This window comes from Dromiciops gliroides, chromosome 1 (assembly GCF_019393635.1).
Source record: "Dromiciops gliroides isolate mDroGli1 chromosome 1, mDroGli1.pri, whole genome shotgun sequence".
NCBI lineage: Eukaryota > Metazoa > Chordata > Mammalia > Microbiotheria > Microbiotheriidae > Dromiciops > Dromiciops gliroides.
In genome coordinates this window covers 203,736,655-203,808,743 of record NC_057861.1, presented here as the reverse complement: position 1 = coordinate 203,808,743, position 72,089 = coordinate 203,736,655, and the positions used below count along the sequence as shown (strand labels likewise).

The window sequence follows — 72,089 nt, the reverse complement described above, 5'->3', positions numbered from 1 at the left end:
CTAACTGTATTCCAATAAATTTGACAATCTAAATGAAATGGATGAATATTTACAAAAATACAAACTGCTGTGGTAAAAAGTTAAAGCTTTTAACAAGTTGGTTAGGATAACTGAAAGACGCCAGTTTTTGAAGGACTACCCGTTCAGGGAGGAGACCGTGATGAACCGCCCATGCGTCTGCTAATCACTCCACTTCCGTCTGCTAAGCACTCCACTTCTGGGGTGTTAGCTTAAAGGCAAGCAGAGAATGGAAGTGAGCTCTCTCTTTTTTCACTCTCCTTGCCTGCTGGCTTACTCTGCACACACAAATGCTCACTCAGGTTCAACTCGGCCTGGTCTGCCATAACAGCACATGCTTGACGCGGTTCGCAACCTCAGAGGTGACCTTGGGTTTTTGGTGAGTTCTATATGGAATATAGACTAAGCTTAGATCTAAGAATACTTATTTGTATTTCTACTTTCCTATCCCTCTAATCAACATCACCTTGTTTTTGTTGGCTAATTAATTCCCAAACAAAAAAAGCTCTAACTAAAGGTCAGAGGCTTCTTTCACTTACTGGTCTGTTATATATATATATATATATATATATATATATATATATATATATATATATATATATATATATATATATATATATGTATGTATGTATGTATATATGTATGTATGTATGTATATATGTATGTATGTATGTGTGTGTATATATATATATATATATATATATATATGGGAAAGGTTAAAGGGGAGTTAAATCTCACACTGCCCAGGTTAACTGAAGAGGAAATAAAATCCTTAAATAAACCCATATTAGAAAAAGAAATTGAAAAAGCCATTAATGAACTTCCTAAGAAAAAATCCCCAGGGCCAGATGGGTTTACAGGTGAATTTTACAAAATATTTAAAGAACAATTAATTCCAATATTATACAAATTATTTCAGAAAATAGGTGAAGAAGGAGTTCTACCAAATTCTTTTTATGACACAAATATGGTGGTGATACCAAAACCAGGCAAAGCAAAAACAGAGAAAGAAAATTATAGACCAATTTCCCTAATGAATATTGATGCTAAAATCTTAAATAAGATATTTGCAAGGAGATTACAGCAAGGGATCACCAGGATAATACACTATGACAAGATGGGATTTATACCAAGAATGCAGGGCCGGTTCAACATTAGGAAAACTATTAACATAATCAACCACATCAATAAGAAAACCAACCAAAATCATATGATTATCTCAATAGATGCAGAGAAAGCTTTTGACAAAATACACCACCCATTCCTCATAAAAATACTAGAGTTTAGGAATAGGTGGAGCTTTACTTAAAATAATAAAGAGTATCTACCTAAAACCATCGGCAAGTATTATATACAATGGAGATAAATTTAGAGGCCTTCTCAATAAGATCAGGGGTGAAACAGTGATGTCCATTATCATCCCTATTATTTAATATTGTACTAGAAATGGTAGCTTTAGCAATCAGAGAAGAGAAAGCAATTAAAGGAATTAGAATAGGCAAGGAGGAAACAAAACTATCACTCTTTGCAGATGATATGATGGTATACTTAAGGAATCCTCGAGAATCAAGTCAAAAATTACTTGAAACAATTAACAACTTTAGCAAAGTAGCAGGATATAAAATAAATCCACATAAATCATCAGCATTTCTATACATGACCGACAAAGTCCAGCAGCAAGAGATAGAAAGAGAAATTCCATTTAAAGTAACTGTAGATAATATAAAATACTTGGGAGTCTACTTGCCAAGACAAACCCAGGAACTCTATGAACACAACTACCAAACACTCTTCACACAAATCAAATCAGATCTAAATAATTGGAAAGATATCAATTGCTCATGGATAGGCAGAGCCAATATAGTAAAAATGACAATACTGCCTAAAGTAATTTACTTATTCAGTGCCATACCAATCAGACTACCTAAAAATTATTTTATAGAGCTAGAAAAAATAATAACAAAATTCATCTGGAAAAACAAAAATTCAAGAATATCCAGGAAAATAATGAAAAAAAATTCACAGGAAGGTGGGTTAGCAGTACCAAACCTAGAGCTTTACTATAAAGCAGCAGTCATCAAAACTATCTGGTACTGGCTAAGAAATAGAGTAGAGGATCAATGGAATAGGCTAGGCACAGGAAACACAGTAGTAAATGACACTAGTAAAGTAGTGTTTGATAAACCCAAAGACTCCCGCCTCTGGCAAAGGAACTCAGTATTTGACAAAAACTGCTGGGAAAACTGGAAGATAGTATGGCAGAAATTAGGCATAGACCAACATCTGACACCTCATTCTAAAATAAGGTCAAAATGGATACATGATTTAGACACAAGAGGTGATACCATAGGTAAATTAGAAGAGAAAGGAATAGTCTACCTATAAGATCTTTGGAAAGCAAAACAGTTTATGACCAAACAAGAGATAGAGTATATTATAAAATGCAAAATGGATGATTTTAATTACATTAAATTAAAAATTTTTTGTACAAACAGAAGCAATGCATCCAAAATTAGAAGAAGGCAGAAAGCTGGGAAACAATTTTTATGGACAGTACTTCTGATAAAGACCTCATTTCTAAAATATATAGGTAACTAAATAAAATTTATAAGAATCCAAGTCATTCCCCAATTGAGAAATGGTCAAAGGATATGAACAGGCAGTTTTCTGATGAAGAAATCAAAGCTATCTATTCCCATATGAAAAAAATGCTCTACATCTCTAATGATTAGAGAGATGCAGATTAAAACAACTCTGAGGTACCACTTGACACCTATCAGATTAGCTAAAATGAAAAAAAAGGAAAATAATAAATGTTGAAGAAGCTGTGGAAAAATTGGAACACTAATGCATTGTTGGTTGAGCTGGAGAGCAATTTGGAATTATGCCCAATGGGCAATAATGCTGTGCATACCCTTTGACCCAGCAATACCACTTTTGGGTCTTTTTCCCAAAGAAATGATGGAAAGGGGGAAGGAACCCACATGTACAAAAATATTTATAGCTGTTCTTTATGTGGTGGCAACGAATTGGAAGTTGAGGCGATGTCCATCAATTGGGGAATGGCTGGACAAGTTGTGTTATATAGATACAATGGAATACTCTTGTGTTGTAAGAAATGATGAGCAGGAGGAGTTCAGAGAAACCTGGAGGGTCTTGCATGGGCTGATGATGACTGAGATGAGCAGAACCAGAAGAACGTTGTACACAGTATCATCAACATAGGGTGTTGATCTACTGTGATGGACTATATTCTTCTCACCAATGCAATGTTACAGAAGAGTTCCAGGGAAGTCATGATAGAAGAGGATCTCCAAATCCAAGGGAAAAAAAAAAGAACTGTGGAGTATAGATGCTGAATGAACCATACTATTTCTTTTGTTTTTGGTGCTGATGTTTTCCATTTTGAGGTTTTTTGTCATTGCTCTGATTTTTCTCTTATAACATGACTAATGCAGAAATATGTTTAATGTTATTATGTGTGTATATATATATATATGTATGTATATATAAACATATATATGTATATATATATATAAACATATATATATATACATACATATATATATATATATAACCTATATCAGATTACCTGCTGTCTAGGAGAGGGAGGAGGGAGGGGAGGGAGGGATAAAAATCTGAAATTGGAAAGCTTGTATAAACAAAAGTTGAGAACTATCTTTACATGTAACAGGAAAAAAAATAAAATACTTTATTAATTAAAAAAACACACTAGGCTAAGTGTTAAAAGAGGTACAAATATACAATGAGGAAACGAATGCCTTCAAAAGAAGAATTGGCCAAATGGGAAAAGAGGTATAAAAATTCACTGAAAAAGCTAACTCCTTAAAACTTAGAATTGGGCAAATGGAATCTAATGACTTTATGTGAAAGAAAATGTAAACCATAAAAGAACACCAAATAATGGGAAAAAAAATACAAGACAATATGAAATGTTTCATTGGAGCAAACAACTGACCTGGAAAATAGATCCAGAGGGATAATTTTAAAATTATTGCAGTACTTGAAAGCCATGATCAAAAAAAAAAAAAAAAGAGCCTGGATATCATCTCTCAAGAAATTATCAAGGAAAACTGCTGATATTACAGAACCACTGTGGACTTCCATTGCCAAGATGGTGGAGTAATGAAGGAATCCTCTGGAGCTCTTCCAAATTTTCCCTCCAAATGAATAGAAAACTGGGTCTGAATCATTCCAAGAGTAGGGTAGCAGTTTACCAGTCCAGCAAGAAAGGTTTGTCTTAGAAGGAAAATGACATCTAAGAGCAGAAGCAGCAGCAATTTCTGAGCTCACAGCAGGGAGCCTCAAGCATGGCTCTGAGCCTGGGGCAAATCACCAGTGAGCCTTCACCATCCTGCCTACCATTAGCCTCATAAGGCTAAGTGAGCAGTCAGGGAAACATAGTAGGAACCCTCACCAGGAACCCCACAGGTAGCACAGAACACTAGGGAGGCCTTGACCCCACCATTGAATGGTAATGAAGCCCCAAGACAGTTCAAAAGAAAATTCCTACCCTGGAATAATACTCTATTTCCAAAGCAAACCAGCAGCAGAGGGCTCCAACCCTCAGTATATCTGCAATAAAATTACCATTCCAGGGCCTGCTAACCAAGGGGCCTGGTTAACAGAGCAACCCTTCAGTCGAGTACTACCCCTGAGGCAGACCATCAACCAGATCACCCTTCTAGGGACAGCCACGGGAAAGACTTAGTTAACTTTTGCTATCTAGCACCAGGACACCACCCCTGGAGATAGCCAACCCATGCCCGGGGATGCCAAAATGGAGGACTAATCCCTAATGCCAGTCAGAAGGTAAGCTTACTATACAAATAAAGTAAGTGGTTAAGCCCTGAAACCCAGTGAAATCCTCCAGTAAGACACAGAACCTCAGTACAAAAATTAGAAACAGTGCAGGAATAGAGTCCAACTCTCTCATAAAAACATCAAGTAACAAAAAGCCATAAAATGGGCAAAATCAAACAAACAAAATAGAAGCTTAACTATTGAAAGTTATTATGGGGGCAGCTAGATGGCGCAGTGGTTAAAGCACCAGCCCTGGATTCAGGAGTACCTGAGTTCAAATCCGGCCTCAGACACTTGACACTTATTAGCTGTGTGACCCTGGGCAAGTCACTTAACCCCCATTGCCTAAAAAAAAAAAAAAAAAAAAAAAAAAAAAAAAAAGTTATTATAGTGATACACAAAATCCAAGTATAAACTTAGAGGAGGATAATAGTAACAAAATGGACAAAGGTGGAACTTAAAAGAAAAATATGAATTAATCTCAGGCCCAAAATCAGTTTCTTTTTTTTCTTCTCTCAACAAAGATTTATTTTATTTTCCATTTACATGTAAGGGTAGTTTTCAACATTCATTTTCATAAGATTTAGAGTTGCAAATTTTTCTCCCTCCCTCCCTCCCTTTCCCCCCCCTCCACAAGATCACAATCAGGTTATATATGTACAATCCACAAGTGTTCTTTTTATCAGTTCTTTCTATAGCAGTGCATAGTATGCTTCCTCATTAGTTCCTTGGGATTGTCCTGGATCATTGTACTGCTGAGAGTAGCTATGTCATACACAATTATTCCTTGAACAATACTGCTGTCACTATGCACAATGTCTTCTCAGCTCTACTCACTTCACCATACATCGATGTTCATTAGTCTTTCAAGGTTTTGGGGGATCATCCTGTTTGTCATTTCCTGTAGCACAAGTGCATTCCACTACAATCATATAACATAGCTTTTTCCATCATTCCTCAATTGATGGACATTCCCTTGACTCTCAATTCTTAGCCTCCACCAATAGTTGCTATAAATATTTTTTGTACAATTTCCCCCCTTTTCTCTTTTTCATGATTACTATTGTTAACTGTTTCCCTTCCATCCTATTCCCTTCCCCATGATATTTATTCTATTATCCATCTTCTTTCATCCTATCACTCTTCAAAAGGGATTTGCTTCTGTCTGTCCCCTCCCCCACTCTGCCCTTCCTTCTTTTGCCCCTCTCTCTTTATCCCCTTCCCCTCCTATTTTCCTGCAGGGTTAGAGAGATTACTCTACCCAATTGACTGTGTACATTAGTCCCTCCTTGAGCCAATTCTAAGGAGATTGAGGTCTTTGAGCCAATTTTAATGAGTATTAGGCTCATTTACTGCCCAGATTAAATAGATTACTCCACCCAGTTGGGTATGTCTATTAGTCCCTCCTTGATGCAGCTCTGATGAGTTTAAGATCTTTGAGCCTTTTCTGATGAGTGTAAAATTCATTTACTACCCTGCTCCTCTCCCATCTCTTCCCTCACTCCATAAGCCTTTCCTTGTTACTTTCATGTAGAATTTCACTTCTGCCCTTCCCCCTCCCCCAATGAATTCCCTTAACCCCTCAATTTAACTCTAAAGATGTTATCATCCAGCTAAGTGACACAGTGGGCAAATCATCACCCCTGGACCCAGGGGCATCCCAGCCAAAACCTGGCCTCAGACACAAGACAGTTGCCCGCAACCCCAGGTATGTCACCCAGCTACATGTTGGTTTTTTTCATGGTTCTCTAGGGTCTTGTATTTGAAAGTCAAATTTGCCATTCAGTTCAGGTCTTTTCATCATGAATACCTGAAGGTCCTCTTTTTCATTAAAGTCCCATTTTTTCCACTGAAAGATAATGCTGAGTTTTGGTGGGTAGGTGATTCATGGTTGTAATCCCATTTCCTTTGCCCTTTGGAATATCTTATTCCATGCCCTCTGGTCCTTTAATGTGGAAGCGGCTAGATCTTGTGCTATCCTGACTGGGGCTCCACAGTACTTGAATTCTTTCTTTTTGGCAGCTTGTAATATTTTCTCATTGACCTGAGAGCTCTGGAATTTGGCTCTAATATTCCTAGGAGTTTTCTTTTGGGGATCTCTTTCTGGAGGTGATCAGTGGATTCTTTCAATTTCTATTTTAGCTTCTTCTTCTAGAATTTCAGGGCAATTTTCCCTGAGAATATCTTGGAAGATGGTGTCTAAGCTCTTTCCTTGATCACGGTTTTCAGGTAGACCAATAATTTTTCAAATTATCTCTCTTGGACCTATTTTCCAGGTCGGCAGTTTTTCCCAGAAGATATTTCACATTGCCCTCTATTTTTTTATTCACTTGGATTTGCTTTATTGTGTCTTGGTTTCTCATAAAGTCACTGGCTTCCATTTGTTCAATCCTCATTCTTAGGCAATTATTTTCATCAGAGAGCTTTTGTACCTCCTTTTCCATTTGACTTTTCAAGCTGTTGACTTTTTTCTCATGTCTTTCCTGCATCACCCTCATTTCTCTTTCCATTTTTTTCCTCTACATCTCTAATTTTATCTTCAAAGTCCTTTTTGACCACCTCTATGGCATGAGACCAATTCATATTTTTCTTGGAAGCTTTAGATATAGGGGCCCTGATGTTGACATCTTCCTCTGAGGGTGCCCCTTGTTCTTCCTTGTTACTGAAGAAACTTTCTATGGTCTGCACCTTTTTCTGTCAGCTCATCTTGCCTTTCTTTTACTAGACTTTTAGCTCCTTAAAGTGGGGCACTGTTTCCAGGCTGCAGTATCCCAAGGTTAAGACACCCCAGGTGGTATGATTTAAGGAGAATCAGGTTCTTCCCTTGCCTGGCCTGTTTCCTGGTCCTAGATGACCCCAGACCAACTTGCAAATCAACCAGCTTTGTGTGTCGTGGTTGTTAGCTCTGATGAGCCTTTGCCCCTCCACCACCTGGGTCACTTCTACTCGGGCCTACCACCTGTTTCTCAGTAGGTGTGTAAAATCCAAGTTCTGCCTTAGCACCAGCATAGATCCCTGTAGTCACTCCCCTGCCCAGGGCTCAGCCCACTCACCAGACTGCGAGCTTAGTTCCAGATGACACTGGTGCTTCAGCTGATTCAGGGGCTCTGGGGTCTCCTTCTCTGGTGCGGACTTCCTGAGACTGGATCTGTGTCAGGGTGATTGTGGGGTTGGGCCCAACTCCTGTATCAGCACAGCAGCTCCCTCCTTCTGACCTTCCAAGCCGTTCTTGGTTAGAAGATGATTTCAGCACATTCTTCTGTGGGTTTTGCTGCTCCAGGCATTTTCCTATGACCTTATTTCTATGTATTTTGGAGCGATCTTGTCATGAGTTTGGGAGCTCACTGCCTTTCCTCTGCCATCTTGGCTCCACCCACCACTCTCCCAAAGTCAGTTTCTTAAAGAGCTTTAGAAGGACATTGACAAGGAAATTACAGAAATAGAAAAAATGGGGGAAGAGATAAAAAGTAATGCAAGAGAATAATGTAAATATATACAAAAATTTAATGAGGAAAATAACTCCCTTAAGAAAAAATATGAATCCAACTAGAAAAGGAGGGACAAAAATGTAACTGAAGAAAAAAAATCTTCAAAAATTAGAATTTAACAAATGGAAACTAATGACTCTATGAGACATCAAGGTACCATAAGCAAAATTAAAAAAAAATAAAAATAATATAAGAAAATATGAAATTTCTCATTGGAAAAGTAGCTGACCTAATGTTGATTCAGGAGAGATAATATAAGAATTATTGGACTACCTGAAAGGCATAATAATAATAATAATCCTGGACATTATCTTTCAAGAAATTATCAAAGGAAACTGTGCTGATATATGAAAAACAGAGGGCAAAATGAAAATTCAAAGAATCCACCCATCACCTCCTGAAAGAGATCCTAAAATGAAAATTCCCAGGGACACCATAGCCAAACATCAAAGCTCATGGAACAAGGAGAAGTGTTGCAAACAGCCAAAAAGAAACAATTCAAATACCATGGAGCTAGAGTTAGGATTATGCAGGATTTGTCACCTTCACATAAAAGAACTACAAGGCTTGGAATATAATATAGTGGAAGGCAAAGGAGATCACCTACCCAGGAAGATGGAATGTGATCTTTCAAGCATTTCTGATTAAAAGGCCAGAGTTGAATAAAAAATTTCATCCCAAAATACAAGACTCAAGGGAAACAAAAAATTAAAAAAGAAACAAGAAAAACCCTAAGAAATTCAATAAGTTTAACATGTTTATAATTATATATGACAAGATATTTGTAAGTCTTAAGCACATTATTATAAAGACAATTAAAAGGAATATGTGTAGAGAGTGTGGTTATGACATTGATGGGACAACACACCCGAAAACAAAATAAAGCAATAAGAAATAAATTGCATGAAAGTAGATGGAGGGGGGAAATTGAATTTGTTCAAATTGTCCTACAAACAAAATAGGTATGAAAGAACAATCTCAATGGAGGGGAAGATGGGGGCGGGGGGGCTGGCAGGCAAAGATTAAACTCTCATCAAAATTGGCTCAAAGAGGGAGTAACATACACACTCAGTTGGACATAGAAATCTATCTTACCTATGAAGGAAGTTAAAAAAGGCATGAGGATAATAGAAGAGTGAGAGGAAACTGATATAAGGAATGGCATATGGGGGAAATAGTGATCAGAAATAAAGTATTTGTAAGTTACTAATGGTTCAGGGGTAAGGGGGAATAAACTAGTGAAAAATAGCATGGAGCGAAAGAAACACAGTAATCACAAGCATAAATGGAACAGAATGCACTCACCCATCAACAAAACACATATAACAGAATGGATTAAAAACCCAAATAGTACACTTATGTTATTTATAAGAAACACATCTGAAGCAGAGAGATACACATGGGTTAAATATAACGGACCAGAATAGAATTTATTATGCTTCAGCTGAAGCAAAGAAAGAAGGGATAGCAATCATGATTTCAGACAAAGCTAAAGCAAAAATAGATCCAGACAAAATTGATAAAGGAGGAAACTATATCTTGGCCAAAGGTACAGCAGACAAGGAAGTCATATGAATACTTAACATATATGCACCAAGTGGTATAGCATCTAAATTTTTGAAAGGAAAGTTGAATGAGTTGTAGGAGGAAATAGAAAATAAAAATATCCTGGGGTGGAGGGGTTTAACTTTTCCCTCTCAGAACTGAATCAATCTAACCAAAAAATAAAAATAAACAAGAAATATGTTAAGGAAATGAATAAAATTCTGAAAAGTTAGATATGATGGATCTCTGGAGAAAATTAGAGTCCCAATTTTATATAGTCTACAGTTATTTCAAATGGAATTTCTCTTTCTATCCCTTGCTTCTAGGCTTTGTTGACCATGTATTGAAGGATGCTATTTGAAATAAAAATAAATAATAAAAAGAGAAAATGAAAAAAATGCCCAAAAAATTTTTAAAAAAGAAAATTCAATGGGAATAGAAAGCACTATACCTACTTCTCAGCAAGACATGGGACCTACACAAAAATTGATCATGTATTAGAGCAAAAAAACAAAACAAAAGGAGACAAACAAAAAAACACCTTATAACCAAGGGGTCATATAGGTGGCACAGTGGATAAAACACCAGCCCTACATTCAGGAGGACTTGAGTTTAAATCTGGCCTCAAACAATTGACACTTACTAGCTGTTTGACTCTGGGAAAGTCACTTAACCCTCATTGCCCTACACAAAACAAAACAAACAAAAAAAAAAAACCTTCACAAACAAACAAAAACCACCAATTTACAAACAGATTCAAAAAAGCAGAAATAGTAAACACATTCTTTTCATGTCATAATGCAAAATATATATATATTCAATAATGAACAATTGAATGAGAAATTAAAAGTTCATTGGAAATTAAATAATCTGATCCTAAAATATTAGGGAGGTCAAAGAACAAATCATAAAAACAAAATCCATGATTTCATTAAAGAAAATAACAAGGATGAAACAACATATTAACATTTATGAGATGTAGCCAAAGTGATAATTATGAGAAAATTTATATTTCCAACTGCTTACAGCAGTAAAATAAAGAAAAGGCATATCAATGAATTGGGCATGCACTCAAAAAAACCCCCAAAACTAGAAGATGAATGAATTAAAAATCCCCATCTAACCACCAAATTGGTAATCCTGACAATCAAAAGAGAGATTAATGAATTTAAAAGTAAGAAAATCATTGAATTAATAAGCTGCTTTTATGAAAATAATTAAATAGATAAATCTTTGGTTAATTTGATCAAAAAAGGAAAGAATAAAACTAAATTATTAATATGAAAAGTGAACAGGGTAAACTCACCATCAAGGAAAAGAAAATTAAGACAATTAGTAGAAAATATTTTGCCCAATTATATGCTGGTAAATTTGACAATTTAAATGAAAAAGATTGTGACATTTAAAAATTCTGCATCAAGCATTTATTAAACATACTAGGTATTAGTAAAAAGAGAGCACATTGAGTTCAGAAAGTTAAGAAAAGGTCTATCTAGCCTAGAGTTCCAGCCTGGTCAGGTTCTTCCTCAAGTCCTCTGTCAGGAGTCTGCTTCAACCATGAACTCCCAGCAAACTGAGTGTGGAAACTTTTTATAGGTCCAGAGCAGAGGCGGTCCCTACACACTGCTTCAAGCTGATTGGTAGGTGTCATCCAAATCCATTGGTTCACTGGACTTGAAGGTGGTCTCAAGTTGAGTTAGCTTCTGAGAACAATACCTTCTTAAGGGCTGACCAGGTATGCTGACAATCTAGTTAACTTGAAGTAGGCTAATCAGCAGTCAATCACTCTCACTTAATTCAATCAGTTTAGATTAATCTCCAGGTGGGACTTTGAGTATCTGCTAAAAACCCATTATTTTATCACACTACTGTACCAGTTTGGGGCACTAAACATTTATTAAAGTATATTAGATATTAGTAAAGAGAGTGCACATGGCTCTGTAAAACAGGAAAACCTAGAAAAGAGAGAAGATGAGGAACCCTAACAGTCTGCAATGGCACTCACCCAGTTCTAGGGCCCAAGAGACTACAAGTCTCTGCAAGCTCACTGAGGGCAGGAGAAGAGACCTCCCATTAACATTGTTCAAAGCTCATTGGCTAGCATCACTCAAATCTATTGGTTCACTGGATTTGAGGGCAGTTCTGCACAGTCTTGCTGATATCTGAGCCTAGAGAACAGATACTCTGGCAGAAATGAAGCTTTTAAGGTATGTGTCATTTTGGGGGCCCTGGAAGTCCCCAAAATCCTATTATTTCCTCACATGATGAATATCCACAAAAATATAAACTATTCATATTAACAGAAGAAGAAATAAAATACCTAAAATAACCCAATTTAAAAAAATAAAATAAATTGAATAAGCCATCATTGAACTTCCTAAGAAAAAATCCCCAGGACCAGATGGATTCACAAGTGAATTTTACCAAACATTTCAAGAACAAGTAATCCAAATAATATATAAACTATTTGGCTTGCTTCATCAAGGAAACACCCCATGTTTCTTAATGAAGCAAAGGGGGAAATGTAAGGAGTTAGTTGTGATTTGGGGTTTTCATAACCCTATCTTTGTTTCATTCTGGTCAGACTGAAAAAAATATAAGCTTAAAAGCCTAAGAGAAGATGGATGTGTACTTTGAGAGATAATTAAACAAACAAGAGGTACTCTGACCACAGGGAAAATTTATTGAAACTAAGTAACTAAGCTTCCCCTTGTAGCTCCTCCATGCCCACATGGGCCTGGCCAGATTATAACAGGGACAGCCAGTGTGGGTGTGCTGAGCCAATTGGAGACTTAGCATGGCTAAGTACTGTTGTTACCTGTGAGAGAGAGTAGTTAGAGAGGCAGTTAGAGGAAGAGTGGGAGGGGAGTTTTTCTGAGGAGAGTTTTCTGAGAGAAACAGGGAAGGAAGGTAGCCAGTTAGAGGAGTTGTTGGGGTTTGACCTTCAGACCAAAACAGAAGAGACTGCAATCTAATTCTCCTTGGAGCTACAGATTTCAGGTGATGGCGAGTTTGTGTTTTGAGGCAAAAAGCTAGCTCTTTGGTGTGGGTTGGGCTGGAGGAAGGTTCGGGGTGCCTGGGGCCTTTTTACCGCAGATATTTAGATTCTTTCTCATTGTCCTTAGTTATATTAACCATACTTGTGTTTTAAATTTGTTCCCATTAATAAACCTGCTTTGTTTTTGAAAGAGGCTGTTTCTTTTCTTACCCCAATATAAAGGGAGCTGCCAAATTAACTCTTCCCATACTAATTTTGGCCCTTATAGGCTAAATAAGTGCAGAAGGAGTCCTACCAAATTTCTTTAATGAGACAAATATGGTACTGATACCCAAACCAGGAAGAGCTAAAACAGAGAAAGAAAATTATAGAGCAATTTCCCTAATGAATATTAATGTGAAAAAATTAAATATAATACCAGCAAAAAGATTACGGTAATATATCACAGAATCATACACCAGAATCTTCCAGGTAGAACTTATACCAGGAATGCAGGGCTAGTTCAGTTTTAAGAAAACTATCAGCATAATTGACCACATCAGTAACAAAACCAACAGAAATCAAATGATTATCTCAATAGACACAGAAAAGTCTTTTGACAAAATACAGAATCCATTTCTATTAAAAGCAGTAGAAACAGGACAGCTAGGTGGCACAATGGATAAAGCACTGGCCCTGGATTCAGGAGGACCTGAGTTCAAATCCAGCTTCAGACACTTGACAATAGCTGTGTGACCTGGGGCAAGTCACTTAACCCCAATTGCCTCAAAAAAAAATACAATCAGGGGTGAACTATTAATGCCCATTATCATCTCTATTATTTAATTTTGTACAAGAATTGTTAGCAATAGAAATAAGAAAAGTAATTGATGGAATAAGAATAGTTAATGAGGAAACAAAACTATTACTCTTTGCAGAAATGATGTTATACTTAGAAAATCCTAGAAAATCAACTAAAAAGATACTTGAAATTTTTTACCACTTTAGAAAGTTGCAGGATGCAAAATAAACCCAAATAAATAATCAACATTTCTATATGTAACTTACAAAGTACAGCAAAAACAGATAGAAAAAAATTCTATTTAAAATAACTGGGAGTCTATTTGCCAAGGCAAAGCCAGGAACCATCTGACCAGAATTATAAAACGATTTTCACAAAAATAAAGTCAGATCTAATCAATTGGAATAATGTTCATTGCTCATGGGTAGGCCGAGCAAATATAATTAAAAAAGAAATCCTACCTAAGTTTCTTTATTTAGTACTATACCAAGCAAATTAGCAAAAATATTTCATGCATCTAGAAAAATAATAAAATTCATCTGGCTATTTGAGGCTTTCTTGGCAAGATTACTTGAGTTGATTGTCACTTCCTTCTCCAGCTCATTTTATAGAAGAAGAAACTTAGGAAAACACACTTAAGTGACTTGCCCAGGGTCACAGAGCTAGTAAGTGTCTGAGGTCAGATATGAATTTGGGTCTTCCTGATTTCAAGTCTTAAACTCTATCCACTGTGCCACCTTGTAAACCTGTATCAGATGCCTCATACTTTGATTGATATATATATATATATAAAACAGATTATTCATATACATGTATATATACACATATACATATGTACACACATGTGTATATATACCTATATAGACAGATACGCATAAAAAACATATACATATATACATATGCATATATATACATGTGTGTATAGATATCGATAGAGATAGATATAGATATAGATATAGTGTTATTGACACCTTTGCCAGTCTTGTGAGAGCTATGGACCATTCTGAGAATAATGTTTTTAAAGTATATAACAGTTTGTTGTTGTTGTCATCATCATCATCATTGTTTTTTAGGAACAGTTAGCAAATATATTTGGTGAAAGGAGAGAATAAGTAGGCCAAAGAGGACATGTGGTGGAGGTTAGAATTAAGGATGTTGGTAACCCCCAAAATGTAGTTAGTTTATTGAGGGTTGAGAAGATCATTTTCACACTGAGAAAGTTTGGGCATTCTTTGTGGAAAGGGAAGTTTTGTTCTCAACCATTCAGTACCATCCAGAGTAGCTCTTCATAGTTGATACAACCGTTACTATCCTCATGCCCTGCCACCAACACTTCCACTTCTTCCTCTGTCATCCTCTTACCCAAAGTGATGAGGATGTGCTTTATTTCAGCCCCCATGACAGTGCCATTCCTTTCCTTTTCAAACATCCAAAACCCCTCTACCTAGTCTTCATATGTGCCCTGGCCTTATTTTTTGCTATGGTCTGCAGCATTGGCAGAAAGTGTTCAAACTCCAGCACCTTCACATTCATCTCATCACTCTTGGGATTCCCTAGGACTTTGAGGACCTCAGCTTTAGTGGGGTCCTGGCCCAGGGCCCGCATCATGTCTCCACACTGGATGTATAAGATCTTTCCATCTCCTGTTTGGTCAAACAGCTGGAAGGCCTCCTTGAACTCTACCATCTGATCCTTGATGAAGTCACACATATTGGCTATGCAGCTCCATCCTAGTGGTAGTGCTGCTAGTTCTGCCACTTCTCCTGTGTTTTTTTAAATTGTTCACATCCCACATCTTAAAAATTTATCAAAGATAACTTGTATAGATACTGTGAGTGGGCAATGACTCAAGGAAAGAATAAGAGAAGTATTTGCTATAATGCCTGCAGGAAAATGCAGGTTTTTTAATGTCTCATTTTCTTTGAAATGAAGGACACCTTTTTAATATCAATTTTCTTCCCATGTTGTTGAATCACTATGAGTCATATGTCACTACAACCTCTGAAGAATCAAACTAGAATAATACTCAGAGGATCATAAGGAGATGCAGTGTGAGTGTATCCATTTGAAACATGTAACAAGAAGAATCAAATAAAAGTCATAATTAAGGACATGTATGATCAGAAAGGTAGATGAGATATTCATTTGACATTTGAAAAAGGTAACCATTGGATGACTCGTGTACTCCACTGCCATCCTTTGTGATATCAAGAGAAAGCCAAAAAAAAAAAAAATCTCAGAACATTGAATCGATCCATTATGGTGATTTCAAAAACATGAACAAGAGCCTAATTGTTTGATTTGTGATATGCATTGTTGGAAGTAACATCATAACTGGTAAAATAACAAATCCATGTTGGTATGTAAGTACTTTTATTATTCTCAATTGTGCGACGTTTGCAAAAATCACTTAAGTTCTGATTCAACCAATTCCACAGATTTTATCTTTTATGTCATAAATGGGTGACAATCTGCATTGGTTAAGTGAATTTCCCCACTACAAGGCTGCTATATAGATGTGGTAAAAATCCTTTGAATGTGCATGTATTGCATCATCATATCATCATATCATCATCTTTTTTTTTTTAATCATTCCCACTTTACCAAATACTTCTTCCAAATGTTTCAAAGTTATTATTGATATTTGTCTCAAAAATTTCCTGGGAAAATATTTCCCATACCAATAATGAAAAAATAATTATCATGACTCCAGAATGCTCATGAGACTGTTACCTCTTCTTGACTAATTCTCTAGCTACTAAAAAGAAAAAAAACTAGCAGTCCTCCCCCTGAGAATATGACTTATTTAGGTAACACTTGAACAACTGACTGGTCTCTACCAATAGCAGCAATAGGTAGCTTTCTCCCTTAAGAGCATAAGTGTACAAAGAATATGAAGATGTGAGAGGAGGCAGAAGGGTGTGATAAGTTAATTTCTCAAGAAGTCACATTTTCCTGTGACTGGAAAATGTCATGATGAAAAAAAATATAAAGAAAACATTCATTTTATGACCCTGAATTTCTAATAAGTCATTTACATTTTAATGGGAACATAGGATTCCAGAATGGCAATGACCCCTATATTTCTCTTACAGGAGATCAATTTCAGGGTAGTGTTAAAACAGCTAATTTCCAGAATCCAAAGTAGTAAAATAAGTGTTTATTAAGTGTTTACTATGTGCTAGAAATTGTGCATACAGCCATAGTGGGTTAGTAATGGATTGCAATAGGGCAACATGCCGCTGAGTGCTCTATCATGTGCCTCTAGCCATTTATGACTCCTTGTTGATGACAGAGGGACTGGCAGGTAGCCATTTTGTAACTATCAGTTGCCTCGTGAAAGTAAGAAAATGAAGCTAGATCTTTTTCCTTTCTGCAAATGGATGTAGTGCCTAAGGGGCTCTCATTTGTAGTCTATCAATCATGTATAAGCTCCATGAGAGTATAAATGAAAGTTTCTTTCCTAAACACTTCCCATTCAACTCTCATCAGCAGGGTATTTTGCCACAAGGATACTTGCTATTACTGTTTTTAGTATGCAGTCTCATCAATAAATACTTGAGTTCATGCCTAGATGGGATGAATAAGTTGAATAAAAAAGAAAAATAACATTTTGGCCCTTCCTTTTACATACGTACAATATGAAGGATGCAGAATAACATAAAAGAGGTCTTAGAAAAAAAAAAAAACCTGCCAAATAAATTGTTTCCCCCTGTCTCCTGAACTCTAATCTGACATCTTTATTTGCATACTGTCTGTCTCCACTGATATGTCTCATCAATATCTCATATTCAATAGGTTGCAAACAGATTTTATCATTTTCATGCACAAACCCCACTCCATTTTCCTAAAGGGTCTTTAATTCTATTAAGGGCAATAGTATCCACCTGTCAACTAGTTAGTTAACTTTGACTCTTCCTTCTCTCACACATCCCTCGAAATAATAATTTTTCCATTCATAATGTGTTTTAACATATAATATTTCTTATATCCATTCCCTTTTTCTTTCTCAAATATTCACCATCTTATTTCAGCCCTTCATCATTTCTCTTCTGGACCATTATAGCAATATGATAATTTGTCTCCCTTCTTCTAGTTTCTCAACTTTGTAATCTATTCTTGCCTAGATAGCAAAATAATATTCCTACATCAAGCATAATATGATACAATAGGGGGAAAATGAATTTATTTTTAGTCAAAAGCCTGGGGCCCAAACCACCTTGTATCTCACTCTCCACATTTGTAAAATGAAGATGTTGAACTATTTGACCCTGAAAGACCGTTACAATTAAAAATCTATGAGGCTGTGATCTGAGAGAAAAGATCTGTGTCAATATTCTCCTCAAAACCCTATGAGATATCCCTATTCCCTCTAGTTTAGAAGCAAAAAATGCTATAAAACCTTTAACGTTTGGGGGAGGCTATACACAAAAGAGGATAAATCTACAGTAGCAACTATTTAAAAATAAAATAATAATGTTATATTAATACTAAATTGTTATAATTTTAAATATTTAACATAAAAATAAGAAAGGACAATTACTTTACAATTAAACCACTGATTAATAAATTGAACCATATGCTCTTACTAGGTGTATTTGTGTTTGTTAGGAATATATCTGGAATGAAACATTTTCATTGACAAAATATGGTAATATATATCCCTCCTTTCTCAAGCAGTGAATTTGGAAAAGCTTTTGATAATTTAAACAACATTCATACAAAATGGGAAACATTAAAACAAGTTACATTGTCAGGAGTGCCCCAACAGTAAATCTTAATATTCCTTTATTGTATACAAAATCCTATCCATCTTTAGAATAGCATCAGGCTTGTTCTGATTTATAGGCTTTGCACACTAGTTTATTAAATTTCAAGGAATGATTCTCACAGGAATTATGTGGTATTCTTTAAGAAACAAAACATATTTTATTTTCATAATAAATGCAAAATATATTCCTGGCATACAAATCAAACCTCAAAATGGGCTTTGTATTTGAACTGTGAATTTAAATTTCATAGATATATATGTATATTTGTATATGCACACATGTATAGACACACCCATGCATATCCATGTGTGTGTTTATATAGTTACATATATGTGTGTGAAAATATATATGTATATATATGATGTGTTTTTCCCTATGTGATATGGTTTTAACTTAAGATCTAACCATGAGATCATGTGGATGACATTTTCAAGGTATGTAATACTTCCTTCCATATTATTAAAGTATAAATCAATGCTAGAAATTGTCCTGAGGGAAATAAGTATTTTGGTTTGGTTGACTACCAAAGTAATAGTTAAACAAGCTCCAGTCTTGCATCACTCCACAAACCACTGTATTTCCTCCTATTCATGTGCTACTGAACAAACCTAGAGACAATCATGAAACCATATGTATTGAGGACCACTACAAATTTATATTACATGATCTCAATGGCACTCTTACTTTAGCAAGGCAATAATTTTAAAACTTCCTTAATAGGTTCACTATCTCAATTAGCACAGAGGCTTTTCTAGGCTTTCGCATTCCTCTTCAAACATCCCATGCCTCCTCTCCACCCAACCATCTCAATTGAGAACCTTGCCTTATATTTCACTGTAAAAAAAATTAAAGCTATCCAACTACAACTCAATCTTCTCACTTTCTCTTCATCCCATGTCACATATTCCTTCCTCCAGTATTTCCTCCTATTCTTCTGTCTCCAGTGAAGAAGTGGCCTTTTCTTTACCAAGGCACACTTGTCAACATGCATTAAGGACCGCATTACTTCCTATCTTTTCCAAGAGACTGTCCCCACTATCATCTCCATATCTCACTATCAGTCAATCTCTCACTGTCTACTAGATGCTTTCCTGTTGCCCACAGGCATATCTCAGTCTCCCAATATTCAAAAAACCTTCACTTATATCATGCATCATCCCTCAGCCCTCTCATAGCTAAACTCCTTGAAAAAGCTGCCTCTAATTAATCCCTCTACTTCCTTCTCACTCTTTTCTTAACTTTTTGCAGTCTGTCTTCTGAACTTATTTGATTGAAAGTATCTTCTCCAAGGTACCTGTGATTTTCTAATCACCAAATCCAATAGTCTTTTATTAATCTTTGTCCCTCTTAATGTCTCTACTGCCTTTGACACAACTAATCATCTTCTTCTTAGTATTCTCTTTTCTCTAGGTTTGTAGAACACTATTCTCTCATGGTTCTTCTCCAACATGTCTATCTCAGACATGTTGTCAGTTGCCTTTCCTGGATCTCAATCCATGTTGTCTCCATGAATGATAGTTACCCTTCTCCAACTCAATGACTTGTGCCCTCTTTTCTCCTCACTTTATACAATTTTGCTTAGTTATCTCATTAGGTCTCACTGATTCACTTATCATCTCTATTTAGATAACTTTCAGATCTATTTATCCATCCCCAAACTCCTTCCTTATCTCCAGACTGACATATGCATCTGCCTATTTGGCATCTCAACCAGGTTGTTCTGTAAACATCTTAAACTCCTTATGTCTAAAACTGAGCTCAATATCTTTTCCCTAAAATCCTTTCTTCTTAACTTCTTATTACTGTCAAAGTCACCACCATTCTCCCATAAGCTAGGCTCACAATCTCTGTGTCATGACCCACCCCTCACTTTCCTTTAACTTCCATATTTAACATATTGTCAATTCCTGTCTATTCTACCTTCACAACATCTCTTCTATATAGAGCCTTCTCACTTATGAACTGCTACCACCCTGCTCCAAGCTCTCTTCACCTTATTCCTGGACTATTTATATAGATTTCTGATTTGTCTCTCTATATCACATCTCTCCTCACTTCAGTCCATCCTCTACTTAGTTGTCAGAGTCATCTTCCCAAAGCACAAGTATGACCATTTCATCCCTCTATTCAATAAACTATAGTGGTTCTCAGGATCACATACAAAGTCCTCTACTTGGTTTTTAAATTTTTTTATATCCTACCCCCTTGCTACCTTTCTAATATTCTTATAAATTTATCTCTTTTATACCTTCAATAATCTAGTTACACAAACAGCCTTGCTATTTGACCACATGACATATCACCCCATGAATTTTCACTGGCTTTCCCCATGTGTAGAATTATCTTCCTCCTTGTCTCAATCTCCCAGATTCCCTAGCTTCTTTCAAGTTTCATCTAAAATCTCACCTTTGGCAAAAGCTTTATCTATGCTCCCTTAATGGCAGTGCCCTTCTTTTGTGATTTTTCTCTATTTTATCCAGGGTATATCATGTTTGCACATAGTTGTTTGTATGTTATCTCTCACATTATATTTTAAATTTTTTAGGACAGGGACCGTTTTTGCTTTTCTCTGTATCATCAATGCTTAGCACAGTGCATGTCTGTCACATAATTGGCCCTATATAAATGTTTGTTGACTTGAAAAGGACAATCACATTATTGACATAGCTTTGCAAATAGACACAATGAAAGTAGGGCTATCTTTATACACATATTCACATATGGAAGCCAAGGAACACTATACTTTATCAGTCAAATAAGGACTTAACACCAAAAGATTAATTAGTATTTTGTTGCTTGAATATTTCAGACTGAATCTAGGCAAAATTGAAAAGCAACTAGTCAATTAAATCAAACAAATCAGCATAATTGGAGATGCCACTGGAAAATTGGCTATTTCAATACATTTTTCAAATAAAGAAGTTCTCACCAGTCACTTTTTGCAAACAAAATTCCAGGTAGCTACCAAGCTTCTGTAACTAATATTATCTTAGTGTCTCTTTAAAACATTTTGTGGCTGAATTGTTTCAGTCTGTCTAACTCATCCCACATATGGAAGCCAAAGAGTCCTATACTTCCTTTCTATAGCTTATTTTTGATGAAGAAACAGAAGCAGAGAGGGTTAAGTGACTTGCCTAGGATCACATAGTTAGTAAGTGTCTGAAGCAGGATTTCAACTCAGGTCATTCCAACTCCAGGGCTAGCACTCTATCCACTGCACCACCTAGCTGTCCCTTTAAAACATATCCTAGTATATTATATAAGTTCTCACTTAACACAATGTTTATAGATTTTTTTCTCTGTTGCAAAGCTTTATTGTTATTGGTTTTGGGGTTTTTTTTGTGTTTTTTTTGTGGGGCAGTGGGGGTTAAGTGACTTGCCCAGGGTCACACAGCTAGTAAGTGTTAAGTGTCAGAGGCTGGATTTGAACTCAGGTACTCCTGACACCAGGGCCGGTGCTCTATGCACTGCGCCATCTAGCTGCCCCGTGTTGCTGCCAAGCTTTAAGAACACAGAGTTCCAAAATGGGAATCAGGAGACCTTGTTTAAATTCAGAATTTAATTTTGATACTAATGAGAGCATTAGTTCATCACTTGAACACTCAAAACCACATTTTCCTTATGTGCAAATGTGGATTAATGAATAGTTTTACCACTTATGTCCTATGATTGTTGTAAGAAAACAGCTTTATAGTGTTTAAATTATTTTCATTCACCAAATATTTTCCTAGAAGAAATTTTATATTCTCTCCTTTATTTCTCTTCACCCACAAGGGTCTGTCCAGAACCTTCTTGTTTCCTTTGCTTTTTTTTTTCCTTCCTTCTTTCCTTCCTTCCTTCCTTCCTTCCTTCCTTCCTTCCTTCCTTCCTTCCTTCCTTCCTTCCTTCCTTCCTTCCTTCCTTCCTTCCTTTCTTTTGTTCTTTTACTGTTTCATCTAGTAATCTGATCAACCTGCATAGGTTCAATTATTATTTCAATGCAGATGATTAGCCTTGGTCTTTCTTTTAAGCTATAATCCACGTTGGTGATGTTAGAAATTTCAAACTGGGGGTGTTTTATTTTGTTTTTCTTCTTCTTTTTAGTATCTCTAGTACATAGTACAGCTTCTGGCACATCATATGCACTTGACAAATTATTGTTGATTGATTTATTTGTTGATTGAGAAAATGAGTCTTAACCTTCTGTCCTAGAAAAAAATAAAAATAAAATTCAGGAAACGCTCAAAGCTAGCTAGTTATGGAGGATGATCCTACCTCTGGAGTTCACTCTTTATCTTTTAGCTTTTACATACTGGAAAATATAGCAAGGTAGATGGGGAGCAGTAAAGGAATTTCTTATTCCCACTCATTAGCAATGACATGGTACAGTAGAAGCATATGGCAGAATTCAAGTGTTGAGTCAAGCCAAGTTGGTGAAATGATTAAAAAGTACAATACCTGGAGCTAGGATACTTATTTGGCAGATGATAGGTTCCAGAGTTGAAACTCCTACAGGTCCTAGGTTCCTTCTGAAAGATCCCAGTTTTATTAAAGAAATATATTGCTCTTCTTTATTTCAGAAAATTATATTACTAGAATTAATTATCCTCTGTCTTGGGGAGGAGTTCATATAATCTCATTTAGATGTAATCCGCAGATTTCCTTGAAACAGAGAAAGTTATCTCCCAGGGGACATAATTTTTGAGTGAGGATTAGGTGAAAGGGATATTATAGGAAATGTCCTACATAAAATAGATAAAATATAGATAATTTGGATTAAGACTGAATCAGTAGACACACACATCTGTGTGTGTCTGAGTATCTATCTCTATCTCTATCTCTATAGCTAGCTAGCTATCTGACTCCAGATATGAAATTAGGGATATGCTGGTAAATGTTTAGCAATTGACTCTCTTGAGGAAAAATGAATGCATGATATAATTTTAATTTTCATCTCCATTATTAAAGTCTTGTCCAACAATTTCTTAAGTCCAGGAAATCAATGAAATAATTGGTCAAGCCCTAGCTTGTGATGTTTGCCTATTTTTTACATGTAAATACTTACATTGAAAAATAAACAATCAGTTCTTGCAATTTAATTTGAGCTGGCTTTAGCGTATGAAAGGATCAATGTGTACTGCTTCTAACATGGGAAACTTTTCCATTTCCTGGAAAGAGTTTGCCTCCATGAACTAGTACATATCTTAATTTTTAACCATGAATATTTCACCAATATTTCCACCCCATACACTAATACAGGTATAGCCATCACTAATAAAAAAAAATTCTAGTGGAGGATTTATGACTTTAGACTCCCTTTATATTATTGGCACCAGTAGCCTATGATATCTTGAAATATCTGACTGAATTCTAAATGTATGTAAAAGCAAGCAACTCCCTTCACTTCTTGATGCATTAGTTTCCTCAACTATAAAATTAGGGAGATGGATTTGATGATCTCTAAGGCACCTTAGAACTCTACCTCTGTGAACCCATAATCCTATGAATCCTTAAAATTTCTTTAATTGGCTTCTTTTAAGTGCTCTACCAATGATAAAGTTGTGTATTACATGTATCATCTACCCATAGAGGAAAATAAAGTTAAACTTTTTTTTTTATTCTCTTATGATTTCTTACTCATGTTTACCTTTTATGTTTATCATAAGTCTTGCTTTATTACTTTATCTTCTATTCAGTTATGGTCAACAATAGGAATTCTTGAAAGTCCTCTATTTCATTAAATATCTATTTTCCCCCTGTAGGATTATTATGTTTTGCTCAATAGATAATTGTTGGTTATAACTCCTTTGCTTTTGGGAATATCATATTCCAAACTGTCTACTGTTTTATAGACACAGCTGCCAATTTTTGTGTGATCCTGTCATGTCTCAACTCTATTTTAATTTTTTTGTGTGTGTGTTCTTGTAGTATTTTATTTTTGACCTTGGAACTCTGGATTTTAATTAAAAATTCCTAGAAATTTAAATTTTAGTACTTCTTTCAAGACACGATTGTTAGATTTACTTTCTACATTGTCCCCTAGTTCTAAGATACCTGGGGATTTTCTCTTCATAATTTCTTAATATATAACATCTAGGCTTTGTATTGTTTTTGTTTCTAGTTTTCAGGTAGTTCAATGTTTTAAAAATTATTTCCCCTTCATCTATTTTCCAGGTCAGTGGCTTTTCCTATGAACTATTTCATTTTTTTCTATTTTTCACACTTTTATGTCTTTTAAATTTTTCTTTTGATATCATATAGAGTCATTAGCTTCCACTTAGTGACTTGTAATTTTAAATGATTTTTTTCTTCAGGATTTTTTGTGCTTCTTCATAAAAAATGGTTAATACTTTTTTCATAATTATTTTCATGTATAATTTCTATTCACATTTTTCTCTACTATTTTTATTTGGTATTTGCAATTTTTTCCTCTTTTGCTCTTTAAAAAAAATGCTTCTTTAGCTCTTCTAGGGATTTTTGTTGGAATCGTGTGCAATCTGCATTTTTTTTTCATTATGGCTTGGCTTATTGTTGTTGTAGTCTTCTGATTTTGTGTCTTGAACTTCCCTGTCATAATTTTTTATGGTTAGATTCTTTGGTTGTTGTTGTTTGCCCATTTTTTATTACTTTTTTTTTTTACTTTGTACTTTTATGTTAGAGTCAGGCTCTGCTCACTTTTGGGAAAGATATCTAGCTTGAGCTTCTGTCTTACATTCTTCTGCTGCTTTCACAGCTCAGTCTATGCGTCTGTAGGTTTTCAGTGCTTCCAATGTGGTATGATCTTAAGAGGTCTCTCTGATGCTCTATTGCTTTGTATCTAGATGCTTACACATGTGGAAGCTCCTTTACCCTCTTTAACTGTGACAAAGAATTAAATAACGAGTAACAGAACTACTAGATACTACCATCCCTATTCCCAGTACTGGCATAGTGGTCCCCGGGGATCACTTTCTGCCAAGTTTTTCAGTCTCCTTACTGAGTGCTGAGCTACTCCCCTCCATTGGTGCTTAAACAACCTGGTACCACTTCCACTGATAAACTCTAAAACAGCCCCACCCAAGTGTCTGCAGATTTCTCTGTTTATCTTCCTATGTTGCTCTAGGCTTGAAAAATGACTCACTATGACTTTTTGCTGGTTATTCCATATAGAATAATTTGGCATGTTTGTTATTCCTTTGTGGAAGACATTTTGGGGGAGTTAAAGCAAAGTTGTTAAACTAGCATTCCATTATTTTGACTTTTTAGCAGACTTTTTTTTTTTAACTGGGTGGGATTAGATAAGAATTAGAAGAGAACTCTTGGTATATGGCTATACTGGATAACAGAACCATCCAATGAAATCACTGCCTAATGTGACTTGTTTTCAAATTGTTTTACAGGCTTTTTTCATGATTTATTATGACATAAAATCAGACAAAAATGAATAATTCTAACAACCAATCACCAGTTCTGTCTAGTCAATGCCAAACAAGTAGTTTGACTAATTATTTTCTTCTATGAAAAAATGATTGGTCAATTGATAATTATGTAGCTAGAGCCTAAATTTCAAAAATATTTCACAGAGACTAATGATTGTGAACTAATTTTCCTTTACTTTAGTAGGTTATCATTTAATAAGAATACTTTAGATCCTAGCTGAAAAGGAGCTAAGTCAACTAAATACATGTGACACAAAATAAGACACAGAACTAATTCAGTCATTGATGTTATTTATTTATAATTTTTCCCACCTTACATGTAAAAATGAATTGTAACATTGATTTTTAAAACTTTGTATTCTGAATTCTCATCCTAACTCCATATCCCCCCTTTAAGAACTCAAGCAATTCAATATAAGTTATACATGTGCAGTCATGAAAACATAGGAGACAAAAAAAAAAACTTTAAAAAAAAAGCAACTAACAAGAACAACAACAAAATAAACTTCCATCTTTATTCAGATACCATCAGTTTTTTTCTGTAGATGAGCTGCATTTTTCTTAACTCCTTCAGAGTTGTCTTCAATCATTGCATTGTGCAGTTATTTTCTAAGTCATTCACAGCAGATCATTTTGCAATATTGCTGTTATTTTGTATAAAGTACAGTTCACTTTGCATCGGCTCATGTAACTCCAGGTTTTCCTGATAGCATCCTGCTCATCTTTTTTTGTTTGTTTGTTTTGCTTTGTTTTTATAGTAAACTACATTTATATACTACTTAATAGGGAAATTTCTTTAAAAAACACCCATGAGGTTGATTACTGCAACAGCAATAGCTAACATTTGTATAGCATCTTATACCTGACAAAGAATTTTCTTCACCATAGCCTAGCAAAGTAAAAACCTTCATCCTCCTCATCCTCCTCCTCCTCATCATCATATATTGCTCTTGCCTCTGATTCTATTTTTCCCAGTTGCTATTGCTAATTGTGCTTCCTTCCATCTTATTTTCTCCCCATTATATTTACTCTATCTTCTATCTTCTTTTACCCCATCCTTCCTCAAAAGTGTTTAGCTTCTAATTCTTCCTCCCCAATCTGCCCTTCCTTACTTCACCATTCCCCCCTTATCCACTTCCCCTTCTGCTTCCTCACAGGGCAAGATGTATTACTGTACCCACTCAAGTGTGTATGTTATTCTCTCTTGGAGCCAATTCTGATGAGAGTAAGACTCAATCACCTCCCCACTCCTTCCCCATCTTCCGTGCCACTCCATAAGCTTTTTCTTTTATGTGACATACTCTTCCTCATTCTACCTCTCCCTTTCTCTTTCTCCCAGTGCAATTCTCTCACACCTTAATTTTATCTTAAAGATGTCCTCATGGGGCAGCTAGGTGACACAGTGGATAAAGTATTTGCTCTTGACCCAGGAGTACCCAAGCCTAAATCTGGCCTCAGACATAAGACATTCCACAACTCTGTGACACTGGGCATGTCTGCCAACCCTGACTGCCCCACAAATACACACACACACACACACACACACACACATGTATATAATCACACAATAAATACTTTACAGATATCAATTCCCCCCTGTGCCTTCTGTCTAAATGTATTCTTTTCAGCTATCTTAATACTGAGAAAAATCTTTTGATTTAGAAGTATCACCTTCACATGTAAGAATGTAAAAAAATTAACTTTTTAACATCCTTCATAATTTCTTTTTCTTGTTTATGTTTTTACACTTCTCAAGGGTCTTATATTTAAAAGCCAAATTTGCTATACAGTCTAGATCTTTTCATCATCAATGCCTGAGAGCGCTCTTTTTCATTGAAGTCCCATTTTCCCCCTGAAAGATGTTTTGCTGAGTAGGTAACTTTTGGTTGTAATCCCATTTTCTATGTCCTACAAAGTATCACATTCAATGGTCTCCAATCCTTTAATGTGGAAGCTGATAGATTTTGTGTTATCTTGACTGTGGCTGCACAGTACTTGAAATGTTTCTTTCTGACTGCTTGCAATATTTTCTTCTTCACCTGGGATCTCTGGAATTTGGCTATGATATTGCTAGGAGTTTTCATTTTGGGATCTCTTTCAGGAGGTTATTGGTAGATTCTTTCATTTTTTATTTTACCTTCTGCTTCTAGAATATCAGGGCAATTTTCCCTGACAATTTTTTGGAAGATGATGTCTAAGATCTTTCCTTGATCATGGTTTTCAGGTAGACCGATAATTTTCAAATGATCTCTCCTGGACCTATTTTCCAAGTGAGCTGTTTTGCCATGGAGATATTTCACATTGCCCTCTATTTTTCATTCGTTTGGATTTGCTTTATTGTGTCTTAATTTCTCATAAAGTCATTAGCTTCCATTTGTTCAATCCTAATTCTTAAGCAATTATTTTCTTCAGAGAGCTTTTCCATTTGGCTTTTCAAGCTTTTGACTTTTTTCATGACTTGCCTGCATCATTGTTGTTTCTCTTTCCATTTTTCCTTTACCTCTCTTACTTTTTCTTCAAAGTCCTTTTTGAACACTTCTATAGCCAGAGACCAATTCATATTTTTCTTGGAAGCTTTGGATGTAGGAGCTTTGACTCTGTTATCTTGTGAGGGTACATTTTGATCTTCCTTGTCACCAAATAAATTTTCAATAGTCTGCATTTTTTCTGTCTGTCCTTTTTTTTGCTTGCATATGTCCTTTCCTTTTAACTCCTACAAGTGGTAAACTGCACTGTCCCAATCTTCAGCATATCACAGGTGGTGCAATTTAAGGTGAAGCACCTTCTTTACTCCCCTGGACTGTGCTCTTGTCTGTAAACAGCCCCAGGCTTGCTTGTTCTTTAACCTGGAAATAGAATTCTGTCTCACTATGGTTGCTACTTTTGGACATGCCTGTGCCCAACCCCTACCTGGGCCAGTCACTCAAGACTGCTTCCTGGTTACTAGAACAGGCAAGACAACCAAGTTCCCCCTCAGTGCCAGCAGCAACCCTTGTAATCTCCCCCTGCCCAGCTACTCAACCCTCTCTCCAAACCATGAGCTGAGTTTCAGAAGTAGCCCCAGTTGCAGCAGATTCAGAAGCTCTGGAGGTCTCTTTCACTGGTGTTGTCTGGGGCTAGATTTGTGTTGGTACAGCCACAGGCTCCATTTCTACCCTGGCACAACAGACCTTTCCTGCCAACTTCCTAAGCCATCTTTGGCTGGAAAATGATCTCACCCTGTCATTTTGTGGGTTCTGTTGCCATGCCAGAAAAGTAAGCCTCCTCCTTCTAAATTGTTTTTGGAAGATACTGAAGATTACCTGACATGATAAGGAAACTGAACATTAGGTCCTTTCTTGATTCATACTGCAAAACATTCAAACTTTATTGTAGATCACACAATTTCAATGAGCTGGCCAGGTTACTCAAATGCCATGTTTTTTTACCTAAAAAGACTATATTTTTCAGAAAGGGCAGATAAATGGCTCAGTAAATAGAGTGACAGCCCTGAAATCAGGAGTTCAAATTTAGCCTCAGACACTTACTAGCTATGTGACCCTGGGCAAATCATTTAAGCCTGTTTACCTCAATTCATCTTCTGTAAAATTTACTGGAGAAACTAATGACAAACTACTCTAGTAGTTTTTCCATGAAAATCCCAATGGGGTCACAGTAAGATATGAAAAATTAACAAAATAACATTTTACAAAGAACTTGTACAAGAACACTTTCTAGTTCTCTATAAAGATTTACAGTATCAATTCTGAAACAAAAGAGACATTTGCACAGGACTACTCAGCATGGCATGCCCACCTCAAAAATGAGTCTGTGCTCTATGTGCAAAGCAGAATTGCAGTAGGTCAAAGGAAACATGAGATATGTAAATCTAGAGACTTTCCCAACCCAAATGTTCTAACAAACTATTTTTGCCCAACCTGTGGTAGAGGCTTTCAAGCTTGTATTGGACTGATCAACCACAGTTGAACACACTGAACCTTGATGCCAACATGATGTGATTGGTCCTTTTCAAATATGAAGGAAAAATAACAGCAATATATTGTTAGTTAATGGAAAGGCTACTCTAGATGAATATCATCACAAATCATTCAAAATATTGATTTTGATGTTTCAAAGAAACTATAAGGACATTCATTATATTACTCATTCAGTGATATAATTCTCAACTCATCTACTCCTCATCCAGTGTGATGTGTTTCCATTGTCTCCCATTAATTCTATTCAGGGGGTTGGCCTAATTGGCTAAAGGCCTTCCTTTAGCTCTCTTTACATTTAGGCTGTGTCTTGGTTATCCTTCACTTTACCTCCCTGACAATCCCACCTTCATTTTTGGACATTTTTTTCTTGTGATATTTTTTCTATATTTCTCTTGTGTAATTCTTGATAATGTCTAACAACCTACTCATATTCATATTCATTCTCATCTACATTGTATTTTAAGCAACTATCAATTTTAATTCAGCAGAGATTGTCATATTCCCTGACTCAAATCCCTGCAGCATTCATTTAAGATTATTTGTGGTAAAAAGATAGGATTTAGTTTTATTGAAAAGAATTAGGTCATTAAATGAACTGTGCTATATTGCAAAATCAACCCAGGTTTCATTTTTTTTCTATAAAATTCTAGACCCAGTTTATTTTCCATATGACATTTCTATCTAAAACATTATATACACACATATATATGTGTGTGTGTGTGTGTGTGTGTGTGTGTATGTGTAGGTGTCTGTATGTGTACATAGACAAATACAGACACCCATATATAATGTGTATATATTATATACAATGTGTATATGTGTATATATTATCTATAATGTGCATACATATACACACATGCATATGCATATGCATGCATATACATATACATATACACACATACATGTCACCATTTAATATAGTTAAGGAAACCTTAAGAATCCATTTAATGCATTTTGTTTCCCCATCTTTTATAATTAGGTTAAATTATTTTGAGAGATTTTTGAGGTACATTTAGAATGTTGTATATTATTCTGGGGCTTAATGAAAGAAGCATAATATTATGCACAAACAGGGATATATGGAGGGTTTTAACATCTAAAGGAATTTCCTTTATGTTTTAAATGTTCTGTTTGATATACTCTAATAGAGTATCAAAAAGCTTTGTGATATTTATATCTATATATCATATCTCTATCTTTCTCATCTCTCTATCTGTATCCCTATATCTAATCACAAAGTATATATATATATATATATATATATATATATATATATATATATATATATATATATATATATATATTTACATGCACAGACATACATACCTACATACATGCATATTTATAATTTACTTGAAATAATCAGAGGATTCCTGAATTTAAGAATATTTAGGAAATATTGGGTTGTCAGCTTCTACAAGGCAGCATGTTAGGTGCTTTGTACAGCATGAAATTTGTTACATTTATACCAGATATTTGACCACTTATTCAAGAGGTGAGAAAATGAAGGACTACATATAATTGAAAAATTCAAGGTTTGTTATTAGTACTTTATCTTTCTGAGGCAAGAAACCTATAACAACTTTCAAAACTACTGAAAGCTACTTTATTTTTATTTTCATGTATATATTTCTTTTTTTAAAAAAAGAATTTAGTCCTAATACCAGAAAATATTTTGATACACACCTTCCTTGACATATACCTGAGTTTAAATTGCTTCATAGAGTATTTATTTTGAACTCTATTTCATCTTAAAATATTATTAACTCTCTTGGGTTTGAGAAATTACTTTATTTTAATATATTTATGTTTGGATATGTTAGTAGTTATTAATTTAAAGTTCAACATGTTAGATTCTCTTGCTCCCAAATGAATGCAAAATATCATGCTTAATAAAGGCAAAAACAAGGTTGCTTAAATAGCTAATAACTTTAAAAATGCTTCATTATTAAATATATTACAATGTGAGTAAATGTAGTTATACTTATGTAGGAAAATGTGGATATTTTATACCAATATATGGTTAATATTATAGTTGAGTTTCATATATTCTTCAATTTAAATGGTTTGAATTTGATATAAAATGATATATTTAAGAGGAATTTTATAATAAAACAATTCAAAAATTAATCTGTCATATTACTACATATTGTAATATTTAATAGGTATGCTTGTTAGTAGGTATATTGACTACATGAGGTAATTGTGCAAAAACACATGTAATCAACAGATAGCTTTTCAGTTACAAAATATGTAATCCACACCATCCTGCTTGCATCCAATTAAGTAAAAAAGTTTCCTCTTCAAATGCCTGAGACTCAGCCAATTTAGTAGTGCATTAAAAAAAAAAATGTTTCCCTCTGCTGCATTCCTGTCCACTCAAACCAGAAGATGTTAACAGAACACTAACCCTAAAGACTCCTAAATGGCACATCTAGTTAAAACATTAACAAAACACGATGAACTTTTGAAAGGGCTGTTCAGAATTATAATGAATTAGTACACAATCCTATTGTTTAAAAATTTACTTTATGCTTTGAGACCTCATCACAAAAGGGCATATTTGGTCACTGTTCAGCAAAAGACCGTTAAGAGAATAAAACATTCACACAGGTGTTTTAGCTTAGAACATGAAAATATGTGGTTTTTAATGTACCTTTGTTGGGAAATGGCTAGGCTCAAAGAGCAAATACCAGAATTATATTAAAGGATTATTGTGGTTTTTTTGAAGCATGCAAAGGAAAACAGATTTTGTATACTGATCTCCACAATTCTCAGAATAATACATTCCTGTCCTTGAAAGATAAAACTGAGGACACTTCACAGAGTTAAATGTGCTAGGGGAAAATGATTAAAAATAATCCAAAAGGGAATCTAAAATAATCCAGTACCTGAAAGTGTTAAAAATAAATAAAATAAAGGGAATACTTTCAACATCCTAGAAAGAATGTTTTATCCAAGAAAAAATATTTTAAAACAAATTGACTATAATATATGCATAGAGATATATGAATATATGTATACATATATTGATGAGGAATATACACAATATAAACCAAGCAAGTTCAATTTTGCTGAGTTCTACCTATGTGGAAGGAAATAAACTCAAAGCCATGAAAATAAAAAGTATCAAAGATAGTTTCTACTCCAGGAGTTAAAATTCAGTTGTAGAAATTACATAGAGGCATGACAAGTTAAAATGGAAATTAAAAATTCAAGTAATAATATATTCAAAGACACAATAGATGGCATGAGGCATCACATCACTGGAATGGAAAAAAATAGTAATATGAATTAGTGTACTTAGAGATCATCTTCAGCTAGAGCAGTTTCATAAGGCACAATGGAGGAGAAGAGAGTATAATAGTTTCCAAGGAAGGCTAGGATTTGGCTAGGTAGGGAGAATTTCAGTGGGAGAAATAGAATTAAGAGGACACAAGAAAGAAAAGCTCAAAAGTTATACTGGTTCAATCATTAATAGGTAGGGAGTTGTTGTTGACTAAAAGGGAGCATTTATTATGGAAGAATAAAATAAAATAATCCCCAGAGGTATACTGGGACTACATTATGGAGGACCTTGGAAGTCAGAATTTTGATAATATGATGGAATAAAAGATAATCTAGGAGCAACTATTTCCCCACAAGTATCAAATAAACATTTTAAAAGTTCCAAAATGTGACAAAATTTGACAATGATTTTGAGAGAGGAAAAAACCCTAACTGTTTTTCAGGGGAAAAAAAAAAACAACAACAACAATAAAGAGCAGCTCACTAGTCCATTGTTGTGGTGTTTAATGCTACTACCCAACATTTGAGCACATAAACTCATTGAAATCAAAGGTTTACAAGTAAAGGTATGATAAATGTCAAAGCATTTGTTGTAAGATTCTTTGTGACAGCAAAAACAATGATTTTCCTAAAATTCATATTAGCCCGTGTAATCCTTTTACTTCAATAACTTCCAGTGCTTCTCTACTATCTGCAGGATCAAAACTGAATTCCTCTCTTAAGCATTTAACAGAATTCAAAACTTGGCCCCTTTGGGGGGGCAGCTAGGTGGCACTGTGGATAAAGCACCACCCCTGGATTCAGTAGTACCTGAGTTCAAATCTGGCCTCAGACACTTGACACATACTAGCTGTGTGACCCTGGGCAAGTCACTTAAACCCCACTGCCCCACAAAAAAAAAAAAAAGGAAAAAAGAAAAAAACTTGGTCCCTCTTTACCTTTTTAGTCTTATTTGAGTTGATTCCCCTCCACATACCCTGGTCTGTTTGTAGAGAGTAAGTGCGTACTATTATTTGCTGCCTCCTAGCCTTGTACCAGTTGTCCCAATGCTAGGAATGGTCTCTCAGTGTTGGAATGCTCTCCCTCCTCAACACTGAATTTTAGTCTCCCTTGCTTTCTTGAAGATTCAGCCCAAATCTCACCTTCTTTAGGAAACCTCTCCCAATCCCCTCAAAAATGAATTCCTTCTGTTCTGATTGATTAGCTTGAACATACTTTGTATATGTCTCATATAGACCTAGATATATACATGTTATCTTTCTCATTAGATTGTGTGTTCCTTCAATACATCAATGTTTTTTTTTTTATTTCTTTGTATCACCAGTGCTTAGTGTAGCAGCTGGCACATAGCAAGCATAGACTAAATGCTTGCTGACTTGACTAATAGCATATTAGCTAGCATGTTTATATCACTTAATTGCTTGAAAAGTACTTTATGTTATCTCATTGAACCCTCATCACAATTCTGTGAAATAGATGCTACCATTGTTTCCAATGTACAGATGAGGAAACTGAAATTGAGAAAGCTTAAGGGATTTGCCCATCATTACACAGCTAGTAATTGTCTAAGGTATTATTCAACCTTAGGTCTTCTTGATTCAAAATCAATTCTCTTTTCACTGTATCACCTAGCTACCAAATAAAAACAAAATGGGTATCGATTATTTGGAAAATGTTTGGAAAGACTATATATGGTATATTATCATAATGATATTTTTCAGTAAAACTTAAGATTTTGGGGTAGCTAGATGGTGCAGTGGATAGAGCACTGGCCCTGGAGTCAGGAGTACCTGAGTTCAAATCTGGCCTCAGACACTTAACACTTACTAGCTGTGTGACCCTGGGCAAGTCACTTAACCCTAATTGCCTCACTAAAAGAAAAATATATGATTTTGAGGAATTGGGAGAATCATGTCAATTTTTACAAGAACCAATGAATAGTGAAGTAAACTCTTAAAATAACATGTTGCATGCAGAGTTTTAGGTATCAGAGACTTTACCTGTTTCCCTTAGTCAACCTCAGCTCTTGTTCTTTCTATGTTTTTGTTTCTGTTCTCCTTTTTAACTACGTAGTACAAAGATGTGTATAGCTCAAGCAAATGACTATTCAAGACTCAAGCATAATTAATGTGAAACTCAGGACAGAAAGAGATAACATATCAATAAAGGGATGGTATCAATGCTTAAACAAAGACCTCTGACAAAGTATGAACTTTGTTAACAAAACCTGAGCCTTGAAGAGGAAATGATCCGGTCAAGGGAATTTTACAAATGGGTATTATCACTCATCTTTTCTATAAGGTCTTTATTAACTAAAATTTATAACTCTTGATGGCATTTCTGTTTACATATGGTCACTTCAGTATTTTTATTTCAGTGAAAACCAATCAATCAACATTTTAAACACCTATTATATGCCAAGCACACTGCTAAGTGTGAAGATACAAAAAGAAGAAAAAAACTATCCCTTCCTTCAAGGAGCTTGCAGTTTCATGGAGGAGACAATATGCAAACAGATAGATAGGTAGATAGATATATACATGATAAATAGGAAATAATTATCAGAGAGAAAACATTGGAATTAAGTGGAGTTGGGAAAGGCTTACTCTAGAAGGTGGCATATTAGTTGGGATCTAAAGGAAGCCATAGAGTTGAGTAGTCAGAGAGATGAGGGAGAACATTGCAGGCATGGTGGACAGATAGAAAAAATTTCTGCAGCCAAAAAATGGATGGTCTTGTGCTTGGAGTAATCAGGTCAGTGACACTGGATTGAAGAGTATGTGTCAGAAAATAAGGTATAAGAAGACTAGAATGGTAGGAAAGGCTGGATTATGGAAGGTTTTGAATGCCAAATAGAGCATTTTGAATTTGCTCCTGGAGATAATAGGAAATAACTAAAGTTTATTGAGATGAGGGGGGTGACATGATTGGACCTGCATTTTAGGAAAATCACTTTATTATACATTTTTACTTATTTAGAATTTTCCCCAAGTTACATGTAAAAACACATTTTCACATCAAATTTTTAAAACTGTGTTCCAAATTCTCTTCTACCCTCCCTACCCACACCTCCTTAAGAACTCAAACAACTCAATATGTTATGCATGTGCAGTCCTGAAAAATATTTCCACATAAGAACAAAAAAGATTATACTTCAAACTGTTTTCAGATACCATCAGTTCTTTCTCTGTAGGCACATTGCATTTTTCATAAATCCTTCTGATAGCATCCTGCTCATCACTTTTCACACACAATTTGTTCAGCCATTCCCCAATTGATGGGCATCACCCCAATTTCAAAATCATTTTTTAAAAAATCTCTTAGTGTACAATCTTTGTAGTGGAATTGTTAAGTCAAAGACTATGCAAGGTTATGTAGTGCTTTGGGCATAGTTTCAAGTTTGTGGTAAAAAAATATGAAAGTTTTGTAACAGTCGGTTAGGATAACTGAAAGATGCAGTTTTTCTTAAGGACCACCCTTTTTGGGAGGAGACCAACGGCATGAGCTATGCATGCCAGTCCACCTGCTGCGCACGTCAGACTGCCTGCTACACACTCGACTTCCGGGGTGCGAGCTTAAAAGACAAGGAGAGAACGGAAGTGAGAGCTTTTTCCTGCTCTGTTGGTCTCCTGACTGCGCTGCACAGACGGTCTCTCTCTCTCCAAAGGTGGCCTTCGGTTTTGGTGAGTTTTTATAAGGAATATAGACTAAGCTTAGACTTAAGACGATTTGTATTGTGTTTCTACTTTCCTATCCTTCTAATCAACATCACCTTGTGACTACCATAACAATAAAAGTTCTATCTAGAAAACCAAAAGCTTCTTCCATTTACTAGTCTGGGAGATAAATTAAGGGAAAGGTTAAGTAGGGGAGATTTATGATCTAATATCCAATTTTAAATCTCACAAGTTGCTATACAGACCATTTGAATCAGTTTACAACTTTAACAAGAGTATATTAATATCTCTTTTTCCCTATATTCCCCACAAAATTTGTCATTTAATTTTGCTGTCCTAGAATGGTTTTGACCTGAATCTCTCCAATCAATAGTGATTTTGTTCATTTGGTTTTATGTTGCTTTGATTATTTCATCTGGAAACTTCATGTCTTTTGATCATCTATCAATTGGGAAATGGCTTTCTTTTCAACAAATTTGATTCAGTTCTCTATGTGGTTTAGAACTGAGGCTTATCAGACAAATTTGCTTTTAATTGTTTTTTCCACAGTTATTATTGTTAACTATTTTATCCTCCATCCTATTTTGTCCCCTTCATATTCACTCTATTTTCTATCTTCTTTCACTTTATCTCTCCTCCAAAGTGTTTTGCTTCTGACTGCTCCCTCCCCAAATCTGCCCTCCCTTCCTTCACCCTTGTCCCCATTTCCTCTTCCCCTCCCACTTTCCAGCAGGAAAATATATATTAATAAACCCATTTGAGTCTGAATATTATTCCCTCTCTGAAGCTATTCTGATAAGAGTAAGGCTCACTTACTCCCCTGCTCCTCCACCATTTTCCCCTCCACACCATAAGCTCTTTCTTGTTTCTTTTATGTGAGATACTTTACCACATTCCATCTCTCCCTTTCCCTTTCTCCCAGTGCATTCCTCTCACCCCTTAACTTTATTTTAAAGATGTCATAATGAGATAGCTAGGTGACACAGTGAACAAAGTACCAGCCCCAGATGCAGGCATACCCCAGCCTAAATATGGCCTCAGACATTAGACATCCACCAGGTTTGCAACCATGGGCAAGCCACCCAACCCTGACTGCCCCATCAAAAAAAAAGATAAAAAATAAATGTTTTACAGATATCATCCCTTCATATTCAATTCACACTTGTTTCCTCTGTCTAAATATATCCTATTCAACTGCCCTAATACCGAGAAAGTTTTAACAGTTAGAAATATCATCTTACCATGTAGAAATTTAAACAGTTTAACTTTTTTTTCAGTGCAACAAACATTTATTTTATTTTTTCTGGTTACATGTAAGGATAGTTTTCAACATTCATTTACATAAGATTTAGAGTTACAAATTTTTCTCCCTCCCTCCCTTTCCTTCCCACTCCAGAAGACATCAACCAATTTGATATAAGTTATATATGTACAATCCACAAGAGCTCTTTTTTTCACTTCTTTCTATGGGGGCGGATAGTATGTTTCATCATTAGTCCCTTGGGATTGTCTTGGATTATTGTATTTCTGAGAGTAGTTAACTTATTCATAACTGCTCATAAAATAATACTGCTATCACTATGCATAATGCCCTCCCAGTTCTGCTCATTTCACTATACATCAGTTTATATGAGTCTTTCCAGGTTTTCCTGGGATCATCCTGTTTGTCATTTCCTATACCACATTACCATTCCACTACAATCATATACCACAGCTTCTTCAGTCATTCCTCAATTGATGGACATTCCCTTGATTCCCAATTCTTAGCCACCACAAAGAGTTACTATAAGTATTTTTTGTACAATCCCCACCCCCTTTTTCTCTTTTTCATGATTACTATTGTTAACTGTTTCCCTCCATCCTATCCCCTTCCCCATGGTATTTACTCTATTATGTATCTTCTTTCACCCTATCCCTCTTCAAAAGCATTTGCTTCTGTCTGTCCCCTCCCCCAACCTGCCCTCTCTTCTTTTGCTCCTCTCTCTTTGTCCCCTTCCCCTCCTATTTTTCATCAGGGCTAGATAGATTGCTCCACCCAATTGAGTGTGTATCTTATTCCCTCCTTGAGCTAATTCTGATGAGATTGAGGTCTTTGAGCCAATTCTGCTGAGTGTTAGGCTCATTTACTGACCAGATTAAATAGATTACTCCACCCAATTGGGTGTGTGTGTTAATACCTCCTTGAGGCTACTTTGATGAGATTGAGGTCTTTAAGCCTGTTCTGATGACTGTAAAATTCATTTACTGCCCTGTTCCTCCCCCATCTCTTCTCCCACTCCATAAACCCTTTCCTGTTTCTTTCTTGTGGGATTTCATCTCATGCTAATTCTGCCCTTCCCTCTCACCCAGTGCATTCCCCTCACCCCTCAGTTTTACTCTAAAAATGTCATCATGGGGCAGATAGGTGACACAGTGGACAAAGCATCCACCCTGGACCCAGGTGGATCCCAACCAAAACCTAGCATTAAACACAAGACAGCCACCCACGACATGACCCAGGTATGATCGCCAACTTCAATTTTTATGGTTCTCTAGGGTCTTGTATTTGAAAGTCAAATTTGCCATTCAGTTCAGGTCTTTTCATCATGAATACCTGAAGGCCCTCTTTTTCTTTGAAGTCCCATTTTTTCCTCTGGAAATTTATGCTCAGTTTTGCTGGATATCTGATTCTTGGTTATAATCCCAATACCTTTCCCTTCTGGAATATCATATTACATGCCCTCCGGTCCTTTAATGTAGAAGCTGCTAGGTCTTGTGCTATCCTGCTTTGGCCTCCACAGTACTTAAATTCTTTCTTTCTGGCAGCTTGTGATATTTTCTCCTTGACCTGAGAACTCTGTAATTTGGCTATAAAATTGCTAGGAGTTTTCCTTTTGGGATATCTTTCTGGAGGTAATTGGTGGATTCTTTCAATTTTTATTTTACCTTCTGCTTCTAAAATATCAGGGCAATTTTCTCTGACAATTTCTTGGAAGATGATGTCTAAGCACTTTCCTTGATCATGGTTTTCTGGTAGACTAATAATTTTCAAATTATCTCTCCTGGACCTATTTTCCAGGTGAGCTGTTTTTCCATGGAGATATTTCACATTGCCCTCTATTTTTTTTATTTGTATTTAAACAGTTTAACTTTTTAAAGTCCCTCATAATTTCTTTTTCCTGTATACCTTTTTATGTTTCTCTAGGGTCTTTTATTTGAAAGTCAAATTTTCTATACAGTTCACATCTTTTCATCATGAATGCTTGAAAGTCCTCTTTTTCACTGATGTCCCATTTTTTTCCCTGAAAGATTATACACAGTTTTGCTGGGTATGTGATTCTCAGTTGTAACTCCAGTCCCATTGCACTCTGGAATATAATATCCCATGCCCTCCAATTCTTTAATCTAGGAACTGATAGAATTTGAGTTATACTGACTGTTGCTTCACACTACTTGCATTGTTTCTTTCTGACTACTTGCAATATTTTCTCCTTGACCTGGGAGCTCTAGAATTTGGCTTTAATGTTCCTGGAAATTTTCATTTCGGTATCTCTTTCAGGAGGTGATTGGTGCATAAAGTAACTTACAGACCAGAGCACAGTCCAGGGAAGTACAGAACATGCCTCTCCTCAAATTATACAAACTTTGACCCCCTGAAGCTTGGGACAGTGTGCCGTAAAAGCTGAGCCCCACTTTAAGAAAGATTTAAAAGTCTAGAAAAAGGCTAGGAAAATGAACAAAAAGAAAAAAAATGTGGACCATAGAAAAAAATCTGGTGACAAGGATAATCAAAGTACACCCTTAGAAGAAGATAATAAAGTCAAAGCTCCTACATCCAAAGACTTCAAGAATAATATGAATTCGTCTCAGGCCATAGACATGCTCAAAAAGGACTTCACAGATAAAGTAAGAGAGGTAGAGGAAAAAGATGGAAAGAGAAATGAGAGTGAAGTAAGAAAGCCATAAAAAAGTAAATAGCTTGAAAACCATATGTACAAGGAGATACAAAAGCTCTCTGAAAAAAAAATAATTGCTTAAGAAATAGGATTGAGCAAATGGAAGCTAATGACTTTATGAGAAATCAATACACAATAAAGCAAATCCAAATGAATGAAAAAATAGAGGGCAATGTGAAATATCTCCTTGGAAAAACAGCTGACTTGGAAAGATAATTTGCAACTTATTGGATTACCTGAAAACCATGATCAAAAATAGAGCCTAGACAACATCTTCCAAGAAATTGTCAGAGAAAATTCCCTGATATTCCAGAAGCAGAAGGTAAAATAGAAATTGAAAGACAATCACTTTAGTAACTGAATGAAGGATAGATTATGTCACAGGGGAAATTTATGTTGGGGAGGGTCCTTATGTATTACTCTTTAAATAATTACACCCTCTTGCATACAGATCCAATTAAAATGAAATAATATTTTATTTAGGTGCTAGAGAAAGGAGACCAAGAGAGAATTCCTTGGCTTCTCTTGAACAGGAGAAAGGCAACAGCTTTTATAGATGGTATAGGTAGTGATGAGATTGGGTAACCACCTGATAATGGAAAGTTCCCTTTGGGGGTGTATAGTTATCTCTGTCCCCTGATGATATTCAGGCAGCAGTCGTGCCTAATAGGTTTATCTCACTTTTCAAGGTGTGTTCATCCTTCAGTTTCACTCCAAATTCTTTGATATGTCCCAACACCATAACAGATTAGCATTGGGAGAAACTTAAGATAGGAAGAACCACCAACAAGATATTGCAATAATCAAGATGTGAGGTGATTAAGCCATCCATTAGAGTGGTACCAGTGCCAGAGAAAGTAGCATAAAAAGCATTAGACAACAACTGTAGAAGAAAAATGGTACATTTATAGGTTTTTTTCCCCTTTTAAGATAGAATTAAAATTGTAAATGCTATAGAATCTTTTGTTGGGGGGGAACTGGGGGGAATAACAGGAAAAATAGGTCCTGATAGTATGTTCTTTGTACTATAATTCAGATCTACGATCCTAACATCATTTAAAATAGAAATTAATTTAAAATCGAGGATAGAATTGCCTCTTGCCTTTAACATTGGTTGTGATTTCTCTAAAGTCACTGGATAATGAATCAACTCTGCTACTGCCATGGGCCATTTGGTTGTGATTTCTCTAAAGTCATTGGATAATGAGTCACCTCTGCTACTGCCATGGGCCAGTGAGGCATCACTTTCTCCAAGATCATGCTGTTCTTTCTCAACTTCATCTTCTGGGCAGCAGCAGGCATCCTGTGCTATGTGGGAGCTTGTCTTCATCACTTATGATGACTATGATCATTTCTTTGAAGACATGTACACACTCATCCCTGCTGTTGTGATTATAGCCATAGGAACCCTTCTTTTCATTTTTGGACTAATTTGAAACTGTGGTACCATCCAAGAAAGCTGCTGTGAGCTTGCCACATTTGTGATTATTCTGCCATTTGTTTTTGTCACAGAGGTTGTTGTGGTTTGGGGATATGTTTACAGAACAAAGGTAGAAAGTGAGGTTGATTGCCTCATCCAGAAAGTGTATAATGGAACCTCTCCAGATGCCACCAGTTGGGCTATTGATTATGTACAGAGGCAGCTACACTGTTCTGGAATTAGCAATTACTCAGACTGGGAGAATAGACTGGTTCAAAGAAACAAAAAAGCAGATTGTGCCCCTTAGCTGCTGAAGAGCATCTTCTGCCAGGTGTAATGGGAGACTGGCTTACCCTACAGACCTCTACTCTGAGGGTGTCAAGCCTTGGTTGTGAAGTAGCTCCAGGACATCATGATGTATATCATTTGGGTGGCATTGATATTTGCTGCTATTCAGCTTCTGGACATGCTCTGTGTTTGCATCTTCTTGTGCTGGAGGAGTAGAGATCTTGTCTATGAGCTTCTCATTACCAGAGGAACCTACAACTAGAAGAAAATGGCCCATGAGATTCTTAGTCTTGTCTCCCTTCCCTGAACAGTGGATCAGGCACCTGTCCTGCAGTCATTTTCCTGTCTCTGTAGACTTAGCTGAAGCACATCTTGAACAAAAGAGAAACAACTATTATGAACACTGGTGATAGGTACATGAGCCCACCAGCTCCTGATGACCTTCCTCCTGTGCAGCCCAATGTATTTTGTAAAAACATGCTAGGTAGCATGCTGGTTTCCAAATCACTTGCCAGTTTGAAGCAGTAGGATGGTCTTTCAAGGGTGGTCCTCTCTAACCAGGAACACATGGGGTTTGAAGTCTGGTATAGCTTTGAAAGTTCTTTTGTGTCTTTATTCATACTCGCCTATAAAATCAAATATTATAGTCACCACCTAGGCCAGGACCTCCACCATCACCTTCGAATTGTTACACTATCATTTGAACTTTCTCCCTGACCTTCAATCTCTGACATGCCCTCAACTAATATATCCTATGCATCTAAACTGGCATAATCTTTATTTAAAACCATTACATGGCATGACTATTTTCTGTCTTTGTTATTTTTTATAGTCTTGACATCTAAAGCTCTTTTTAAAAAAAAATAAAAGTATTTTATTATTTTCCATGTAAGGATAGTTTTCAACATTTGTTTTCATAGGATTTTTAGTTCCAAAATTTTTTCCCACCTTTTCTTCCCTCCCTTCCCTCTCTCCTCCCCAAGACAGAAAGCAATCTGATATAGTTTATATATGTACAATCACATTAAACATACTTCTGCATTAGTCATATTGTAAATGAAGAATGAGAGTATAAGAGAAAAACCTCATAAAAGAAGGGAAAAAACCTTGGTCCTGTGTTAAGATAATGGATTTAGCAGATACTGAGGGACCCCCCTGGAGATTTAAACTGATTGAACTAGATAAGGCAACTAACTGTTGAGCACTTACTAGATTGTAAACATACTTTGACCACCTTTGGGCCCAGTGAACCAATCAGCTTGAAGAACCTCCCATTTCTGGGAGGGGAACAGGAAGGAGGAAGTGGAGGCTCTCAAGAGAGCTTGGCCTCTTTGGCTGTGAGAGAAAGGCATGCTGACAGTTGACTTCAGAAGTAGGAGCTTAGGAAGTTTAGGATCACCAGGTTATAGGAAATCTGTTCTCAATCTTTCTCTTCTTTTACTATCTTTCAATAAATCCTTAAAAAACCTAAACTTTTTAACCAGTGATTTTAGTCAGTTTCCCCCCAGAACTAGGGGGACAGATTAGAACCCACATATAGAAATTTAAATTACATAGTCCAAAATTACAAACAGTATGGTTCAATCGGCATTCATAATCCCCAGTTCTTTTTTTGGATGTTAAGAACATTTTCTATCATGAGTTCTTGGAAATTGTTTTAGATCACTGAACTGCTGAGAAGTGCCCAGCCCATCACCATTAATCATCACACAATGTTGCTGTATACAATGTTCTCCTGGTTCTGCTCCTTTCAGTCAGCATCAGTTCATGTAAGTCCTTCCAGGTTTCTCTGAACTCCACTTGCTCATCTTTTCTTGCACCACAACAGTATTCCATTACATTCATATATCACAACTTGGTTAGCCATTACCCAATTGATGGGCATTGCCTCAATTTCCAATTCTTTGCCACCACAAAGAGAGTTACTATAAATATTTTAGTACATGTGGGTCCTTTTCCCTTCTCTATGATCTCTTTGGGATACAGACCTAACAGTGGTACCACTTGGTCAAAGGATAAAAACAGTCCCATAAACCTTTCAGAATAGTTCTAAATTGTTCTGCAGAATGGTTGGATCACTTCACAGCTCCCCCAACAATGAAATAGTGTCCCAATTTTTCCACAGCTTCTCCAACATTTATTATTTTCCTTTTTTGTCATAGCCAATATGATAGTTGTGAGGTGTTACCTCAGAGTTGTTTTAATTTGCATTTCTCTAATTAAGAGTAATTTAGCACATTTTTTCATACAGAGATTGATAGCTTTCATTTCTTCATCAGAAAACTGCCTGTTCATATGCTTTGACCATTTCTCAATTGGGGAATGACTTACATTCTTATAAATTTGACTTATATATCTTAGAAAGGAGACCTTTATAAGAAATACTGGCTATAAAAATTGTTTTTCAGCTTTCTACCTCCCTTATAATTTTGGCTGCATTGCTTCTGCTTTTACAAAAACTTTTAATTTAATATAATCAAAGTCATCCATCTTGTATTACATAATATTCTCTATCTCTTGTTTGGACATAAATTGTTTTTATCTTCATAGATCTGAGAGCTAAACTACTGCTTCCTCTATTAATTTATCTATGATATCACCTTTTATATCTAAATCTTGTACCCATTTTGAACTTATTTTGTATATGGTGTAAGATGTTGGTCTATGCCTAGTTTCTTCCATACTATCTTCCAGTTTTCCCAGCAGTTTTTGTCAAATACTGAGTTCCTATCCCAGAAGCTGGGTTCTTTCAGTTTATCAACTAGTAGATTACTATAGTTATTTACTACTGTGTCTCCTGTGCCTAACCTATTCCCTTGGTGCACCACTCTATTTCTTAGCCAGTACCAAATAGTTTTGATAGTTTATAGTATAGCTTCAGAATTGTTATGGCTAGTCAATCTTCCTGTGATTTTTTTTTATTAGTTTCCTTGATATTCTTCACTTTTTGTTCTTCCACATTAATTTTCTTATTATTTTTTAAAACTCTATAACATAATTTTTAGGTAGTCTGATTGGAATGACACTGAATAAGTATATTCATTTAGTTAGAATTGTCATTTTTTTTTAATATTAGCTTGACCTACCAAGAGCAATCGATACTTTTCCAGTTATATAGATCTGATTTTATTTGTGTGAAAAGTGTTTTATTTACCTTTTTTTTTCTTTTTTTTTTTTCTGGGTGAGGAAATTGGGGATAAGTGACTTGCCCAGATTTACACAGCTAGTAACTGTTAAGTGTCTGAGGCCAAATTTGAACTCAGGTCCTCTTGAATCCAGGGCCGTTGCTCTATACACTGTGCCACCTAGCTGCCCCTGAAAAGTATTTTGTAATTGTGTTCATAGAGTTCCTGGATTTGTCTTGGCAGATAGACTCCCAAGTATTTTATATTGTCTACCATTACTTTAAATGGAATTTATCTTTCTAATTCTTTTTGCTGACCTTTGTTGGTCATGTATAGAAATGCTGTTGATTTATGTGGATTTATTTTATATCCTGCAACTTCACTAAAGTTGTTAGTTGTTTCAAGTAGTTTTTCAGTTGATTCTCTAGGATTCTCTAAGTATACCATCATATCACCTACAAAGAGTGAAAGTTTTGTTTCTGCTTTGCCTATTCTAATTTGGTTAATTCCTTTTTCTTCTCTTATTGCTATAGCTAACATTTCTAGTACAATATTAAATAAAAGAGGTGATAATGGACAGCCCTGTTTCACCCCTAATCATATTGAGAACGCCACTACCTTATCCCCATTACATATACTGTTGGCTGATGGTTTTAGGTAGATAGTGCTTATTATTTTAAGGAAAACTCCACCGATTCCTATGCTCTCAAGTGTTTTTAATAGGAATAAGTGTTGTATTTTGTCAAATGCTTTCTCTGTATCTATTGAGATAATTATATCATTTTGGTCAGTTTTGTTATTGATTGTGGTTGGTTATGTTGATAGTTTTCCTGATGTTGAACCAACCTTGCATTCCTGGTATAAATCCCACCTGGTCATAGTATATTATCCTGCTGATCAATTGTTTAATCTCCTTGCTAATATTTTATTTAAGATTTTTGCATCGATTTTCATTAGGTAAATTTGTCTGTAATTTTCTATCCCTGTTTTGGCTCTGCCTTGTTTAGGTGTCAACACCATATTTCTGTCATAAAAGGAATTTGGTAGAACTCCTTCTTCAACTATTTTTTTAGTGAGGCAATTGGGGTTAGGTGACTTGTTTCATTAATTATTTTTAATAGAGCACCAGGGCCGGTGCTCTATCTACTGAACCACCTAGTTGCCCCTCAACTATTTTTGAAATAATTTGTATAGTATGGTAGTTACTTGTTCTTTAAACATTTGGTAGAATTCACTTGTAAACCCATCTGGCCCTGGAGATTTTTTTCCTAGGAAATTCATTAATTGCTTTTGCTCTATCCACTGTGCCACCTAGCTGCCCCTCCTTTTATTTTTGATAGTGGTAATTTGGTTTTCTTCTTTCTTTTTTTAAATCAAACTAACCAAAGGTTTATCTATTTTGTTGTTTGTTTTGTTTTTTTCATAAAACAAGCTCTTAGATTTATTAATTCCATATGTTTTTTTGCTTTCAAATTCATTAATTTCTCCTTTGGTTTTCAGGATTTTTAATTTACTTATTAATTGGGGATTTTTAATGTGTTCTTTTTCTAGCTTTTTTTATTTGCGTGCCCAATTCATTGATCTCTTATTTCTCTTTTTATTCATGTAAGCATTTAGAGATATAAAATTTCCCCTAAGCACTCCTTTGGCTGCATCCTGTAGGTTTTGGTATGTTGTCTCACTTTCATTCTCTTTAGTGAAGTTATTGATTGTTTCTATGATTTGTTGTTTGACCAACTCATTCTTTAGGATGATATTATTTAGTTCCCAATTAATTTTCAGTCTAACTTTCCATGTCTCTTTATTACATGTAATTTTTATTGCATCATGATCTGAGAAGCATATATTTACAATTTCTGCCTTTCTACATTTGGCTAAGAGGTTTTTGTGCCCTAGTACATGGTCAGTTTTTGAAAATGTGCCATGTACTGCTGAGAAAAAGGTATATTCCTTTCTCTCTGTATTCAATTTTTTCCTGACAACTATCATACCTAAATTTTCTAACATTCTCTTCACCTCTTTAACTTCTTTCTTATTTATTTTGTGGCTAGATTTATCTAATTCTGAGACAGGAAAGTTTAAACCCCCCACTAGAAGAGTTTTCCTGTTTATTTACTCTTGTAGCTCATTTAACTTCTTCTATAAGAATTTGGATGCTATATCACTTTGGCGCATTCATGTTTAGTATTGATATTACTTCATTATCTGTCATACCTTTTAGAAAGATGTAATTTCCTTCCTTATGTCTTTTACTTAGATCTATTTTTTGACATTGCTTTGTCTGAGATAAGGATTGCTACCCCTGCTTTTTTTTTTTTTTACTTCAGCTGAAGCGTAATATACCTTTTACCTTTACTCTTTGTGTATCTCTATGCTTCAAATGTGTTTCTTGTAAAACAACATATTTTAGTATTCTGTATTTTAATCCACAATGATATTTGCTTCCTTTTATGGGAGAGTTTATGCCATTCACATTCACAGTTAAGATTATTAACTGTTTATTTCCCTCCATTCTCTTTTCCCCTTTCTTTGTACTCTTTTTCCCTTCTTTCGCCCTAATCCTCCTGACCAGCATTTTGCTTCTGACCACTGCCTCCCTCAATTGGCCCTCCCTTTTATCAGTCCCTCCTTCCTTTTTCCCCTTTCTCTGCCTGCTTCTGCCATCTTTTCTATAAATACCACCCTTTTCCTCTTCCCCTTTTGCTTCCTTAAAGAGTAAGCTAAATTTCTTTATACAAATGGGAATGTATGTTATTTCCCCCCTGGACCAAATCTGATGAGAGTAAGTTTGAGACAATGCTTGTTGCTCCCTTCTTTTCCTCTTTTGTAATGGGTACTTTTTGCGTCTCTTCATATGATGAAATTAAGTCCTTTCCACCTCCCCCTTTCTCTCCTCCCTCTAATCTCCTTTTATTCTGCCCCTTAAGTTTCGTGTTTTTTTTTTTGTTTTTTTGTTTTGTTTTTTTAGCGAGGCAATTGGGGTAAAGTGACTTTCCCAGGGTCACACAGTGAGTAAGTGTTAAGTGGCTGAGGCCGGATTTGAACTCAGGTACTCCTGACTCCAGGGCTAGTGCTCTATCCACTGAGCCACCTAGCTGCCCCAAAGTTTCTTTATATCATCAAATCAAAGTCAATTTAATAACAATACCTTAATAGAGATTCAGACCAGAAGAGTTAAAAGTATGATCCTCCCTTATATGGATTTAAAAAGTTTAACCTCATTGAACAACCTTCACCCCCCCCCACCCCTTGTTTACTTCTTCATACTTCTCTTGAGTCTTATATTTTGAGATCAAATTTTCTCTTCAGTTCTGGAATTTTTTTCAGGAAACCTTGGAAGTCCCCTATTTCATTGAATATCCCCTTTTTCACCTGAAAGAGAATGATCAGTTTTCCTGGATAGATGATTATTCGTTGTAATCTGAGCTCCTTTGCATTCAAGAATATCATATTCCAAGACTTCTGGTCCTTTAATGTTAAAGCTGCCAGGTCCTGTCCTATTCTGACTGTGGCTCCATGATATTTAAACAGCTTCCTTCTGGTTATTTGTAGTATTTTCTCCTTCACCTGATAATTCTGGAATTTGGCTACAATATTCCTTGGAGTTTTCTTTTTGGGGTCTCTTTCAGGAGGTGATGGGTGGATTCTTTCAGTGATTATTTTATCCTCTGATTCTATAATATCACGGCACTTCTCCTTGATAATTTCCTGGAATATGGTGTCTGAACACATTTCTCTGACTGTGGCTTTAAGGTAGTCCAATAATTCTCAGATTATCTCTCCTGGATCTTTTTCCAGGTCAGTTGTCTTTTCAATAAGGTATTTCACATTTTCTTTTATTTTTTCAGTCTTTTGATTCTACTTGACAGATTCTAGGTGTTTCATGGGATCATTAGCTTCCATCTGCCCAATTTTAATTTTTTTTTGTGAGGCAATTGGGATTAAGTGACTTACCTAGAGTCACATAGCTAGTAAGTGTCAGGTGTCTGAGGCCAGATTTGAACTCGGGTCCTCCTGAATCCAGGGCCGGTGCTCTATCTACTGCGCTACCTAGCTGCCTCCCAATTTTAATTTTTAAGACATTATTTTCCTCAGTAAGCTTTTGCATCTCCTTTTCTATTTGGCCATTTTTTTCTCCTATTTAGCCAGTTGTGGTTTTTTAAGGAATTGTTTTCTTAATTCACTTTTTCTGCTTCTTTTTCTTGATTAACTCTCATTTATCTCATTTCCTTTTCCATTTTTTCTTCTGCCTCTCTCATTTGGTTTTTAAAAGCCTTTTTGAGCTCTTCAAATAAGACTTTTTGGTCTTGAGATAAGATAATCTTCCCATTTGCGTCTTCAGTTGTAGGTGTTTTGACAAACTTATCTGAGTTCATGTTTTAGTCTTCCCCTTCACCATAGAAGCTGTAAATGGTAAAGGTCCTTTTTTGTTTCTTACTCATATTGTAGACTATTTTTAAACTTATAAAGATGAAGTTGCATCCTGGTGCCCAGGGGTCCCTGTTGCAAGCTTCTTACTGCTCTCAGTTTTACTACTCTCAGCTGTCCCACTCTTAGCAGGGTGGAGCTGCAGCTGTGCCAAACTGCTGGTAAGTTGGCTGAGCTGCCCTCCCCTTTTGCCAATTTGAGACAGACTTTTCTGAATTCTTCTACATTATTTCAAGTAGGAGGATTGTGAATCTGACTTTTTGTAGCTTCTGTAATTCCAGAATCTGTTTAGAGTCTTGATTTAATGTTGTTTTGAGGGTAACATGGGAAAGCTCAGGCAGCTTCCTGGCTTCTCTCCACCATTTTCCTAATGGTACATATTTTCAGCTGAAAGTTTCAGTTGAGTATTAACACTAGTATTCATATACTGTAGAATATGTCTGCAAACATCAAGTTCAATAGGTTTAAGTTTGAATTGTAAGGTGCAGTTGAGCTTCAGACAGGTACATAACAGTTTAGCAGAAAATCCTATTTCTAGCTGAACTCCTCTATACCTTTTCACATTCCCAAAGGTCACTCATTGTGTGATGGGATGTTCTTTACTCAAGATTGTTAGACAATAACATCTGAAGCCTTTCAACAATATGAAGGCAGTATTTAATCAAATATTTGTAATCAGAATGTTTAGACATGGGAAATTAAGCAATTTAAGTTGGAAATGCTTGGGCTTGTTTTGATTCAGTAGACCTTGCCTTTGGACATGCTGGGGCACTTTTTCCAAAGGATAATCCTCCTTTGCCAAATATATTACAGGTAAAAGTCACATGAAACAATTAAGTAGGCTTTCCCCATTGTTTAGTAAAAACTTTGCATGACAGAGGCAGAGGACTTTACGCTTAATAAAAGAAGTTGCCTAATAAAATCTTTTAAAAAGAAAAGTGTGATAAGTTGGTTGTGACAGAAAACATAATCATTTTCATTTAAACAGATGCCCACCTAATCTACATAATTCCTTTATTAGGACTGCTGAACAAAATTTTTAAACAGCCATTCATGATCAAAATTCTCAGGTTAATTAAACCAACTTAAGTAGAGTAATTTTGGTACGTAAAAAAAGAAAAAAGGAAAGAAATCTCATCAGTGATGTCTTTTTAGAATAAATAAGGTGGCAGGCAACTATTACTCATTCATGGCCTTATTAACATGTACTATCAAGTCGTCCCTCTCTGCCTTCTTCTTAATGCCAGGGAAGATTATCTTTTTGCTGGGATATACTTCTTGGGGTTTTCCAAGTATTCCATCAACATATATTCTCCCCAGGTGATACCTTTGTTTTTGTTGGTATCTGTGTAAGAGAATCTGGGAGACTGACCAGTCTTGCAGCCAAAGAACCAGCTCAGATTGAGGTTGGTCTTGTTCTTGCCCTCCTTCTTGACAGTGTGGCATTGGGCACACCTGCACAAAGATTTTCTTGCCCTTATCAAAGTCCTCCATGGTCAAGTAAGCTCAACCCACAGCAAGGCACCCTTGCTGGCTCACTCTCAGCCATGTGCCCCAGTTGTGTTTCCTCTCCAGGGGACATAAATAAAGATAAAAATCTCTAGTATATTTTGAGAAGGTAGAACTTATTTCTTATGGGGATGATAAGGTAAGGCTTTGTGGAGGAGATGGCATAGAAACTGGTCCTTGAAGAAAGAAGGATTTTGTTAATTAAAGATGAGAAAATAATGCATTACAAGAACAGATGACTTGTAGGAATACACAGCAAAAGATGATATAAGGCAAGGGAATAATTTCCAGTTTGAACCAAGATATAATTTTTAGGATTAATTTGAAGTAAATTTGCAAAAGTTGTTTAGACACATTGATGAAATGAGAAGTTTACATTGGTGACCTTCCAAATGGAAGATTCATTCATGAAGAAATTTTAGAGAAGACTACAAAAAAATAGCTGGTTGTATTATAGCAGCAAAACACTAAAAGTCTATGACTACAAAGTCAACTATAGCAAAAGACAATTTACAGTAAATAACAGCTATTTGAATAGAAAGTATGATCCCTAAATAGATTTCCAACTGTCTGTTGTAGCAATCAAATCCAATAGACTTACCATTAACCTTCAACCTGATATTTTCTATTTGTGCAGATTGTGAATTTGATTAATAATACTTTTACTAGTTTACAATTTTTCTTAAAAAATGCTCACTTTTAGTTATAATAATGAATGTCACTTAAATTTATGTGGCATTTTTGGTATTATGTAAAGTTTCCTTGCAATTGTTCTGTAAAGTAGATGATGAAAGTATCATCCCATCCAGTCATCTATTAAAAAACCAGGAGCTACCCAGGCATCTTGCCATCTGTTCTCTTACTGTCTTCTTTATTCCCATCTGGAGCAGTTACCATCTAGATCAGATTTCCAGAGTTTATCCAATCCCCTAACTCCTAGTTGTTAATGTGCTCATCTTTTTAAGTCTGACCTGGGGCCAAATAGTACTTAATGAAGGATTAATAGATGCAAATTTACCTAGCCATGCTTCTGAGCACATTCAACCATCCATGGCTAAACTAACAGCTGCCAAAGAGTTTTTCCATCTTCCTTACCTCTTCTCTTCCTACTTATGTTTTGTTTCTCTAGCTTGAGAAAAAGTGGGGGGAAAAGCTTTCAAATCAATATTACTTCTTCTATTGGAAAAGTCATAACATTTAATTTCCCAGTGACTTCACTAGCAATCATTGTGCCTGGCTAAGACAAAACTCCCTTCCTAGGCTACTCCTTCCCTACATGTATTGAATCTCTATAAGAATGTAATGTCCTTATAGAATCTAACTTTGGCATTTGTATCACTAACATCTACACAGTATCTGTCACTATACAGACAGTACAAATACCTGTTTATTCATTATCCATTTATTTTACAAGTAAAGATGAGAAAAATAGTTTTTTAACAATAACAGTAATTAAAATAATAGCTAACAAGGTTTGTAAAGTACTTTAAATAAAATTTTCTCATTAGATACATAATAATGCTATGGGATAGCTATTATTCTTATCCTCCTTTTACAGATAAGGAAACTAAAGCTCAGAAGAAACTATACTCAGAGAGGTTAAATTACTTGCCAAGGGTCATAAAGGTAATAGGCATTGACTTAGAACTCAACTCTAGACTGTCAGGTACCATTTTCTATGCCATATGGTAACCATCCTATATACCAGGGCTTTCTGAAGTTGTGTTATTCCCTATTTAAATTGGAGTTCTATAAGTAAATGTAAGCACCTGTAACATATGCATTATTACCATTAAAGTGAAGATGTAGTCCCTTCATCATTGCCTCTACAAGACCAAAAGCTAACCAACCTCGATCAATGGTCAAGTAAGCCAACCTAGTCAAACAAAGTTGTTATACGAGGATATACAGGAAGTGACACTAAGAAGAAGACCAATACTACTATCTGCACACACACACACGCACACACACACACACACACACACACACACACACACACACACACAAAAGGTAGTAACATAGGACCCTACACCTAAAAACCAAATGAATATGAATGTACCCCCAACCCAGAGGCATAATCTCTAGTGTAAATCAGGAACTATTGTCCAGTGGAGCAACACTACAAGAGACAACTCAACAGTAATCTCTATGGATGCTGCAACTCCCACTTCCTCAGCTTACACTACTACTGTAGATAGACCTAGAAAAGAAAGTACTAGGAACCAAAATCTTTGTTGGCACTGTCAAGGTCAAGAGCAGAAACTGATATAATTTTATCAATAAAAATACAGGAAAATATTTTCATATTAGCCACATCTACTTCCTCTACTCTAGCCAAAGTGAATTAATTGCTATCTTGACCACTAGACACTTTTATCTCTGCCCTCCAGATTCCCAAACAATCCTATCTGACCTTTTACTTCACTCTAAACCAACAAGCATTTCTAGCTGTACCATACTGCTACCAAACTTTTATGTGTTGGCTTTCTCTATTAAAATATGTACTCCCTGAAAGAAAAAGCTGTCCCACTGGGATTTGTCTATGTCATGCATTCAGTAAATGCTTATTTTTTCATTATTTTTTTCTTCTAAAAAGTTAAATTTTAAATCAGATTCATTTTTAAGAATCTTTAATTCTATCATCAAGTACTGACTTTAATAATATAGGTTGCAACCCTATTTTGCAGCTTCAGCATTTAGCTTTCAAGAGTGGCTATTAACAACAGCAACAGTAACAGTATCACAATCTTCTCTTGGTCAACACATCCTGACAATGAGCCTTTTGATCTTATGTGGGCTGTTCCTCATATAACAGACCAATAATCCTGCACAGAGCTGAAACTTAGCACCTTTCTACCTTAATAGCAGCTGAAATAGCCCTTCTGTGCTGGTGTGTCCTTTTAAAACCTAACATCCCTTCCATTCCACTATAAAAATGGTAATTCTAGTTAATGATAATTTTAGTAAAGAATTAAATTGTGTATGTATCAAAAATTATTTATGTGTATGATATTTGATACGTAAATAAGCTTCATTCCTTCTATTTTGCTGCATTTTTCTTGCTCATTCCTATTTATCCATTAAGTAACCCATATTCTTTAGACCTGCATTTATAGTTTCCAATAATATATTTCAAACCTAAAAATTGCTACATGGCCAATTGAGTTTTGAAAACATTGTCGTGCAATTATGATATGCTTTGAGTATAGTAGTCAGATCATTATACAAGAATTCTTCCAAATGGCATCCTGTGCAGTTTTGAATAATTCATGTGATTTCAACATCTAAGCTGTTATACTATATGTATTGTTAAATACTTACTAACAGAATATATGATGATTCAAAGGAAGATGCACCAAAATATTTTATTTTCATTTTCTATAAAGTCTCCATCAGGTCTGAGGGAGGCTACATGTTGTAATATAGGGGCCCTTAAATTTTTTGTGTCATGGATCCCTTAGACCATTGGTGAAACCTATGGACCCCCTCTCAGAATGTCTTAAATAAATAAAAAAGCTAAATTTCAGTTACACTTCAGTAAGAATAAATATGCAATTTCCCCCATCCCATTCAAAGTTTATATATGCTTTAAAAACTATTTTATAGTTTTGGAGGTCCATGGTATCTATATTAAGAACTCATGACATTGTGGCAAAAGATCCCTGAACTAATAGTTAATGGAATAGGACTGGACTTTTGACAGTGACACTTGTACAACCATGTTATTTTGGAGAAGTGATTGACCATGAAGCAAACATTTTGGGTTTTGAAATGAATTATTTGATAAATGATGGGTTGTACTAAATGTTCTCTGAGACTTCTAACACTCTCTCTTTTTAATAATGGCATTTATATAATGCTTTGAGGTATTCAAAATGCTTTACATATATTGTTTCATTTTATGCTCACAATTACCCTGGGATATTGGTGCTATTATTATCTCCATTTTACAGATAAGGAAAATTAGGCATTAAGGGTTTAAATGATTTGCCGAAGATAATATCTAAGACAGAATATGAACTCAGGTTCTCCTGACTCTAGGTCCAGCACTCTATCCAATATACCACTTAATTATATCTAATTCTATGAAACCCCAACTTTTTTATTAAAAAAAACATTTTCCATAAAATATTTTAGTCTTTTACATAAGAAAAAGAATATCATCTGTATATAAAATTATTAGATTAACTGGGTACCTTAATCCATCAGTGTTGATACTTCTTACATAAGTATAGGTTGCTATCTCTCTCAGTGAACTGTTGTGACACCCTCCCCATTCTTTTCTTGTTAATTAGTATGAAATCTTGGAAAGAGTTATCAAGTTGGGATCAGGATGACCTTAGTTAATAAACCCCAAAGGGGGTTTTTGATTTGATTTGTACTAGCTATATGGTCACTTCTAGGCAGCACTCTAAAAAGAGATGGTTTAGTGAAAGGAACATGGTAAAGTGCAAGGCAGAGGAACTGACTTTAAATTTCATTCTATCATTACCTCCTGAATTATATTATGTCAGTTGCTAAATCTTATTTCTCCCATCTGGAAAAAAGGGAGTTGGATCTCCTAAGAAGTCTCTTACAATTCTGAATTGGTGATCCTCAATTTAATGAGACTGGAATTTATACATGGCTTGAAAACTGCTTCAATGGAATTAAGTTCCCACACATGTGAAATTGCAAATCTTGAAATAATAACCCCTGGTAGACAAATATAATTAACTGTAACAATAAAATAATACACTCTATAAAGGAGCTGTGTTAATAACTTGAAAGAATTTTTTTAGAAGAAAATAAAACCATGATATTTGTTAATGCCCTTTCAGGTCCTAATGAAAGCTATGATAGAAGACAAAAGCTGAACTGAAATTTATTTGATTTCTACTATCAAAAGCTTTAGATATGATGGATCATTTAATCACTATAGGATCACTTTACTCTCCATTTTTGGTAAAAGTAAACAATATGAAAAGCATAAAATTCAAAAATTATTGACCTCAGTTAATTTATTATTGACATTAAGTAGACATTTCTAAAAGATGCATAAAATGTCTCCACTGTAAATACCTTTCTGTAGAATTATATTTATATTTATATGATGTCAGAATTATATATTAAAGCAATTTTAAAATCTAGTTTAATTACTAAGTACATACAGCTATAATTCACAATGTTCCCTGATAAATGTGAACCGTATTAAAGCTTTTCCAGTTTCAAGGTGAAAGCATTTATCAGAATCTCTCCCTTAGGTTCCTTTCACAAGATTTGACTGGAAAATAGGTAGTTGAAAACAGAAGACACCCCATTATACAAAATGGGATGGCAAAAAATTCCACCTCCCCCACCATCCCCATAAAACCAAAGGGAGGTACATTTTTGACATATTTGCAAAGGAACCACATGATCCCAATTATATATTATTAGATCAGTCCATATACCCTCCAATAACTGCCTTTTATTACACCCCTTCCCCAGAAAAAGTGGAAAGTTGATGTTTTAATCATGAATGACCTGGACTGTTGATGACCTGGACAGCAACACTTTCCAGTCTTAGCTCATAGTGCTTTCTGATTGGGAGATGGAGGAACAAGGGGGATGGGGATGGTGTTGAAGTCAAGAGCTGCACTGGTTCATAATTAACCCTTCTATCTTCTCAACAGAGTGAGATGTAGCTTAGCTCAGATGCTAAAGGGAGTGGTGGCAAAAATCGGGGCACCTCTGAGAGGGAATTTCAGAACCAAATATTTGAAGTCTGGAAAACAGTAGTGTGATCAAAGGGGAACTAGTAATTTTTGCCCCCAAAACAAGTACCATAACACATGCCAGGAGGAAGAATTATCAACAATTTATTATCATTCTTATTCTCTCTCTGTCTCTGTCTCTGTCTCTGTCTCTCTCCCCTCTCTCCTTCTCTCTCTCCCTCTTTCCATATTATATGTATATATAGATATGAAAGATACATGATAGAGATATATGTATATACACACATGCATGTGCATATTTCTATTTAAAGTAACAGCATTTTAAGTAATTGATCCTCACTACCCCTTCCCCATTTTTCTCTATGGTATTATCAGTATATAAGTGTTCTCTTTGTTCTGCTCATTTCACTTTACATAAGTCCATAAGGTATTTCCCCCCAATTTCCTCTGATGTTGTCATTTTCACAATTCCTTATGGCACAGTGATATCTCATTATATTAGTATACCACAATTCGTATAGCCTTTTCCCAAAAGGATATTCCCTAATTGTGTCCTTAATATAATAACTGGTTGCTAAGTTCACTTTTTTCTATACTACTGAAGGATTGCAAGTGCTAAGAAGACCTTCTTTATTAAATATCAGATAATTTCTCGCCCACCTACCCATTTTTATTTATGGCTTTCAGTAGGAGTCTCTAAATGGGAGTTATAATGAGGCAGACCTGCTACCAGAGACATAGTATATGTTCTTGCTTCTAATCCAAAATAGAACTCATAATATTTTCCCCTAAACTTTCTCCCCAATCCTACTTTCCCTATTAGTATGGAGGGCAACACCATCATCCTACCTCAAATTCACAATGTAGGAGTCATCCTCTACTACTCACTAACTCTCACCTGCCCAATATACAATATATTGCCCAAGCTGGTTGCTTCCTCCTTTACAATATTTCTCTAATATATTCTCTCCTCTGAAACTGTCCCTATTTAGGTTCAGAAACTTATCAACTCACACCTTGATTATTGTAATAACCTGCTAGTGGGTCAGGCTGCCTTTAATCTCTCCCAACTCCTTCTCCATTTAGTCACTAAAGTGATTTTCCTGTAGATCATGACAAACCATGTCACCACCTTATTCAGTCAACTCCAATGGCATCCTATCACTTCTAGAAACAAAGAGAAAATTCTCAGTCTAGCATCCAAAGAGTTTTGTAACCTAGCCCCTTTATAGCTTTCCAGTCTTATTATACTTCATTCTCTATATGTTATATTCCAGAAATTTTCTCTAGGTGCCCTCCATTCCTCTAATGTTTTCTCTTCTCAGCTCTGCCAACTCATTTCCCTGGGTTCCTTTAGGTCTCCACAAAAATCCTACCTTTTTGGAAAGCATTTTCCCACCCTTCTTAATTCTAGTGCCTTCTCTCAGTTAATTACTTCCTATTTTTGTTGACTATTACTTGTTTTTACATATCTTTGCTTGGTTTTCTCCATCATATTGTTAACTTCTTGAGTTCAGAAGCAGTCTTTTCCCTCTTTTTGTATCCCCAGTACTCAGCACAGTGCCTGAAATGTAGTAACAATTAGTAGAATTAGTCCCAGTAGCCCCAAAGTTAATCATTTTCTAAATACTCTAGTACTTTTCAAATCCTCTTTTGTCAAATTATAGAGAGATCTGACCTTAAAGATTCAATATCCTCTGCAAAGAGTAAAGATATCTAGGCCCCATTACATTATGGTACATGCAGCAGAGAGAAAACATCAAGTCAGTGTCTAGTCAGATATACTACATAAAGAACCTAACATTAAAGCAAATTAATAGCGTGACCAATATAAAAAGGAAGTCATTCCTTTGGAAAATATTCAGGAATGATGTAAAGACATTCACTTTACTCTCATGGTAATACAATTGGTTTATTTGGATTATTTGCCTCTTCAATTTCCCTTTGATTTATTTAGGTAAATGTTTCCATGTTTGCATGTATCTCTATGTGTGTGAATTGATCATTAAATACTGAAATGGGGACACTCCCCCATTTCTTTGGATACTTGTGGGGAAAGACTACGTTTGACAGTGCGAAACAAGGTAGTTATCACACTTTAATAAGACAATAATAAGACACAGAGGCAAGCTGCAAAAAGTGATAAGGGATTCAAAGGCAGATCATGGGGTTAGGGGTTGCTATAGTCCAAAAGAATGGCATAGTGAAGGGCAGGATCATGGACATAAGAGGATGGGTAGGGGAAGAGTCAGAGAGTAGCACTAATGTAACCATGGATTAGAGTTAGGAACACTTGGAAGCATGGTCCAATACATATGTGGACACAGAAGAGTTGTGGGGAATGGGGTGGAGTTTGAGCCCTTGTTTTAATAGACATTTTTTGCATGTGGGGGGGCAATGAGGGTTAAGTGACTTACCCAGGGTCACAGAGCTAGTAAGTGTCAAGTGTCTGAGGCTGGATTTGAACTCAGGTCCTCCTGAATCCAGGGCCGGTGCTTTATCCATTGCACCACCTAGCTTCCCCCCTTAATAGGCATTTTTGAGGAAATAAACCAATTCCTATCTGTGCCACTTTGGGGTTAGTGCATTAACATAATTCAAGTCACTCTCAAAATAATTGGTAAAACTTCTATGTTATCATTCCAAAGTTATCAATACCTTCTGATGTTTTGTTGGTCTGGAGCTGGAGAGATCTGGATTTTGTCCGGAATTTACATATCATAGACCAGAAAAATAACATCTAGATGGTTTCTCCTGATTTGATGGCTAATAATACTAGGATATGAATAAATATATGATAAAATTTGTAAAATATGTTCTTTTGATTTTTTGAATGGTATGTACATGAATTCCAAATTCCTTTTTGCATTTTATTTCCTGGTAAAACTTGCTTACTCTACTGTCTAGAAGGGGGTAGGAGGGTGGTCTACACTTTTATATGCAGTGTTTTTTTATTAATATATATGTTTATATGTGTGTGTGCACTTTTGAATGAGTGTACATATGGCTTTCTCAAGCTTTGTGGGATCCTAGAGAGCTGGAGTAGAAATCAGAAAGCACTGGTTTCAAGTCTTGTCTCTGACACACGCTTGCAGTATAACCATGCACATATTATTTAACCTCTCAATGTCCAATCAAACAAAACTTGAAAATATAAAGCATAAAGGAGTTGTTAGTCTGCATTGGTTGAGGGAGTTTCCTAGCCAGAGTATTCCCTATACCTAATAAATCATAGCTCTAGATCACATCCCACTACAAAAACGAACAAAAAATCACCATAAAATCTCTCTACAATTGTTTTGTTTATACATAGAATCTGAGAGTTAGAATGTACTTCAGAAGTACTTTATTTAATATCATAAGAAACAAGATTTTACTCTCCAACCTACCCAACAAATTGTTATTCAGCTTCTGCTTGATGACACTGAGGATGGGGAAACCTATTATCTTCTGACTCAGCCAATCCACTTTGCGGTAACACTTTTTTTTGCCTTTAGTGGTGCTAAATCTCTTTATTTTCTCTCCATTTCTCATTATCCTGCTCTCTCCCATGTGTTCCCTAGTGGTTGGGGGTGGGCAGGTTACACAAGAGGGTGAAAAAAAAATCAACCCCAGACTCTTAACCTCAGTTTGACTTTTTAAACCATTCCCCACCCCTGTGAAAGTACAGATTCTTCCTTGATGCTGCTTTCATTCATCCCTGCCCAGACCCATGGACACCTCTGGAGACTAAGCCAGTGCACTCAACATTTTAAATGGTTTGGAGAAGAAGATAAGAAGATCTAAGGTTCAGCAACATCACACTATGAAAAAAAAAGTCCAAACTCTTAAGCTAAATGTGACATGCTGCCATATTTTCAAATATCCCTGAACAAACTGTGTACAGCTGAGCTCCTTTGAAAATAATATTTTCAGAAGCCAAAGCCTGAAATTTTTCTTTATGGAAAATGACTTCATGGACTTCACACAGCATTAAACCTATGGTAGCAAAATGTATATCATGATGGATAGAAAGTTGTTTTGGGGCAGAATTAATTAAAATCATTACTTTTTCTGGGATATTTAAATCTCCAGTGAATTGATGTATTGTGTATGCTATTTTGTTAGCCATCCCACATGCACAATACCATTATAGCAGGCTTAAACAGACCTTAAGAATATAAAGGAGTGGACCACTTACTCTCCCATAGTTTAATATATTTCCTCTAAATTGCCTCCCTGTAAAAAGGGGGATTTAAAAATTCTTCATAGCCCTTTTAAGAAATAATGAATTTTGCATAGTGTCCAATGCCAAAGCACACTAGTTATGGCAAGCAATAACTATGAACTTCAATCATCAAAGGCTCTTAGTTGTAACATTAAATAGGTAAGATTCATAACAAAGTTCTGGTAACATCATTTATCCTATTCTTTGTTATATATCCAATAACATCTTCTGAAGTATTCCTTTTATTTAATTTCTACAACACACTATTTTCATACAAGCTACTGCATCCCTCAGCATAAAAACAGAGAAAGGAAATATAGTATGTGTTTGCATACTGCAGCTTACAATCTTATACCCAAAACCTAGGGAAAGTATCATCTTTTTCTTCTAAACATATTGTGAATTATCACTTTGGAACTCAAGAAATTATGTAATTTTTAAAATTCAAAGCTTATACAAACACTTATTTTGCAAGCCTGATTATTGCATAAGTATCACCTCTTTAGTAATTGCAGTGGGTACCACCTCCCTATGCTTTTTTTTTTCTCCCTCAAATCCTCATTAAAGGTTCATCCATACCCATAAGGTAGAAAAAGGTTTGATACCTGATTTGGGGTCAACTAAGGTTTGTGTTGGCTTCAGGCTTCAGAATGAAACCTCCCTCCCTTGGCAAAGGGGAAAGTTCCAGGTATCTAAAATGGAACCCATGGTTAGAACGTTTGTTGGGGTTGGGGGGGGCGTGAAGGGGTTCCCTATCATAGAGAAAAATAGGTCAGAGCTCATAGCAAATTTGAACAGAAAGTCTTATAAAAACAGAATCCCAATCCACTGTGTGTTGGTAAGATAATGGGGGACAGAATACAAGGTATATGATTCAATAATCAAGCACTCAATATAACTGTTGATGCTGTTGTTGTTTGGAGGAAGATGTTCTGGACCTGTAATTTCTTCAGTTAAAGGAACTCTAGGTTTGAGAAATCCCTTCAATGATGGAGTTCAGCAAATACTCTAAAGTTTTAGAGAGTTGTCTGTAGGATCTAGAAGTAAATACTAAGGAAGCACCCATGCCTTATATGCTCACCACTGTCTTGCCTCAGCTTCTGATTCTGCAGTCTCCTTTTTTTCTCAACCCTTTTTGGGTTTTTTTTCCATGATATTTTTCCCCCTTTAAAAAGTAAGATCGTTGAGGTCAGGGACCTCTTTATTTTTACTTACCTTTGTATTTTCAGATGTCTTACAAAGCTTGACACATGGTAAATATGAATGAAATCCTTATTTAATTTGCAATCAGATCTTAAAGGTTAAGTAGTTTCCTCATGGTCACACAGCTACTAAGGATAAAAAGATTAGTAATGGGAATAAAATTGGGTACCAATATAGATCAAAATGCCAAGAGACATGCTTTTGGTACAACTACTACATTGACTGACTATGCATTCTAATTCCTTCTTTTATCTTTTTTTTAATCCTGTATGTCTACTATTTGTCTTCTTTATTTTATATCCCCCATTAACTTCCCCAGAAAACATGGAATCTCCTATTTCAAATACTCTAAGTTTAATTTTATACCCATCCTTCATTCTAAATGATTTACGACATAAAACAAATCAGCAAGCATTCATTAAGAACCTAGTATGGTGACAGCTACGTGGCACAGTGAATAGAGCACTGGCCGTGAAGTCATGAGGACCTGAGTTCAAATCCAGCCTCAGACATTTTATACTTACTAGCTGTGTGACCCTGGGCAAGTCACTTAACCCCAATTGCCTCACAAAAATAAAAAAGGACCTACTATGAACCAGGCACAAGGCATATAAAAGTACAAGCAATGAAACAATTTTCACTGTCAAGGAACTGTTAGGAAATTCATTGGCCCACAGGACTCATTAATGCCCTTCCACCTTAATCCTATTGATTGAAGGACAATAAATCAGGAGGCAAAGTTAGAAAAATTTTTTAAATGTTTTCAGTATCACTAGCTGTTGGACTACTGTTAAGTAGACAGTAAGTAAACCAAATAGAGAAAAGTGCTTAAGGATGTTAAATGTAGTTGGGATGACATTCCCTGGCAAAAGAATAAGTCCAAATCAGCCTATTACGAGGCTCAGACTTGTTACTTTCTTTATTTGGAGACTTATGTAATACGGGCAGGTTGTCAGGGATAGTTGTAAAGAATAGAACTTAAAGGCAAGTAAATTTGTAAAGCCATACTGCAATCATTCCAATAGGGTAGAAAAAAGTACACATATAAGTATATGGAGAATAAACATAAGGTAAAGACATAGATGAAAAGAAATTATATCTATATTAGCCGAGAGAGAGAGAGAGGACACTACTAATTGAGAGAATCAGGAAAGACAACATATAGAAGATGGTAATTGAACAGAATTCTTATAAATAAGACAGAGCTCTATCAGCTAAAGGTAAGAAAGTAATTAATTCCAGTCAAAGGAGTAGCTAGTGCAAAAGGCACATTGAGGGAAAATCAAGTGGCATGTATAAGGAACAGAGAAAATGGTGCATTTCTGAGAGAAAGAGACTGAAGAGTAATGCCTAATAAGGGCTATAAAGAAAGGTTGGGACCAAGGAGGAATTCCTAATTGAGCCTGTATACACTGTAATTTTGTTTGTTTGTTTTTGTTTTTGACTTGAGAAGTAACATATATGCACTAAGAAAAAACATATATTAATATCTCATATTTGTATAACTTCCTGCCTTGCTCTTTAAAAGCTTCAAGCACAATAGAACTGGTATACATTGAGTTTGAAAACTTTCCATAGGAAAATGCTCTGATGCTTTCTCAAACATGGAAGTATACACATATAGTAGAGCATGAGTCTACATCAACAGGACAAAAATTTATCAAGTTTCACTAAAAATGAAGAACTTTCAAAGATGGACTATCATCTTCGGGCTAGGTTAGTTATTTGGAGACTTTTCCTTTGAGGACCAGCTATTATATGAAAGGTTGGTTGTTGTTTTGTCTTTATCTGTGAAGGTGTACCCAAGATTGAAGAAATCCCTGATCTTCTCAAGAGTCAAGGTAAGCCAACCAGACTACCTAAAAATTATTTTATAGAGCTGAAAAAAATAATAACAAAATTCATCTGGAAAAATAAAAGGTCACGAACATCAAGGGAACTAATGAAGAAAAATGTACAGAAAGGTGGGCTAGCTGTACTAAATCTGAAGCTTTACTATAAAGCGACAGTCATCAAAACTATTTTGTACTGGCTAAGAAATAGAGTGGAGAATCAATGGAATAGGTTAGGCACAGGAGACACAGTAGTAAATGACTTAGTATTGTACTGTTTGATAAACCCAAAGACTCCAGCTTCTGGGATAGGACAAAAACTGCTAGGAAAACTGGAAGAGATTATGGCAGAAACTAGGCATAGACCAACATCTTATACCTTATACTAAAATAAAGCCAAAACAGGTACATGTTTTAGACATAAAATATGATACCATAGGTAAATTAGGAGAGGAAGGAATAGTTTCCCCCTAAGATCTTTGGAAAGGAGAACAGTTTATGACCAAATAAGAGATAGAGAATATTATGAAATGTAAAATGGATGATTTTTATTACATTAAATTAAAAAGGTTTTATACAAACAGAAGCAATGCAGCCAAAATTAGAATGCAGGCAGAAAGATGGGAAACAATTATTATAGCCAGTACTTCTGATAAAGGCCTCATTTCTAAAATATATCAGGAACTAAATCAAATGTATAAGAATCCAAGTCATTCCCCAATTGAGAAATGGTCAAAGGATATGAACAGGCAATTTTCTGGTGAATAAATCAAAGCTATATATTGCCATATGAAAAAATGCTCTAAATCACTAGTAATTAGAGAAATGCAAATTAAAACAACTCTGAGGTACCACCTGACACCTATCAGATTGCTTAAAATGACAAAAAAGGAAAATAATAAATGTTGAAGAAGCTGTGGAAAAATTGGAACACTAATGCTTTGTTGGTCAAGCTGTGAGCTAACTGATCCAACCATTATGGAGAAAAGTTGGAATTATGCCCAAAAGGCTACAAAGCTGTGCATACCTTTTGACCCAGCAATACCACTATTAGGTCTTTTCCCCAAAGAGATCATAAAAAAGGGAAAAGGACCCACATGTACAAAAATATTTATAGCTACTTTTTTGTGGTGGCAAGGAACTGGAAATTGAGGGATTGCCCATCAATTGGGGAATGGCTGAAACTAGAAATCTTATAAAAACAAATGTTGAAAACTATCTCTACATGTAAGTGGAAAATATTAAAACACTTATATAATTAAAAAAGAGTCAAGTAAGCATGGCTGAAAACATTGCCAAGTGTAAGAGAGGTTTTAAAACAAACTGGATGCTGACCAAGGAACACAATTTGAGTACCTCCTGTCAATCACCCTATGATTTTAGTCAAAATCTTTGCCAAACACACTAACAGTATTTTGTTTGCATGGTAAAGAACAAAAATACTTTTAAACAAAATATAATTGGTACTGCTTAAACATACCTTTATTCTCACATTTTTGTCTACCAAGCTAGCAGTCATAATTGAGTCAAGGATGTGACAAGCATGTTATTGACAAGAGGGCAATCACAGAACTTCCCTCTTCTCTTTCTTTAACCCAGAGTAGAAAAGTACCTAGAGGTGATGATATCTGTAGCTTTAAATAGGTATATACCTCCAATTCTCAGTTAAATGAAGGTCCTTTTCTCTTGAAATCTATCTTCCTCTTTTTCCTTTGAGGCCCAGATAGTTCACCAACAAATCCATGAAATGTTCCTCAGCTAAAAATAATCTCTTTCCTCTCATTTTTTTAGAGATCAGAATCTAGAGACTTTTACTTGAATCTCCTTTGCCCCATCATATTTTACCTTAAATTATAGTTGCTTATAGGCATGGCATGATCCCTCTATAAGCTTGTAGGAAGAACTATGCGATTTTTTTCTTCATATCCCTGATATCTACCACAATGCAAGTTCATAGGAAATACTTTATAGGTATTTGTTCAATGGAATTTTTTAATGGAAGATGAAAGACCTTAACTCTAGCTTCAGAGAGATCCATCTAAACACTAAAAATTATATAGATATGATTAGTTGTTAATTTAGTTTTCTTTTTCTTTAATTGAAAACATTGATTAAGAAAATATTGAGCATATAGGGAATAGGAGCCTGAATAGGTTTAAGAATCATTCAAAACAAAGATAAAGGAAAGAGTTTTCTAAGCAACAAACCATGTCTTCTATATGATCCATGCAGACCCTAGCACATTATTAGTGCCCAGTCAATGCTGAACAGCAATAGGGCATCAACCATTCATGTAACTAGAGATTTAGGATATATATGAAGGATCAACTAAAACTTCACCAAAGTATCACAAAGAAAATCTGAAAAGAACAATGCACCCCTGGCACTTGAATTGTATCTTATCTTTTTGACAGTTCTTGATTTGTAAGAATATTAAAAGAAAAAAAAATAAGAAAATATATGACTGAGAGGGATTTAGAGGTTTATCCTTTGTAAAATGAAAGGAAGAAGCTTAAGCTTTCTTTTTTGGGTGGTGGGGCAATAAGGGTTAATTGATTTGCCCAGTGTCACACAGCTAGTAAGTGTCAAGTGTCTGATACAGGATTTGAACTCAGGTACTTCTGAATCCAGGCCTGGTGCTTTATCCACTGTGCCACCTAGCTGCCCCTTTAAGCTTTCTAAAATATGTTCCATGTCTAAATCCTATGATTCTACATTTTTTATGAAGGAAAAGAAAATATCCACCTGATTTAAGTCAGATTTCATAAGCTTACATTCATCAGTTGAATTTATATTAAGAACATCTATTTTTATTGTGATTGTCAAACATTCTATTGGATAAACTATATTTTAAATATATGATGGAAACTATAATATATTTCAAAAATATCTTTTTAGGACTGAAGGCAGCATCAGTATACAAAGACAAGTTCACACTGTAAACTCTGTTTCCAATATGTTAAATAATGTAAAGAATTGAATAAAGGGGACAGTGTGTCAGAATTTGTAGTAATAGCAACATCTCTGCCACAAACACTAGGCTACAGTTTCTCTAAAAACAAAACCAAAAACAAGTAATCTATTTGTGATACAAGATTTACTCAAGGGACTAAGGCTTAAAGTATTGATAAAGCTTTTAGACACCTAGAATTTAAAGGGTAACCCATGAGGAATCAATGCTCCTCATCTTTGTTGGATGTCTTACTGCCTGTTAGTTACCATAACCAACATATCCTGTGTTACGAACCCTTTTGGGAGGCTGGGGAATCCTATGTATCACTTCCCAGAATATTGCTTTTTAAGGCATAAAAATATACAAGATGACAAAGGAAACTAATTATTTGAAAATAGAATTATTAAAATATTTTAACAGTTATAGATTCTAGGTTAAAATCCTTTTAGTACAGAGACAAGGTGGGGTATCTCTGAACCGTTTTTAAAATTATTTCTAAGTATTCTTTTCATGCTGTGGCTCAGAAAATCTACTTTAGTTCATTATTAAGAACTCAACAAGTGTCTCATTGCTTAGCACTCAGAACCTGAAGCACCAGGCTTGCCTAAATAAACCCTGTTCTAAAGCAGGCCTCAAAATGTTTCTGTAAAAATATCTGCATTTCAAAAGTGCTCAGAGTAAGACCTTTTTCCATGATAAAATAATGTGTATAGCAAATGATCACAAGAGACATCCTAGACAAGTACCAAGTACTCGCACCAAAGATTTAATGTTTTAAAATGAGATATCAATATTATTCTATCAGTGTTATACTGTTAACATTTTATTTAAAATTATAATGAATATATCACTATATTCTTGCTCGTCAGATAGGTGGCATAGTAGAAAAGATCCTGGATGGGGAGACAAAAAAGTTGGCTTTCAATGCTATTAAATTACTATGTGCTTTGGGATGGGCAGCTTGGTGGCATACTAGATACAGGACTAGGCCTGAAGTAAAGAAGACTAATTTTCCTGAATTTAAATCCTGCCTAAAACAGTTAATAGTCATGTGACCCTGGTCAGGTCACTTAAACCAGTTTGCCTCAGTTTCCTCATGTGGAAATTGAACTAGAGCAAGGTTTCTTAAACTTTTTCCATTTGTGACCCATTTTCACCCAATAAATTTTTATGCAACCCCTGGTATATAGACATACAAAATAAGTATACATAACCTTTTACTACTGCCAAATTTTTCACAACCCTTACATTCACTTATGTTATCCCATATGGGTCATGACCCACAGCTTAAGTTGCTAGAAGCTCGAAAAGGAAATGTCAAACAATATTAGTATGTTTGCCAAGAGAACTCCAGTTCAGTTTGTGAAGAGTCAAACACAGTTGAAACTAATGAACAACAAAAATGTGATTTGTAGTAAGTAACTCAACTTTTCTAGCTTAAGTTGTGTCATTTATAAATTGATGGCGTTCAGGCTTATTGTCTAAGGTTCCTTCCAGCTCTGATAGTCTGTGATTCCATAGTGTTTGGGGGAAAAAAGAAGCTATTTAATCATGATGGTAGCTGGAATAGTCCTACAGATATGACTTTGGTAAAACAAAGGTAATCTTGGACATTATGCAGAATAGTACTTATGGTTCTGGAATAGATGATTTCTGGGGTAAATGGTTCTAGCCTTTACTGGAGATCTAGAAAGTGAAAGCTGATATGAATCTGAGATATTATATTCTGTATAAACATTGTAAGCAGCAGTAGCAGGATCAGGAAGAGGTGGACTAGAAAATAAGATAGATAGACAGACAGACAGACAGACATAAATGTATGGCATATAGATGATCAGTGGGTAGATAGATATGTATGTATGCATGTACACATAGATGATACATGGATAGATATGTATATATTTACATACACACAAATAGAAGAGAGATTTATAGGATTAACTCAATATTGATGTTATTGACTATACATTTTATTACTAGTGTAATCAACAATGACACAAAGGCATATATAAGTATTTAACATATTTTCACTTAATCAACCCTATAGTTGCAGGTGACTTCTAAATTCTAGAACCAAAGTTCTACCCTTTGGTTCATTCAAGTTATTAAACAAATTCTCTTCTCAAAAAATCCTCATCATTGGGCACAACCAGGAAACATTGTAGACAGTAAGAGCAATATTGTAATGATGGTCAATTGTAAAGGATCAGGATGGTGTTTCGAGAAAATTACAAAGGACCCAAGGTGAAAAATGCCCTCCACCTCCAGAGAGAACTGAGGAACTCTGAAAGCAGACTGAATGATGCTTTCCTCACTTTTGAAAATGTTTGTTCATGTTTATGTGTGTGTTTTATTTTGCACATGGTAAATATAGAAATGGTTTACATGACTTCACATGTACAATTGATATCATATTGCTTCCCTATTTGGAGTGGAAGAGGTATAAGAGGCATAAAAAGAAATTGGAACTCAATTTTTTAAAAAAAATTGTCAATTTTAAAATAGACAGGAGATATTAAATAAAATAATATTCAATATAATTCTCTTCATCCATTTGAAAGATAATGGGAAAATATTTTCATCAAGAAAGAAGGACCCTCCTTACATTTTGACTATCTTCTCAATCTTTCCTCCAGTCATGGCAGAAACATGGCCTCTTTAATTTCTGTCATGCCATCATTTTCAACAGTCCATCTCCAGACTTGCTCCTCAAAAAAATCCCTTTTCCTATTTTTTTAAAAAAATAATAGACCAGTTAAAACAGTTCTCCTGGAAGAGGTTTTCCCTCATTCCCTTTCTTTCTTCTCTATATTTTCTCTCAAATTATCTGTCCATAGATATATGCACACATAGATATCTGTGCATATATTTTTTATGTACACATATAAGGAGTTCATAAAGTATATACCTAAATTACTTATCCTTTGCCCTCTTGCTGTTCAGTCTTTACCAAACCTCAGCCTCAGATTAGTTCTACTACCCACCTTCTCCACTGCTCCTCACGTTACTAAATATAGCTGGATGAAATTACAAAATGGTCCTGATTAAACTAGAAATTGATGTAATTAAGTTTCAACTTGCATCTTAGAATAGTAAGTTATTCATTTTTCCTCCCATTACTAATTGATTGTCTAACTCAATTGCTTGAGAAGCTATTTCAACCTCTTCTCTCCACAAACCTCCTATGATCCTCTCTAGTCACACATCTTAGTTAACTAAAATACTTGAAACCTCTTGATGATAACTCCATCCTTCCCACTTCATTTCAAAGCCTCTTCATATCATCTTCCTCCCTAATTTTCCTTCTCCTAGTCTCTGATGATCAAGTGGTCCTTCACTTTGCCAAGGCCAACCACTTTACATTTGTGTTCAACCTTATCCTCTTCTGGCTTCTGAAAATTACCTCCTATATAGTGTATTTTCTCTTTTCTCTTCAACCTCTATCTTCTTTCCCTTCTGCCTTCAAAAAATCCTCATTCTCCATAAAAAAAACCTTTACTATATCCTGCTTTCCCCCTTCCTTTCTTAGACAAGTGTTTTAGAAATAAAGTTGTCTATACTTATTGTCTCTGCTTGCTTTCTTCAAATTAACTTTTGCAATCTGGCTTCTGACTTCATCACTCAACTGAAATTCTTCTTTCCAGTTACCTAATATAATGTTCTTTTCTCTGTCCTCGTGCTACTGAACCTATCTGCCAGATTTGGAAGTGGCAACTACCCTTTCCTCCTGTATATTTATTCTTCTCTGGGTTTTCTTCTCTCTCCTGGTATCCCTCCAGGCATGACCCCTCCTCAGTCTCTTTTTCTTGCTCATCAAGCATATTGTGCCCTCTGACTAGGACTATTCCCCAAGATGATAATCATACATATTGTGCTCTCTAACTGTGGTTGTTCCCTAAAACTCTGTCCTGGGGCCACCTTCCCCTCTACAGTCTGCTCTACAGTGACCTCATTAGCTTCCAACTTTTAATTATCATGTTTATGGAGTTGATTGATAGATGTATAAATCAAGTCGAAATTTCACCACTGAGCTTCAGTCCTACATCACCAACCACTTACTAGACATCTTAAATTGTATGTATCAAAGACATCTCAAACTCAATGTACCATAAACCATAACATATCTTCCCTCCAAACTAGCCCCTCTCTCAACATCCCTATTTTTTATAATACCACTACAATTCTCCCATGTTCTCAGGTTCAAAATTTTGGCTTCATCCTTGGATCTTCATTTTGTTATTCAAAATATCCAATCCATTTCCAATTCTTGCCATTGCTCCCTCACAATATATCTTACATGTGATCTTTATTCTCTATTCATAGAAACAATGCTTTATTTCAGACCCTCAGCAGCTTTCACCTAGATTATAGCAATAGCCTTTTAAATTGGTCTTCCTGCTTCAAGTTTCTTTCCATTTGAATCTATCTTCCCCAAATTTTTAGATATCTGCAGCTCTGTATTGATTCTAGAATCTAATATAAGTTTCCCAATTTTGCTTTTTTAAGTCTTTACTATTTGGAACTGTGATGTTTAAAATCTAAATTGTGGTCGCCTTAAATCAGAAGCTTCAGCACCAGTCTAGCCTAGAGTTCCAGCCTGGTTGGGTTCTTCCTGAAGTCCTCCTCCACGAGCATGCTTTAATCAGCAACACTCTAGCAAGCTGTTTGTTGAAGCATTTTATAGGTCTGGAACAGAGGCGGTCCTTATACACTGCTTCAAGCTGATTG

The 72,089-nt window shown here is 35.5% G+C and overlaps 1 protein-coding gene and 2 pseudogenes across 1 annotated transcript; 1 reads left to right on the top strand and 2 right to left on the bottom strand.

The window, feature by feature from the left end:
• Positions 1 to 14,909: 14,909 nt before the first annotated feature.
• Positions 14,910 to 15,364, bottom strand: LOC122747040 (annotated as a pseudogene).
• Positions 15,365 to 41,925: 26,561 nt separating this feature from the next.
• On the top strand, positions 41,926 to 42,670 carry LOC122747032 (annotated as a pseudogene).
• Positions 42,671 to 51,140: 8,470 nt separating this feature from the next.
• LOC122747026 (cytochrome c-like) lies at positions 51,141 to 51,455 on the bottom strand. Its single transcript, XM_043993237.1, has one exon. It carries the CDS (start codon positions 51,453 to 51,455, stop codon positions 51,141 to 51,143), a length of 315 nt encoding a protein of 104 aa, XP_043849172.1.
• Positions 51,456 to 72,089: the final 20,634 nt, after the last annotated feature.

Coding starts and splice junctions, on each gene's coding strand:
- LOC122747026 (XM_043993237.1), bottom strand. CDS start 51,455: ATGGAGGACTTTGATAAGGGCAAGAAAATCTTTGTGCAGGTGTGCCCA.